Source organism: Elaeis guineensis, chromosome 4, assembly GCF_000442705.2.
Source record: "Elaeis guineensis isolate ETL-2024a chromosome 4, EG11, whole genome shotgun sequence".
NCBI classification, from domain to species: domain Eukaryota; kingdom Viridiplantae; phylum Streptophyta; class Magnoliopsida; order Arecales; family Arecaceae; genus Elaeis; species Elaeis guineensis.
This window is the reverse complement of record NC_025996.2, coordinates 5,582,135-5,654,223: the sequence shown is the minus strand read 5'-3', so window position 1 is coordinate 5,654,223 and position 72,089 is coordinate 5,582,135. Positions and strand designations below refer to the sequence as shown.

Genomic DNA, 72,089 nt, shown 5'->3' with positions numbered 1-72,089 from the left:
TTGACTTCGCGGCACTTCCACACCACACGCCTCCACCTTAGACGCAACTCCTTCTTTGGTCTCTGCTCTCACCTCCCTTGACCTATCTCAGAATTGTTTCTCTGCCCATCTGCCACTTTTTTTGGCCAGCCGCTCCTACACCACCGAGGTCCACTTTTTCCACAAGGAATTAACAGGAGAGAGAGCACCATCTTTCTTTGCCAATTCCACCGAACTCGTCTACCTTTGTCACTATCAAAACAATATACTGGAAGAACTCCTTCAGAAATCCTATTTGTGACAAATCTCCACATCCTATTTCTGTTCAGGAATCAAATCACTGGTGAAACTGGAAATCTAGTGACTCTAGACGTTCTTGACATCTCTAAGAATCAGAAACCAGGTTCCATCCTCCCAGCATTGGATATCTTACCAAGCTTGACACCTTGTATGTCCATAATACCACTCTCTCCAGCTCCATGACGCATGAAATAGGGATCCTAGTCAGCCTAGCTAGTTTGGCAAACTAATATGATCACCGAATAGGTCCCATCCCTAGTTTAGCAAACTTAACCAAACTTGACACTCTACAACCTAATAACAATTACCTCTCTGGTTCCATCCTCAAATGTTAGGTCATTTACTAAACCTAAGCAAGCTACATAAATCACAATTTATTAGGAGGAACCTGCCTTCCAACTCGGAAACTTGACCAAGCCCGACACCTTGCATCTCAATGATAATCAATTTCATGGCATTATCCCCCAAGAAATAGGAAACCTAGTAGACCTAGTCTGTTCAGCAAATTTTCTTATAGGTTCCATCCCCTCTAGGAAATTTGACGAAGCATGATAACTTGCACCTCATGAATAATCAAATATGTAGCAACATCCCACGTTAAACAGGAAACTTAGTGAACTCAACCAACTTAGAGGTCCCAAATAATCTCTTAACATGTTCTATTCCATCTAGTTTAGGAAACTTGACCAAGCTTGAAACCTAGTACCTTGGCAAACAGTCTAAAGGATCTAGTAAGCCTTACTAACTTGGGAAAACATAGCAAGCTCTAAGTGGTTCTCGCCCTTCTAGTTTAGGAAACTTGGCTTTTGTTAAAATTTTCTAAATTTACTGGAGAAGTATCTCTGGAATCATCCCCTAAAAAGTTGGAAGTCTAGTGAGTTTAATTAGATTGGAAATCTCCTATAATTTTTTTTCTGGTCTTATCACTTATGAAATAGGAAACCTAGGAAGATTATTTGAACTCGCAATATACAACAATCAAATCTCTGGCTGAATAACTCCATCTTTTGGTAACTAAAGGAGCCTAATTTTGGCTCAATGATCGAGTTACGAACAGCTTGGGAAGGCTTAGTTTCAGCAATGTAGATTTCTGATTCTCGAAGGTGATTCTATGATTGTGGTTTCTTGGAATTTGAAAGCTTATTCTATCGGTATTGGTATTCTGCTGCTGCAGGATATTAAATGCATGTTGTCTACCCTGTCCCTCTTCAAAGCTGTGCATGCATACAGGGAGGCTAATTCAGTTGCTGATTGTTTGGCTGGTATGGGTTCTGCAAGGGATTTTGATGCTACATCCGACATTCCTTCAGATCTTACTCAGTTGATTAGTTTGGATGCCGCAGGTTTTTGTTATTTTTGTTGCAATTAGTTGTTCTGATCTAATTTCAGTATCATCTTCAACCAAAAAAAAAGAAGTCTAATCAATCTTCGAGATTTTAACAACCAATTGCCTTGTTCCCATCTAAGAAATTAATAAATCTTCCAACTTGGTAGCACAAGAATTAGTTCACAACTTCTTTGACAATTTACCACCAGATTATGCATAGGTGGAGTACTTTGAGAGCTTGCTGGGCAAACACTCATTTTAAGGTCCCATTCCGAGGAGTTTGAAAAATTATACAAGTTTCCTAAGGGTCCATGTCGAGAGAAATCAGCTCAAAGGGATATATCAGCTGACTTTAGCATATACCCACATTTAAACTACATTAATATTAAGCTACAACCTCTCTTCAAATGTGCTAGTAGGTAAGATAACAATGGAGTTGGGTGATTTTACTTATTTATTTGGCATGAATTCAAGTCATAAACAACTCTCTTGAATGATTTCCTTAGAACTTGGGAAACTATACAACCTAGAATCCCCTGATCTTTCCAAAAACTACTTGAATGACCATCCCCACAGCATATTGCTCTAGACTGTCGCTCTTGAAGCTAAGCAAGAATGAGTTCAACAAAAGCCTCCCACTTGAGATTGTTACTCTAGCAGACCTACGGATTTTGCTAGATCTTAGCCACAACTTCCTGACTGAAGAGATACAGCAACAATTTATAAAATTGGTGACGTTAGAACACCTTAATCTCTCCCATAATGACCTATCAAGTGCCACTTCGTCCACTTTTGGAAGTATGCTCAGTATGTTATCAATTGTTGTTTTATGCACTGATCTAGGAGGGCCAATTCCTAAGGGCAAATTATTTCACAATGCTTCAGCAGATTGGTTTAGCAACAATAGAGGGTTTGTACTTGGAATTGTCAGGTTTGTCTCCTTGTAGTTTGACATAAGGGCATGATTTAAGAAAAGAACACATCATACTCCTGATATTCATACTTGTTGTTGGCACCTCAAACCAGTTATATTTGTTGGTGCTGTTGTTGTTTGTTACTGGAAAGAAATATCTAATAAGAGAGAAAATGATGTCACCATAGGAACTCTAATTTTATGACTGAATTTTTTGATGGAAGAGTTGCACACGATTACATCATGAATGCAATTAAAAATTTTGTGGGAAAAATTACATTGGAAAAGGGGAGTTATGGTGTAGTCTACAGAGTCATACTTCCTAACAGAAAGATAGCAGCTCTGAAAAGACTTCATCTAGCTGAATAACTAGCCAATGAGAAAATTTTAGAAACAAAATTCCAGCAGCACACTGCAACATTGTGAAATTATATAGACTTTGCATTAATAATCAGTGCACGTTTCTTGTATCTAAGCAAACAGAGAGGTTTAGTTAAAATCCTATGTGATAAGCAAAGAGCTCCAGAATTGAATTAGTATTAAAAGGATTAACATGATCAAAGATGTCATGCATGCTTTATGTTACATGCCCCTAATTGCAAACCTTATATTGTACATCAAGACATACAAAGAAACAACATTTTGTTAGATTTGGAGATCAAAGCATACATGTCAAACTTTGGAACTGTGAGAATTGAAAAACCTAATTTATCAAATTGGAGCACAAATGCAGGCACATATAGATGTGTTGCCTGGTAAGTGTAAAATTAGTTCCTTTCTTTCTGTGAAGAAAAGCAATGTAAGAATAATAGTTGGAGGAATTTTTAACCTTTGTTTGCCACTTATATTTAGCTTATTATGCATATGAAGGCAATAACTGATATACTTTGACTAGTTTAACTATCTATTACACATGCATGAGCTAAAACAAATTAAAAAAAAAAAAAGGAGAGATTGAAAATTAAAAAATCTGAAAAAAATCCCAAAACTATGAAGAAAAACAAAACTTGAAGAAGACCACCATCCACCATTTGACTTGGCAATATCAGTATTGTCTACCCACACATTATCTGTGTGCATGTGTGTAAAATCATGTTTCTCGTTCCTTCTTTCTTGCAGAGCTTTCTTGCACAATAAAGGGAGGAAAAAAAAAAAACAAATGTGATGTATACAGTTTTGGTGTAATAACTCTAGATTGAAGGGAAGGCATCCTTGTGAGCTCATCTCCTCTTTATCACCAATAATGACAACAAACTTCATTACAGATATCTTAGAACAACAAATCTCAACTCCCACACACCAGTAAGAAAAACAAGTTTTTAGCTAAGGTAGCATTTGCATGTTTACAGATTTGCACGACTGACCACTATCACACACAAAATTGTGCCTTTCCACACAATCAAATTGTGTCAGCTTACAGATGTATAGATATGTGTTTGTTTAAGCTTACAAAGATGAAACTTGTGGAGAACATCAAAGTTTATGTTAACCATCATTCTTAATGTGGTTCTACCATGATTCACCAAGAAATTAATTATAAGTTAGAACATTCAAAAATAAATCATTTTGAATGTCAAAAAATATCCACTCCCAAAATTATAATGGAACCTAACAAACTAATCTATAACATCATTGTCTTTCAACCAGATTATAGTCAGTTCAAAGTTGTTTAAACAAAATGAGAGCGGATCATCTTCTTTTCTTTACCTCCATAGGAATGAAAACTAGATGCTTAGTAAAAAGACTAATGGAATCTTGAAAAGAAAATCATAAAGACACAAAAAAGACTCAAAATATATTAAGAAGAAATTGGAAAATGAATCTGAACAGAGACATCTTGCTGCACGAGGCGGAAGAAAGCATCGCAAGCTTCTAAAGAAGTCCATAGGAATAGCATGTCCATCAAGCCATCATAACATAATAATAGGCATCTTTCCTCATGAGGATGTGCCTCAAATAAGCTGACTCCTCACATTAGATCCTTTTCAAAAAACTCCTCCCTAAAGATGTAAAAGTCCATACACCATCAGCTTACGGTCTGCTAACTAAGCTTGTGGTAGCTAATTTGCATTGTGCGGGTGAAAAATAATCAAGCATTTACTGAATTTGCCAAATTTAGCTTCTCTTTTTGAAGAATGTTCACTCAAGCTTCCTTGTGTATAAAGTTGTCAGTTAATGGGGTTAATGCCCTATTGTGTTGTGCCATCAATAAGATTCACGACATGTCTGATCCAATGATGTTCCTAAATCAAAACCTGTATGTTCGGACATCCATAGGTCTTAATAATGTCCCTTTTATCCTCCTAATAAGATAACCTAGTGAATAAGTCCAACAGAGGTTATGCCTTGCCAATTGTTTGCCCTTCCCCTCCTCTGTATTGATGAGATTTTTCAAATATTAAGAGATGCCGATCCCTGCTCTTGGGGAGAATATTCAATAACCAGAAGATCGACTTAGAAGATTTGTTGACTGGGTACTGTGAAACTTTTTCTATTGAAAACGAAGACTTTGCTTCATAAAATCTTGAATCATAACCTTCAGTGTCAGTATCCAAAATCAGTGTCATCACTAATTCCAGGCTAAAATTCAGCAATTTTCATTATAATCACTGAACTTCTCTGTTTTCTCTTCCTTTTTCTTTTCTTTTTTTTTTTTTTTTTTTTTCTATTGTTGCTAAAACTGGATGAAGCGGTTTTCATGAGTTCTAGGGTTTCATAAAAGAACCAAGTTCTTGACTGATGCAAGATAAGCATCCCAGACATGGATTCAAGGATACAACCAAGAATCAAAAGAAAAACATCACCTCGCAAACATTCCATCTGATGTAATCACCAAAAATAAACAAAACAGAACTAATTCCACCGCTAGAGCAAACTAATCAGTTTGTAAAATTTCACAAGTCTCATATATCAGAACAGGAAACTCGATATAGAGATATGAATTCAACAACAGGCTATAGCAAATTCAAAAAGGCAAAAGCTTCATGAATCCAGAACAAATACCAAGGACCTAAACCCCATCACTTCAGCTTCTCACAAGATCACGAAGCCGAATCATGACGGAACCCTAGATGGGAAGAGCCCTGCTGACCTGAACGACGATCACTTGGGAGGGGCGGGGCGGCCATGGAGGGCGAGGAGGTGCCGAGTAGGCTGGCCTGCTGCATCTCGAGCTCGTTCATCTGCTGCTCCCGGTCCATCTCGATGATCAGGGGAACCACGAGGACGAGGAAGGTGGTGCCGGCGATCCAGGCAGCGCGGCCAGTGCTCCAGAGGAGCTTCTTGGAGACGGTGGCAGCCTCGGAGGCGGCGACCTTCCCGCGGTACACGATCGGGGACTGCGAGATGGAGCTCGAGACCCTGGAAAGCAGACCCTCGCCGTCGCGGCTCGTCCCTGGGAGAGACCCCCTTCGGCCCTGGGAAGAAGACATCGTCGGCTGGGACAAGAAAAGGGGGGGAGAGGGAGAGGGAGAGGGAGGGGGAGAGAGAGAGAGAGAGAGACCACGAGGAGGGGGAGCGGCTCGGCGAGACGGCGATCGTATGGTAGGCTCAAACGGCGGCGTCGTAATAAAAAGAGTAGAAAGCTAAGGGCCTATGGATATGGTATCCGTGGGATATCCAGGACATGGAAAGGAGATGAATAGTGGAATTAGGGTTGCATTTGGGCCGGACGTAGGATTGATAGACCTGGCCCAAAAATAGTCCTTCTGGATGAATGCTGTACACGGATGCTGGTGCATGGGCGCTGCCCCGTCCTTACGCATTGTGCATGGATTACCAGTGATATATGTGAAAATGATAATAATTTTGCTCATAATCAACCTTAAAATCTAGGTGAAGTAATTTATCTTCACTTATTGCGAGCAAGAAAAAGAATAATAACATGAGAATATTGATGTAGCCATGGATTCATGATTTGGGATTGCACCAGCTAAACCAGTTACATTGTGGACCAAGTTTACAACGTAGTCATATCAGACGCAATATAAATCACCGGTTAGAATGGATTTTGTTTGATTATTGAGTTCAAGGTAAGCGTCTCCAATCACAATCCCATTCAAGATGCCGGAATCCAATCTTTCCTTTTCTTTTATATTCTTTTCTTTTTTAAAGAACGATTTGCAATATCACAAAAATCTGACAGGTCTAAATCCCTCTAATTCCTGTTCTCCTCCACGATGCTAGATCGCGTGCCATTATTCTTAGAATATCCTAGACATGCACAATGCAATTGAGAGGAGTGATGGATAACTTCCTTCTGTAGCACGGAAGGATGACAGGCATCAGTTCGAGCCAATTCTTTTGCAAGATTTCAGTTTCAAGAACAGAACCCTTTAATCTACGCTGACATTTGCCATGCAGTAAAAAACCACATCACCTTCTCCAGCAAATATTCCTTCCATTTCCCATTTGCAAGAATACTAGTTCATACGGAGATTAGATCACAAAAATGATTCATCAAATAAGCAAAAGAACTCAAAGGTAGATCAATAGGAACTGGCCAACTAAGGCATTGTTTTTGGATGGAAAGTTGCTAGCTAACAATATTTAATGAGTATATTCCTTGCAACATGATGCACCAACTCAAGAAGATTGTGTGATAAATAATCCAACATTTCTGACCATCCTGCAGCTCCAACAGACAAACTTTCAAGGAGCTACAAGATCCCTACGGTGAATAGTTGCAGAATATAATATCACCAAGTAAAGAAATTCATTAACCACAGTATTTGAGTGTGGAGCATTATAATTGGAGTAACGCACATCTGCATACAAGAAGAATGAATTCTGTGTTCAAACATGACAAGAATCTGTTCAAACAAGCTTAGTACAAAATACTAATGATATCTCTATTTTCCAACTACGATCGTTGAATGTGGCTCGAAACAGCAGCAATAAACAGATGTGTTGAATGATATCTCAGCAACTTGAAAACTTATCCGCAGATGAGCACAGATTGTAGATGATCAAAATTTAAGGGATGAGATATAAGTAAAACAGTAATGCTGCTGTTGTAGAATAATACTATTAATGGTTAGTGAGTATTGAAAGACAAACAATGGACAGAATGCTCTTACAACATAAAATTCTTATCAAATTTCTGCTGCTTGTCCGCACAGAGTATCATAACTGTGCTAGTTCAGAAAATATCCATTGTAGCTGATATAATGACTCACAGTCGTATGTGCCTCAAAGCATAGGAATAGAATCGTAGATTTGAGACAAAAGCTAATAATTTCTAGAGCTCAGTATAAGTGCGTACACAAATGAGCCCAATTGACATGTAAAGTAATATGAAATGGAAGAACTTTCTGAAAGAGAATGATACGCAGAGCTTGTAGAAGTTCTTCTTCTTTCTTTTAATTTTAGTCTCCTTTCTTAAAGACAAACAAAGGACAGAATGCTCTTGCAACATAAAATTCTTATCAAATTTCTGCTGCTTGTCCGCACAGAGTATCATAACTGTGCTAGTTCAGAAAATATCCATTGTAGCTGATATAATGACTCACAGTCGTATATGCCTCAAAGCATAGGAATAGAATTGTAGATTTGAGACAAAAGCTAATAATTTCTAGAGCTAAGTATAAGTGCGTACACAAATGAGCCCAATTGACATGGAAAGTAATATGAAATGGAAGAACTTTCTAAAAGAGAATGATACGCAGAGCTTGTAGAAGTTCTTCTTCTTTCTTTTAATTCCACAAAGTATTCTATTCACGTCAGCAAAATTGGAAACGTAGGTAAAAACTGATGAACTCTTATCAGGCGTTGCAATTAATGCACTGAGATTCAACAATGTCATTTGTATCTTAAAAACAAAGAATGAAAGAATACCTAGCATGTTTCCACAACTATAATTAATAAAACCATACACAAATATAATTTGACAAATTAAAAAACAGCCAATGGAAACAATACTCCCACTGGGCTCTATTGGTCCTCAAATAGTTAAAAATGATTACATTTTTTTTTTCTTTTCTATATCCCACTAAAATACAAGCACTTCCCAACATGGTCGTAACAGGTTCCCAAAACCAAAAACAAATAAAGGATTTCCCAACATAATCCAGAACATTATGAGTCATAATTTTGCTAAAGAAGAGAGGTATTCATAACAACTAAAACAGTATGGTACTATATTGCTGACTATTCTGCAGAAGAGGAGATCACCTTATATTGGAAAAGAATGGCTAGGCACCAATTGCTGTCCTTCTGGAAGCTGGAGTGCACTAGCTTGAATAGGGACATCAAACCTGACAATGGTGGACAGAACAACTTGATCTATATAAGACAACTAAGGCTCCTTATTCAACAAGCTCGCAAGTGATTAAGAGGGAATTCAAGCTCAACCCAAGATCTGAAGTGACAGAGTTTTAATACCATCATTCGAACCTTCTCATTATCCTAGGTGACGATGACCTTTTACTGTTACAGATTTCCATCAAGGAAAATGCCTATCGAAACTGATCATCTACCATTGAACCCATGGTAAAAAAGCTCCTTGCAGTCTTCCAAAGTCGCACCCAGAAATACAGCTGAAGGCAAACCAGGGAGTGATTGACATTTCTATGAAGCTAAGAAGAGACAAAAACGAATGGCACGTACAATCCATCCCTCTGTATGATCCATCTTGTATTGAACAAAACTCAAGTTTATTGATAGTGAGAAAAAAAAAAAAAATCCAACTTACCAAGGCTCCAGACTACAATAAAATTACAACAGCTTCAAGTCATCACATCATGATTGCTGTTGACGAGTTACTGATGGTTTCCGATACTGCAATCAAACCATAAGACCATGGTGGCCAAATTCACCAATAGTCCTTGCATGTACAGCAACCATGTTGAAGCCTATGGTACCTATTCACGTCCCTCACCACAATCTCCCTCTGAATCACCCTAGTAACGTATTTAAAGAATTCATGACAATCCCCGCAAATCCTCAAATTTTTCACCACCCTCAATGCCTTCCCTTCTGGCGCTGCTCCGCTCAGCACCCCAAACGCCACCGCCAACCTCTCGCTATGGTGCCAAAGTCCCTCATCCGCCTCTTCATATCCCAGCTTCTTTGCTTCTTCCATCAGTTCCACCACCTTGGCGTAGATATCTGTCGCATTTTTATGCATCCTATCCCCTGCAATGAATGCATGCACCTCCCCTCTCACCTCAATCCAACTTCGTCCACCCTCCTTCTTTACTCCCTGGTCCCTCATCTCTCTCCACACCTTGGCCATGTCGTCCTTTCTCCCTGCCGCCAGATATATGTTGGCGAGCATGACATAGGCAGAGTCATCCTGAGGGTCCAGTTCTAAAAGACGCCGTCCCACGGTTGTTGCCAAGTCAGCTGCACCATGAACCACACAACCCGATAGCAGAGTCCGCCACACAGCAGCATCCGGCTCGAATGGCATCGTGAGCACGAGGCGTTCGGCATCCTCTAAACGCCCCACTCTGGCCATCGCCCCAACCAGGCAATTGTAGTGCTCCAGGCTCGGCGCCATTCCAAAACTCGAGCCCATCAAATCAATCCATCGCTCTGCCTCACCAACTAAACCAGCATTGCTCCATGCCGTGAGGACGGCAAGAAAGGAAAAATCATCAGGTGCGATCTTCCTTTCGAGCATTTCGTCAAACAGCTTGACTGTCGACTCCGAGTCCCCTTGCTGCGCATAGGCCGAAAGCATTGCATTCCAGGTGACGAGGTTGGCGTCCGGTAGCAAAGCGTCGAACACCATCCGTGCGTCAGAGACGAGGCCGGATTTCCCGTAGGCATCGACAAGGGCGGTCGAGACCACGAGATCGGGCTCGAGCCCGGCGATGATAGCGTGGGCATGGACCACCCGGGCTTGCTCGAGGGCGGCGAGGTGGGCCGCAGCCCGTAGGGCGCCGGAGACGCTATAGACGGTGGAGGCGACGCCGGCGACCCTCATGGCGGCGAAGAGTGAGAAGGCGCAGGTGGGTCGGTGGTTCTGGGCCATGCCAACTATGGCGGCGGCGTAGCAAACCTCGTCCTTGTGAGGGAGGTCGTCGAACGCCTTGAGGGCGTCAGAGGGGCGGCGGGCCTTGGAGTAGAAAGCGACGAGGGCGGTACCGGAGAAGGGTAGGCGGGAAAGGGCGAGCTTAAGCGAGAGGGAGTGGAGCTGGAGGGCGGCGGAGAGGAGCGGGGGAGATGAGAGGGAGAGGGACTTCAGGAGAGAGGAGAGGGTGGCCTGGGTGGGGCGGGAGGGGCCGCGGAGCATGGAGAGGAAGAGACGGAGGGCGGCAACGGGGTCAGAGGAGAGGGCGGAGACGGCGGCGGTCCATGAGATGGGGGTGGGGGCGAAGGGGAGACGGCGAAAGAGGCGGAGGGCGTCGGGTATGGTGGCCGAGGAGCGGGAGTAGAGGGTGATGAGCTGGTTGTAGAGGGCGCGGTCGTCGGAGGACGACTTGATGAGGTGGGCGTGGACGCGGGCGGGGTCCACCACCGCGGGGGCCGTCGCCGCCAGCATAGGCGGACGCCACCAGGGTGGCCTCGCCGGAGTCGTGGACGGTTTGTTAGTAGGGCTCCCTATGTGTTCGTGGCCACGCAACGTCTCCTTCGTCACTTTTTACAACGAAGGGCCCACTTAGATCCTTGTGGGTTGGTGTACTATTAGCGTATTAGTTACCTCAAGTGACTCACTTACACCTAATTTGTCACTGGTCCTCGGATAAATGACGTGGGAATTGGCGTTGCAATGTTGCCCCTAGTTGTCTCTGTTTTCATTTATTTATTTTATGCATTGATGGTCCTTGAGTTACATAACATTGAGATTTTAATTGGCCGTATGTAAATAATGTTGACTGAGTTGCATGGTCAAATTAGTATGCAACAAGACAATTGCAAACGGCTATGCTTGCCAGTGCAATATAGAAAATTTTTTTGTATACCATATGCAGTATAGAAAAAAACATATCATCCTACTTAATTAAGTTATATAGTTATTATTTTTTAATATATATTTAGTACTCGCAATTCTATTTTTTCATTTAAAATTTTGAATGACAAAAATATTCTTTTTTTTCTTAAAAAATTATGAAAAAATTATGACATCCTATGATGATATTATGACATACTGTGTTAAAATTACGACTTTCTGTACAGAATATCATAAAAAAATAATATTTTATCATTAAAAAATTTATAAAATTTTTAAATGATAAAAATATTCCTATCAAAATTATGATACAGAAAATCATAATTTCAACATAGAATGTTATAATATCGTCACACGATGTTATAATTTTTTTTAAAAAAATATTTTCATTATTTAAAATTTCAAACAAAAAAATACGGATATTAAATACATGTCAGAAAGTGATGGTTATGTGGCTCAATCAGATGGCATGGTGTATTTTTTTTTTTCTACACTGTTACAAAAAAATTTCTCCTACAATATATATCTCATTGCATACTGATGAAAGACAACTCCTTGTAACCGTGCAAGCCCAACATAAAGCTTTGTATCCATTTGCACATCACATAATTCTCCAATTTAATTATATATTTGTACCTTGATATATATTCTAATTGGATTCAGATCCTATATTTGGATTCAGATCGGATCATATATCTTAAGATCCAAATTAACCCAAAATCTCTACAGATCGAATCGGATCTAAATTCAAAAAATTCAAACCTGATCTGAAAAAAAAAAAATCTAATTTTTATATCCGATCCGACCTCATAGATCTTTTAAATGAATTCGAATCGAATATAACTGAATCAAATCGAGATGAATCACGGATCAACCCAACTCATTTGCAGCCTTAACTGCATACAGATAACAATGCTAAATATTACCGATATACAATCACCTTCATCTACCACTCCATGACGTAGATTTATACCTTGGAAACAAGGATACATAATTTAACATAGATGGAATAGTGTAGATATGATTTCCTCCTTAGTGATCAAAACTTCACTTATTCTTGATAGACAAATCAATCATGGCAGAGTATTCACATATCTTATATTTATTCATCAATTATTTATTGCTTATATAGCTTCCTCTTTTGGAGGAGAATACAAATTTTAACACTTTAATAATTAAGTATGCTGTTGTCAGTAAATTTTCCGACACTTTTTCCTGAATTTAAAATATTTGATAACATCTAAATGCCGAATTTGCGTCCATGCTGATTGGGCTTTGGAGCACCGGAAAATGCATTATTATTTAGTCAAAAATCTAAATGAACTTTTGGTAACGTAAGAACAAATTTAAAAAAAAAAAAAAAAGAAGCCGACGACGACGACCACCTTGTCTCCAAGCAGATCAATCAACCAACATAAACCCTCTTTTGACATATTGCAGGCAAGGAAATGGCAAGTCAAGCACAGTTTCCACCAAATGAGATTTAGAAATGAGGGTATTTAGAACCGTATCCCTATTAACAAATAATCCCTCACCACCGCACAACCCTCTACCCCTGCATGCAACAAGAGTGGTGTTGCAAAGCCACGGAACGGAGACGCAAAACGCCAGACCCAGATGCTCCTTGTAAGCCCTGCAAACTTGTGAGACATATCTGCCCATGGGCAGAATGCATTGGAAAAGAGAGTAATCATTCGTCTCAGTAGTGAAGGCTTCTGAATCTGAGTGCAGATTGACCACAACAGTCCCATGGACAGGATGAAGCCTACTTTCAAGAGATTTAAGAAAAGGGCCCTGTGGATCCCAAAACTTATGAGGGAAAATATCATCGCCATCATATGCATCGATAAAGACTAAATCATATATGTAAGGGTTGTCGACTACAAAATCCTCAGCATCCGATCGGTAGAGCAGTAGCCGGTCATGGATGCCATCCCACAGTAAACTGTCAGCATGGGCAGGCTGTGAGACCAAAATCTGATCTGATGTTTTGACAGAAGAAGCAGGGAAACCCATTGCCTGAATTGAGGCTGAGATGACAACTGGATCAATGTCCACAATGTGGACCACAGCACCTGAACAAAACAAGCAGTGATCAGAAGTAGGATTAGCAATTGGCAAAGAATAAATTTCGGTCAATATCGTGAGCCTGTGAAGTATGCATAGGATGGTAATTGTAAATTGAGAAATTATTGGCTAGAGAAGATTTTAGCTTTCATCAAGTGATGTGCATGTCAACCCAAAACCTTTAAGATATGCAAAAGGGATCCAGTACTACTAAAGCGGATAAAAGAAAATGACAAAATTCTTCCATGCACATATTATAAATTTGAGACAATTAATTATGGACCAAGAGGGAAGGTAGTCTTCACCTTTAATTTTACTGGCCAAGAATAAAGGTAGACTACCACCACCATGACCGATACACAGAATATTCATGGTTCTCTTTGCCTCCAGGAGGTCATAAGAGGAAGAAGTCAATGTCATCAAGCCGGCTGATACCATACTTTTTAAATCTGCCACAGCAATTTTCAGATTAAAATGAATATCAAAAACATATAAAGCAGTAGGAAATAATATAAAACATTAACAAGTCATCCAGAGAAGCATTGATGACTGCATGCGATGGGGCATGTTCAATTCAAGGTTGGAAAACTCATGACTAAGACATGACTAAGCCCCTACTAATTTTTCTCTCAGATGAGTTAACTATGCAACTCCGGCAAGTCATACTTTCATGCACACACACACACACACACACACACACACATAACACTCTTGTACAAATAACTAAAAATATTTGGCTGATCTAAGAATCTACAATTAATTTGAATTTAGTATGTTCTAATATACTAAAAACAAGGAGGGACATACAAATATTATAGATCAATAGTGTCTATATGCAAAACCAAATGGGAGAGTAGAATTACAAAAAATGGTCATCCAACATTCCAAGTTATCAGAATTAATCATGTCCAAGCTATTTATTCTAGAAAAATATAAATTTCAAATCAACACAAAAACGTCGTCTTGCTTATCATTTGTGTTTAAATGAGTCTTTCAGAGACACAAAAAAGAAAAATCACAATCATTTCTAGACATTGTTCGCAAAGCAATGATCTCATGTTCACATCATTTCTTGACCGTCAACTCCCACAACCATGTCTTCTTGCTCTTATTCATCATTAACATTGTTGTTATCCTCTAACTCAGCAAAAACTTGGTCTAACTTAGCCAAGTTAAGGTCTTGCAATCAACAAAAAATTAAGAACGTGATTTTTTGACTCGCCGATCCAACTGAGTCATGAAACACTTGACATTTCCATCATCTACACTTTTGACTTGGTAGGCTGAGTTTTTTACCCGACTTCGTGATTTTTCCATCATGACATTTTTGACTCGACTTCGTTCAATTACTATAACAGTTATTGTCAATCAAAATTCTGCAATCCAAAATTATGGCCAAATTAGCTATGTTTCCAATCATATTGTACTTGAATGATTACATCTTACTGGACTCCTGTTCCTGAGGGGCGAGTACCTTCATTTACTACTGACAGAATAAGGTCCTTGTTACGGGATAAAATAAGATTCTATAATTTTCAAAACAATAACAACACTGCCAAATTCTGAAAACATATGTTGACAATCACTTTCAAAATCCATCATAAGATTACCACAATAGAATATATGACAAAGCAGAAAGGTGCAAGAGAACCATGCACTACTCTCCCAGATTGCTAGAAGTGCAGAAAGGATAAGATACAGCCAGGATGAAGCTCTACCATAGAAGGATACCCAAAAATGGACTCTAAATTACACTCATGAGGAAAGAAGATTAATGATCACTATAATCATGCAACAGGCATGTGATGTGATAATCCTACTGTATAATGTAAAATCTCATCATGACGAAAGCACATGGTGGCACATACATGTAGCATGATTATTTTTGCTGCAACGCAAACCAAATCTGCATGGGCAAGGAAATGCATGTTGTTTTGATAAATTATAATAAAGATTACATTAGAACTCAAGGGAAGGAACTTACATGGAACAGCCAGACAATGAGGCTGCTGCATTAAATATAATGATGAAGGGTCTGATTTTCTGTAAGCGACCATAGTTTTAGCAGTGCTTTGGCGAGTGTTGCCATTAAAGCGAAGCACACGCCATTCATAACCAAGTATCCTAAACTCTTCATCATGCTCAAATTCTGGATGAATCTTTGCATACCTTTGACCAAGCCATCTCTCCGTTGTTGGCCATTGCGCTGGAGCCTGTAAAGGAATGCATATAAGCAAAGAGAAGAACTATAAATAGATGGCCTTAATATAAATAGAAGCATCAATTGATTGCAAACTTATCACTTTAGCTATCTTGACCATGTAAACACTTCCAACACAAAAATGAGAAACTTAAAAACCTTCTACTTAAAACTGCTATTTCTGTATTCCTTTGCCTTATTTTATATTCCTAATGCAAAAAAGAGTGCTAACACAATTGAGTAAGTGTGAAATCTTAAAATCAATAACCTTCCTGCAATTTTTTTAGTCCAGCTGTATCAGTCCTTTTGTCCATTACAATTGTTATTAATTGTTTTAAACAGCATTTGCAATGTTTGTCAGATAAACATACCATTAATGAATGAAAAAATAATGCCTGTAGGGCGTGGCAACAGAAGAATGAATTTGGGAACAAATGCCAGGTAATAGAGATATAAGACGGTTGCAATCCAAAGACCAATCCCAAAGGCCTAAATGATAAAACTGGAATAGACTATAAAGTATTTATATCTACCTCTGATGTCTACTTTTCTTCATAATTAGGCCTGACCAAAGATTTCCGGTTCATCAAATGATAAGAAGCACCGAAAAGCTTTTCTTCATAAGAAAACAAAAAAAAGAAAATATTACTACATTCATCCTTTTTATTGCTTGTCACACTATCAACCGATCATTTTAGATCCTCCTTAAAGCCCCTGGTGAAATAATGAAAAATTTTTTGTTGACCTGCAGTGCATTTGACAGTTGCTTGTAATGAAGCTTGCTACTTGAAAAGATAAGGTTATGTCAGCTCCACCATGTCGTTCAAATACAAACTTTGTCTGAACACACAAAGAACCTCAACAAACTCCGTCAGCATCACTGTTCAATGACTTCTCCACAGCAATCAGTACCACTAAAGTGTTTCTCTATTTATAATGAATGAAGCCAAGGAAGCCTTTTCATTTTAGAAGGAAGTAATTGGCACCTAAAAGCTCACCTTTTAGGATCCTCTTCAACAAAAAAAGGAAGCTCAAACTGAGCAATTCAAAAGAGCAATATTATTGTCACTTTCATTCATGATAGAAGTGATCAGTACCTTAAGAAACTAGGTTGCATCACCAAGGTAGCATCGGAGTGTATCACATACATTTATTCTTGTGGCATACTTGCTTAAGAAATATCATGTATGATATCTAAAGCCGTGATCTGGTTCTCCACTATTCAGACTACGTGTGAGAGTTTCTTCTCTGTAATGATGACTAAGGACTTCATCTAAAACAATTGCAACTCGGTGGTTTTATATATCTGCTAGTCATCAACTTTGACTTAACCTGTAAAACTCCTACTGCGGAGTTCTACCATGCCAGGGTCATGACCTGAGAGGTCTAGTATCAGCTGCTACAACATTAATTTATAGATTCATGCTTATAATTTTCAAACCTATGGGGCATTTTATTCAACTGCTGCTAAATAAGGACAGACCAAGATGTTATTTTCCTAGTATTGAAAGATGGGCATCAAAATATCCGATATCAACATAAATTTCAAACATGAAAGCCGAGAAACCATACATAAATCCTAAAAACAGCAGCTAGAAAACATAATTCCGGGCAAAAAATAACCTCAGTACCACACACGATTCCCTTTCAAAGTTCTCATCTTTTACAAACGATCCAAATATGGGCACCAACCCAACAACCTAGGTGCTCTTTTAACTGCTGGGATTTTCATAAACTTGTGGGGTTTCTTACCCCACTGGATGGTTCATTAAAAACAAAGGAGAACAAGAAATAAATAAAGGAAGAGGAGGAATAGAGGGGTCACCGGTCTTGAACAAGGGTAGGCGACGACGGAGACGACGCCATTTCCGTGGTCAGACGTCGATTGGAACACGGTCCGGCCATCGGAGGCCGTCCCCCACCACTCAGAGTAGTAGGACCAGTCGCCCTCGTCCTCTGGGAGCCGGCGGACGTTGGAAGACAGCCGGCGGACAGGGGAGCTCCTCCACGCGAATCTCGCTCCACGCCACATAGAGGACGCTCAAAGCCCTAAACCCAAGCATCTGGAAGAAACGGGGCTCTCTTTCGGGTCTAAAATTGTAAATACACTACAACGCTGGCTTCAGGAACGTTATACAATTGGACACGTGGCGCATTCTTCCGAGCTGCATTACTCTGGCCCGTGTCCAATTTGGCCCTCGCAAGGCAGCCCGGTAGCATCAGCCCTTCACGAAATCGTGAAACCGTCGATCACTTATCAAGCTATGGGCCTTAATCCGTCGGCTTTTTCGCCGCTCCTCCATCAAAATTAAAGGTCCCTGCCGGGGATATAAAAGATCTCTAAGATTGCATTTGATAGCAATCTATTCAAATTATTAATAATTTAATATAATAATTAAGATTATTATATTTAGTATATTTTTTGAGTGGTAGTCTCAATTATTTTATATATATTTTTTGAATGATAATCCAAATTGCCTCATAAAAGGTAATCTAGATTATCTTGCGGAGGAGTGGCTATTCAGATTATCATTTTTTTAATAATATTGTAATAAAAATTTTGAATAAAATTATCTCTCAAAAAAATCATACGAAACCTATTGTCCAACCCTCTCTCCTCCCCCTCACCCCCTCCACGTGTGCCTCTAGCTCGCAGCTTCTCCATCTCCTTTTGTCTGCCCGCGGCTCCTCCATCTCTCTGTCTATTCGCGGCTCCTCCTTCCTTATCTCCCACCACCCTCTTGTAGCTCCTTCACACCCGGCCCCACCACCCCATGGCTCTATATGTACCTACCCCCCACACCCCTCCAGTGCCCATGGTTTTCCACACTCTCTGGCCCGTCACTTTCCCGTGCTACCATCAGTTCCACATCACTCCCGTTACTTCTTATCAGAGAAAAAAAAAGCACCCAGATAAAATTATTAGAAGATATTTTAGAAATTTAATTTTATATTACCAGTAATCTGATTATCATAGCAAATATATCAATCAAGATTTTTAGTAATGTTACTGTAATATTATCTGTAATGTACCAAACACAGTAATCAATATTATTGATAATTTAGTAGTGGTGATCTATTTTGAAGACAATCCACATTATCTTTCAAGATTGTCTAGCGATGCACCAAATGCAACCTAATTACTCGTGGATAGATGAAAAGGGAAGCATCTCGTTACATTGGTGCTTAACTTTATTCCGATCTATCTCTTGACTAACACTTGTTTGCTAAAATCCTCACTTATTCTACTTAAAGCGAGTCCAAAAGGGTGCATTTGGTGAGGCGGGATGCGGTGTGCCAGCCATTTCGTGAGGGAGGATACATTTAGGATACTTTGGTTAATCATTAAAAAAATATTTTTTTACTTTTTAATTCTTAAAAACAAAAATCAAAAAGTAATAATTAATAACATCGTGAAAAACAAAAAGTAAAAATAAAAAATCAAAATAATTGCTTTATATACAAAGCAAAATTTTTTTACTTTTTAAAATTTATTTTTTTACTTTTTTTTTGCTTCCGTACATCTAAAATGCCAAATCAAAAAGTAAAGAGCCCGAACTTTTTTTCCTCGTCGAGCTCTTCACCTCTCCACCCCCTTCTCTCTTCTTTTCTGAACCCTTCTCTCTCGTCGAACTCTTCATCTGCCATCCCCAAATATTGCTTTTTACTTTATAGCAATGTAGTTACCAAATATATTTTTTATTTTTTTATTTTTACTCAATAATAAAAAAAATAAAAAATATTTTTTAAAAATTAAAAATTAAAAATCAAAAAGTGTAATCAAACGCACCTTTAGCTATTAAGAGAGAAACATTGCTTAAGAGATATGCTATGAGAAATCATCTTGAACTTTCTGGCTTGCGATCATCTGTAATTTAGTCCCAATATGGCCTAAGAACCTCTGACGTTGATTTTGAGCCCAGCTAAAACTGTTCCTTCTTATCGAGAGATTTATGGTGTATAAGAGATGGTCAGCGAATTAGAGTGCTGGAGGATGCATGGGTTGCAGAGTTATCTCTGATGTAGTGGCCGACCATACTTAGCTGGGAGATCACTACGGACATGAGGGTTCGAGACTTATGGATCTCAAGTGAGAGTAGGTGGAATACTATTCTTTGTAGGAAGTTTAATCTTGATGCAAAAATAACATACCTCCAGTTATTGTTGTTCAAGTCCAAAAATAAATTAGAGATGAAGAACGTTGCGAAAATATCGAAAGATAGATCTGCAAGATGAATTTGCTTTGCTCTAATCTTGCAAAAGAGTTCTTCTAATCTATGCTTAGAGGATCTTGATGCCTATTATTGATGGAGAGTCACAAGTTGCATTTATAGAGTAGACCAGGGACTCTTTTAGATTAATACAAATTTCTTTCTATCAACGAATCATAACTGTAGTGGAGTTCTTATTTTGACCAGAGTCTATCTTTATCTTAAAAAAATTTTAATCATTTTAATTATCTGAAATTATTTTTAAGAGTTAGATCACATGTGGGCCACATCAAGTCCCTAATATTAGGATGAGCATAACATTCTCCCACTTAGCCCACATGTTACAATCAAGATACTGAATAGGTGATAAATAAAATTGTAGTATAGCTATAAATCAACTCAAGTCAATAACTCCCACTTAATAAGAAATTTCAATATATGACCCTTTCGTATATCATGATGCATGAAACTCTTTATTTAAGCACTTTAGACTTTTCTTTATGAATAACTACCTATAAGCTATTCAGAGTCCAACTTTATGATATGAACTTTATGTGCACAAAACAAAAATTATGTCTTTCATTTCTAAGAATGTTATAAACATTTATACAAGAAGCAAATCAAATAAGAATTGAACTAATGATTCCTATATGATCCATATGATCTTTAAACTATTTGACCGATAATCCTTTATGTTAGAAAGTGGGATGATTTTGTACATGTAGTTTAAAATTTTTTTTTATAAAATAATTTTATGTGCAGCAAAAGTAAATTAAATTAATTTTTTTTTAATTTAAATTATGTACCAGATTGAATCTGAAAATTACACTTAGGATCTTGACACGAATATATCACCATGAATCTGAAATCTGAAATCAAAACAAAGGTTAATAAAATAAATCCAGAGATCTGATCTCCATATCTTCGAATCCTGCGGATGTCCAGGGATCAAGTCGTAGTCAGATAAGTGTCCGACCTCTGCTAGTCTCTACACGAAGATGTCTGAATAGAGCACCGAGACCATCAGTATACTAGCACCTTGCAGATCTTCCTTCTCAGTTTTGGATCTTGCTCTATTGCTATTAGAAACAATTGAACAGGGCCTTGCACAAACCCTTTGTGCTGAATCGTAGGGATTCTTCTAGATTATCAAGAAAAATCAAGAATCCTTCTTGATTTTCTTTCTCTTTCTAAAGCCTCTCTCTCAGATCTGTATCTAAAGATAGAAGTAGGCAATGGGAACAAGGAGGAGGAAGAAGGCATTAAGGAGGAGGAAACAATGGGTGGCAGGAAGTTACACTAACTTCCCTAGCGTGCAAAACTACCTCATGCAAAAACTCTCCTCTTTTATAATTTTGTCGCACAAAATACCTTCTTTCCCATGCCAAAATCAGATAGAAATCAGGTTAGATTAGTTAGGTTTTATCTTTTATCCAAATAAGAGTCCTAAATAATCAAGAAACCAAATAACTACCTCTCCATACCCCTTCACGCATGCACACGAGAAAACCAACATGAAAATCACCGCCCATCCTTCTTTGCTTCATGAAAAGTGGAGAGAGAAGCCCAAAAAATCTAGGCTCAAAGGGTCAGGATCAAATTGGTTCAAACTGAGTCCAAATCGAGTCTAAATTGAGTCCGAATCGAATCAAATTTGAAAGGCTGTCAAATTTGATCCAATCAGGATTGAAATCTAAATCTGATTTGGATAATTGAATCCAATTAGCATTAAATTAAATTAAGTCTAATTAAATTAAATCTGATTTAAATTAATTAAAATTTGATCTATATTTAATCAATCATAATTAAATTATAATATTTACAATAAGTCCCTGTGCTAACAATTAGCAATTGCTACATCTGTAACACTTACAAATTAGCAGTTTCTAAAATTTAAACCATCAATCCAATTGATAATTTAAATATAATCTAAACCGTTGATTATGTCATGCTCCTTTTCTATGCAATCCCTCAGGTTCTATTCTGTCTGGTGGTGAGATATATTATGATCTCCATCACAGTATCATCGAAACTCCTTTCGATGGACTGGAATGATTCTAACTCACCTCAATAAGAATTATTGATCCAAAAATGATCCTAATGAGTTCTCACGATCTATCAGTGATATCTAACAGTATATAGTAATAACTCAACAGAGCAAAAAATAAACTCCTAGGTGTAGTTATCGTGTGATATAATTTTTTTATCATAAGTCTCGACTAAACGGAGATCATGGAGAACTCGTCAAATTCCATCATCAGTCATATGCTAGATTGACTCGACTCGAGTTCATTATAAATCTCGTAAAAACTCTTTTTTAATATTTACATTTGCTTTGATCAGAGATTTTTTGAACTCAGTCTCACAAATCGTATAGGACTACTCTTTTTTCTATCAGAATTGATAGATTCTATCTAGGTGCATTCTACTTCAAACAGCGAATCTGAACCTACAATAGTCATTATACACGGCAAGGATCCAAATGGCTAAGGATCAAGAAAATGTGCAGTCAAACTAAATAGCCTTACTGCGAATAGCCAACACATCGTAGGTCAAAGGATTAGTCACACCACTACAGCATCGAAAAAATCATTGACGAGTGAGTAGACACTCAAATGGTTTCTCATATTGATCACGCTCAGTGTAAGTTATTTTCTAACAACTATCTGCACTCTCATCTCAGTATCCCCATACTGCAGACTCGAGACTCATTTATTTAGAAAGGAGGTGATTCATGCACCGATCTTAAATAGATTGATCACTGTCCTCTATGACGATCTTACTATTGAGAGTATTTAGAAATTAATCACAATGATGTATGTCTCAAATTCTCAATACCTTAAGAATATACAAAATCATCTTTATTAATTTTTAGGATAAATTATGGATACATACTATATGATTGGTAATAAAAAATTATCTGACAAGTACGAAAATATGTACTAGAGAAAGATATGCATAAGCAAAGATTGACTTTTAAGACATACATCTAATATTTTAGTCATAGGGTCTGCAATCATTAATTCAATACCGATAAGCTAGATATCCACTTCATACTTCTTGACGTGATCTTTAACAGTAAGATACTTTATATCGATGTGCTTGTTGCGACTTTCAATTTTATCATTCTTAAAAAAAAAAAAACTATAGCGAAGTTGTCATAATAAATCTTTATTGACCTTGCAACAGAATCAATAATTCTTAAATCAGAAATGAGATTCCTCATCTATATTGCCTATGACGTAGCCTCATAGCATGCAACGAACTCTGCCTTTATAGTAGATGAAGCAACTATAGATTGCTTATTACTTCTTCAAGATATAGCACCTTCGAAAGAAGAAAAATATATCCTGAAGTAGATTTTTTTATATCCACACATCCATCAAAATCTGAGTCTGAATAACCAACCACCTTCAAGTGATCAATGTGCCTGTAGGTAAGCATATAATGCTTGGTTCCTTGTAGATACCACATAACTTTTTTTGCAGCCTTCTAATAATCAAGGCTAGGATTGCTTTGGTATTTATCCAAAATTTCTATTACATATGCAATATCAGGTCTTATCCAGACCTGTGCATATATCAAACTTTTCATTGTAGATGCATATGGGATATTCTTCATCTATTCTTTTTTAATTTATTTTGTGGGTATTGGTTCTGACTGAATTTGTTATCTTTTATCATGAGTGCAACTGTAGGACTACAATCTAACATTTTAAACTTTTTCAAAATTTTTTTTTTGATGTAGACCCTTTGAGATAAATCTAAAATCCTTCATGATCTGTCTCTGTGAATCTTTATGCTAATGACATAACAGGCTTCATTCATATCCTTCATCTTAAAGTTTTGAGAAAGAAATAGTTTTGTCTCCTTTAGCAAACATAAATCATTGTTTGCAAGTAATATATCATCTACATATAGAATCAGATATATATATTTATTTTCACTAATATTAAGGTATATACATTGATCTATGATGTTCTCTATAAAGCCAAAAGAGCTAATAACATCATGAAATTTTATATACCATTAGTGGAAGGCTTATTTAAATCCGTATATGGATTTTTTTAACTTGTAAATAAGGTGACTATCTTTATCTTTATAGAAATCTTCAGGCTAAGTTCATACACTATTTCATCTAGATTTTTATTCAGAAATATCATTTTCACATCCATTTATTGTAACTCTAAATCAAAATGGGCTACTAAAGCCATGATTACCCTCAATGAATTCTTCTTTGAAACTGGAGAGAAGGTTTTATAAGAATCAATACTTTCTTTTTAAGTGAAATCCTTAGCTACAAATTTGGTCTTATATCATTCGATATTATCTGAGTACTCTCTTTTGATCTTATAGACCCATTTACAGCCAATGGCTAAAGCACCTTTATGTAATTCAATGAGATCTCGGATTTGATTTTTAGCCATAGATTTTATCTCATCTTTAATGGCATCATCCCAATTTGTGGATTTGTTTTTACTCATGGCATGTGAAAATGACTTAGGATCATTATCAGGCCTAATATTAAAATCAAATTTCTATGGGTAGATAATATAATCACTCGAAATTACAGATATTCTTTCTATTATGGATCTTTTTAATCCTACTACATCTGTATTTTGAGTATCCTCAATAGTAGGCTCAATATCAACTTGTTTTTTATGGAGTGGTTGTTGAAAAATATGTTTCAAAGTCAGTTGTTAGCCTGTTGATGATTATGCTCACTTTTTATAAATATATATGAATTTTGTTAATAAAAATTATTTGATTTTTTCATCATAATTTTATTCATCTTATTTGAACTCCTATGTTGTGATGAAGTCCTTAGATTATATTTAACCGACAAAAAAAGATTTATCATTTAGTCCTTAAAAATGTTCGTGACTAAATGATATGCTGTTAATAGGACGATAGCAATATCGAGTATTAGTCATTGTGTGCCATATAAGTTGGTTGTCCTCTTAACTAAAGAGTATGGAGATACTGGTATGGCATACAGGTAGAATGTAGGAGTACATTTGCACCGAACGTGATCATTTATCGAGAACTCTACTGTCAAGAGTAGCTCATAAAAGATATGGATATAAGTATCCCTCAGATCTGGGATCACCATGGTGATTTATAAGCAACTCACTGTACTTTAGTATCAGATCATCTAAATTTTTAATTCAATGATGGAAGGTTACTGGTGCAGTCAAGTACTTATCAAATCAGTACTTGAGTCAAGATGGAATTGATCTCTCTGAATTAGTAAGAGATATGCATCAGTGTATTTTAATTTAGTAAAATCTGGACAGAGTAATCCATGTGATGGATTTGAAAGGCTAAAATATAATATGATCGACTATATTAGGATTGACAGTGAAATTCTAGGTCACTTTGAGCATTAGGATCAAAGAGATGAATTATATGATAACCATACGTCAGTAGGTTCTGAATGTTGCTTTGTAATCTTTCAACCTATCCGATTGTCGGACCCGATTACTAGATGGTTACATCGATTAGTATAGAACATTATTCCTATGCTACTGGTTTAGGTTCAAATCTATGAGGTCACACACATTAGAAGATACGATCTGATTTGATGGCTGAAGAGTCCAATTGGATTGTGACTCTGGTGAGGAGTCCCACTGGGACTGAAACTCTGGAGGAGAGTCCCACTAGATTGAAACTCTATTATTAATAAAAAATTAATTAGTAATTAGATTATTAATTGACTCAATTTGATTGAGTAAAGAGTTTTGGATCAAGTCTAATTAAATTAGATTCAGTTTGATTTAGATTGGGTTTGATTTGATCAAACCTGATTGCAAAAAAAATTTGATCCTGATTTGATTAGGACTTGGGCTCAGTTAATTCCTAATTGGGTTAGAAATTTATTGAGATAATTAGACTTCTAATTAGATTAGGTTTATTTCTATCATTGGGTTCAAATAAGATTGATTTGGTTTAAAATTAATTTGAAAATGAAGAGTTCAAGCCAACACAGACTCTATCTCTTTATCCTTGCGCCATCCTGGACCCATTCACTAGATCTCAACACCAAATTAGATTTGGCTTGAGATTTTTGGTATGATGAGAGAGGGCCCAGTAAGGGTGGGCGGCAAAGTCTGATTAGTCATGATCTTATCTCCTACCTAATTCGAATGCGATCCGAATTAGAGATAAGGAGATAAGAAGGAAAGATTTTTCAAATATGAAAAGAAGATAGGCGCCAATTATTTTTTTCTTATTTTTTTTGATGAGTTTTTGGGCATGTGAGACTCTTGATCTCCTTCCTCCTGCCAACTCTCATTTTTGGAAATTTTTGGAATGCCAAATTGGTGTTTTGCATGAACTTTATTGACGCCCTCCCTTTGACCAAAACTTTAATCCCTTTTTTATATAAAGGGGGCTCCAATAGTGGATGCCCCATATATTCTCCTTGCTGATTTTTATTTTTCTCTAGAGCTCCTTCTCCTCTCTTTTTCCTTCTCTAAATATTCTTTTTCTTTGGAGCATCCAAGGTCTTTGAAGAAGAAGAGAGAAATCAGTCTTGAAGATCCTTGTAAGCTAGCACTTCCAAGGAGCTTGATCTGCACCAGTCTTTGTGTGGATGTTATATAGAGGTCGGATGACTTTGTGTGGCTGCGAGCAATCTGAAGAAGTCCTATCCAAGTATTGGATCAGTAGAGATCATCAACTTATAGTTTGATAATTGTTTCTGAACTCACTTGATCATTTTTGATAGATCTAAGGATTAGATCTAGATTACAGCATCAATTAGATCGATGTAAGTTTTATTTTTAGATCTTATATGTATATTAAATCATATTATAGATCTTAATATGATAGTCTAAATTAGATCTTATGCATGTAAATTAGATTAAATCATTTAATCTAATAGTTTCACTATATAAATTTTTAAAATTATATGCATAGTACTGCCGTATCTTTTCTTCAATTAGTATTAGAGCCAGGTTCCTTATGATATAATTTAATATAATTTTAGATCTAATTATATGCTATTAGATCTGATTATTTATTATTTAGATTAGATCTAAATATATTTTATTTTTAGATCTGATTTTTATTCAGTCTTTGCATGATAGATTAGATGATCTGAGTAGCAAAGTACTCGAATTAGGTAATCACCAAGTCATCCGGTCATAAGAGCAAGTAGGATTACATGATCCTCTCCTCCCATTCAATGAGATGCTCTTCATGGTATGTAGGGGTGCCACTATGAGGTCCCATGAAGAAGAAAGCGAAAAGAAAAACTTACTTTCTTGCAAAATCCTAAATCTTGAAATCTTAGGATTTGTTGTATGTGATGCAAGTTGCAAAAAAAAGTTGTTACATCTAATATTAATAATCAAAATTATTTTAATTTAAAATTATAAAAATTTAAATATGATCTAAAAAGATTTTATGATTTAATGTAAAAAGTTTATATGAGAAATTGTTTCAAAATCTAAACCATGTTGATGCTAAACTTAATTAAGAATTAAGTGTTGAATCGATTAGATATAGAATTATGATTTAAGATTTAATGACATTGCATAAAATATGGGACATGAGTTAGCTCAAATCAGGTCCTCTTAATTGGGTTAGACCTAAGGTTAGAATCAAAGAGTTAATAGATCATGTAGAAAAATTGATTAAATCTAACCAAATATTGAATTAGATTAAATCAGAGTTTCTCTAATACAATAGTTGTAGGTGGTCAAATCTATGTCTTTGATTAGACCAAATGGATCTTGATTGTGACTCAGTGGTTGAACCCAAATCATTAGGTTGGTCAAATCAAAACTAATTAACTAATTGATATTTAAGATAAGTTTGACATTTTGACTGGTGATTTTTAATTGGGAGCGGCTTATCTGATTATTTCGATGGTGTCAAAGCAAGCTTAGTATATCCTCCCACTGTCTCACTTATCTGACCAATTTGATGAATTATATTTTGATTAGATCGCTAAGTGATTCGAGTTAATCCATGCCATTAAGGTTGATCAGTGTGACTGATTTAGGTGCTAGTTCGACCAGCATGACCTTAATTCGATTCAATGACTTGGTGAAGTCAGTGGGAGGATTGTAATTTATTGGTTGATCTCTTCTCTTCTCTTCTTTTAATTCATAAATTAAATTTTTTAAATTGTTAGGTCCTCTAAAATGAGATAGTTATAGTCATAACTAAATAATAGCCTCTCATTAAGTTGGATGATAATGAGTCCAATAGTATGATGATCATTGGAGGCCTAAAGGTCTGGTGCTCATTTGCTATTAAAATTATCATTCATAATATGATGACTTAGTCAAGTTTCTCTAGCAGATAGTCTGATTAGCCAGCCAAAATCGGACCTGATCATTCATTAATTAGAATCACTAAATAGGTTTATGTTAATGGTTTAACCTAACTGAGACCTTCAGTAGAGGCCCATTACCTACTAAAATAAAATCTAGAGTAAAATTAATTACTAAAAATTATTTAAAAAAATAATTGATTGAGAATCTATCCATAGATGCATATGGATTGGCCGAGCCATACTCGAGCCTGTATGCAGTCTTGTGGATTCTATTATCTGCTAAAAAATTAAGATAATTTTTTGAATTAGAAGTAGAAGCTATCAATTCGCATAAAATAGTGGGAGAACCTTTAGACTAAAGTCCATATCTTTAGGCTTGATTAATTCATATACTAATTAGGTTTGTATTTTTTTTTCTTTTCAAAAATGGTTAGCAATTTATCGTTTTCCTCACTGTTTGACAGTGATGAGCTTATTGGATCCAACTTCGATAGCCAGTATTAGAAGTTGAATATTGGTCTTGAGCCCAATCTAGCTAAAAAATTTAAGATTGAATCGAGTCAAGTAGACTATGATCCAAATAAGCTAAAGAAAAATGAGCAATTAGTTGCTGGTCAAGATGTTTATATAATAACACTTTATAATTTCTCTATATATGACATTACTACCTGAGTATTGGATATCGAAAGTCCAGTTCACATATACAATTCATTACAAGAACTTTAAATTAATAAAAAAATTAAAAATGATGAGAGATTCCTAAATATAGAAGATGGAAGTCAAGTTTCAATCCTGACTTTAGGAGTCGTCGAGCTTGTTTTCAAGTCTAATAGTATCATTTTTAAGTGATTGTCACTATTGTCCATCTTTTTTGATGAATATAAACTCTGTTGGCTTTTTGATCAAAGATGGTTATAGTTTATCAATAAAGAATGATTATTGTAATATCATTATGAATGATGTTACAATAATATGAGGATAATTAAGAAATGACATCTATGTTTTATCACAGCCTGTGAGTATAATGTACACTCTAAATAAATATTCAAAGTTAGATAATATCACAGATGCTTATCTTTGGCATTGCATGCTCAATCACATTAACAAGAGCAGAATAAATAGATTAGCACAAGAGAGTATCCTCAATATCAATAATTGTGAATCATTGTCAATCTGTGAGTCTTGTCTTCTTGAAAAGATGACTAAGTTATCTTTTACTAGAAAAGGTGAACAAGTTAGTGAAGTTCTAGATCCAATACATACTGATGTATGTGGACCTATGAATATTAGTGCCAGAGGAGGGTATAGCTATTTCATTACATTCACAGACGATCTATCTAGGTATGGGTATATCTACTTGATGAAATACAAGTCTGAATCGTTTAAAATGTTCAAATGATTCTGTAATGAAGTAGAGAAATAAACTAAAAAAAGTATTAAAATTCTTTGATCTGATCAAAGAAGTGAATACCTTTCCAGTGAATTTCTGACATATCTAAGAGAGAATGGGATTCTCTTACAATGGATCCCTCCAGAGACACCACAGCATAATAGCATCTCAAAAAGAAGAAATTGAATCTTGTTGGACATGGTTCGGTCTATGATGGGATTTGTAAGTCTGTCGATCTTCTTTTGGAGATATATACTTGAGACAGTCTTTACTCAATAATGTTTTGAGCAAGTCAGTTAGTAAAATATCATATAAAATATGCTCAGGACGTAGGCCGAACCTCACTTACTTTAAAGTCTGGGAGTGTCTGGCTTATGTTAAACGATTACAAACTGACAAGCTCGAACTTAGATCTGATAAGTATAATTTCATAGGGTACCCCAAGAAAATGAGAAGATATTATTTTTACTATTCTACTGAATAAAAGATATTTGTCAGTAGTAAGGCATACTTTTTGAAAAAAGAGTTTCTTATTGAAGGAATAAGTATCTCTAAAATCGATCTTGATGAAATTTGATAGGTAAAAGAATCGACACCAGTAACTGAATCTGAATCAAATTTGATAAGATCAAGCCTGGAGCCTAATATACAAACATCCTTAAGACGATCCAGTAGAGTACCGCATCAGTTGGACAGATACTTAGGTTTCTTAGTCCGGGATAGAGATCTTGTTGAGCTCGATGAAAATAATGAGGATCCAATTACCTACATGGATGTGATGCAGAGATCCGACTCTGAGAAATGGCTTGAAGTCATGAAATCCAAAATAGAGTCCATGAAGGTCAATGATGTATGGACATTAGTTGACCCACCTGAAGGGGTTAAACCCATAAGATGTAAGTGGGTCTTCAAAAAGAAGAGAGGCGCAGATGGAAAGGTGGGGACCTATAAAGTTTATTTGGTTGTCAAAGATTATCATCAACATTATGGTATTGATTATGATGAGATATTTTTTTCTGTAGCAATGCTCAAGTCCATTCAGATTATGCTTGCGATAGCGGTACATATGGATTATAAAATCTGATAAATGAATATGAAAATAATTTTTCTAAATAGAAAGTTGGAAGAAAAAATGTATATGATATAGCCTGAGAGTTTCACATCCACAGATGAGTCCAAAGTGTGCAAGCTTCAGAGATCCATCTATAGATTGAAGTAGGCATCTAGGAGTTGGAACATGCATTTTGATAAGGTTATCAAAACATATGGCTTCGTTAGGAATAGAGAAGAATTCTGTATTTATAAATAGATAAATAACTCTGTGATTGTATTTCTCATACTGTATGTAATAATATTTTCTTAATTGGAAATAACATTCCTGCATTACAAGGAATAAAAATCTGGTTATCATCTCAATTCTCTATGAAGGACTTGAGAGAAGTATCCTACATCCTTGAGATGAAGATCTATAGAGATAGATCGAAAAGATTATTTAGATTGTCTCAGTCTACGTACATAGATATCATGCTGAAGTGGTTCAGCATAGAAAATTTTAAAAAAGACTATCTTTCGATAGGCCATAAAATTTTTCTCTCGAAGAAGGATTGTTCGACAACCCTCGAGAGAGAGAGCGTATAAGTAGAGTACTATATATTTTGATAGTGGGTTCTATAATATATGCCATGATATGTACAATACCAAACATGGCATACTCACTAGAGGTAGTAAGTATATACCAGTCTGATCTAGGAGAGAACCACTGGAAGGTCGTAAAAATTATTCTTAGGTATTTAAAAAATACTAAGGACCAGCGGCTAGTTTATGATGAAACTGACTTGAAACTAGTAGGGTTCACCGACTCTAGCTTTCAGTCAGATCATGATGATAGCAACAGTGTGTCAGATTGTATTTTTATCCTGAACGGTGGATCAATCTGCTGAAAAAAATTTTAAGTAGCACACTGTGGCTGACTCTATTTGTGAGACGGAGTATATCGCGACATCCGATGCTACAAAAAAAACTGTATGATTATGAAAGTTTATCGACGAGCTCGAAGTGGCACCCTCCATCGATGGTCCTGTCTTGTTATACTACGACAGCACTGGAGCCATTGCTCAAGCCAAGAAGTCAAAGTTCCATCAGCATACCAAGCATATTCTGCGCTGCTACCACCTTATCCGAGAGATCGTGGATCGAGATGATGTCAACCTTCAGAAGATCGATCGAAGTTCGATAATCACAAGTTGAAGATGGATATACGATACTGTATCGATTGGCTTTGGTCCAAGTGAAAGTTGTTGGAAAATATATCTCAAAGCTAATCGTCAGTCTGTTGATGATTGTGCTTATTTTTTATAAATATATATAAATTTTTATTAATAAAAATTATTTAATTTTTTTATCATAATTTTATCCATCTCATTTGAATTCTTGTGTTGTGATGAAGTCCTTAGGACTATATTTAATAGATAAAAGATGATTTGTTGTTTAATACTTAAAAATATTCACGACCAAATGATATACTGTTAATAGAATGATAGCAATATCGAGTATAGGTCGTTGTGTGCCATATAAGTTGGTTGTCCTCTTAACCAAAGAGTGTGGACACACTGGTATGGCATGCAGGTGGAATGTAGGAGTACATTCACACCAAACATGATCATTTGCTGAGCACTCTACTGTCAAAAGTAGCTCATGAAGGATATGGGTATAAGTGTCCCTCAGACCTGAAATCACCACGATGACTTGTAAGCAACTCACTATACTTTAATATTGAATCATCTGAATTTTCAATTCAGTGACGGAAGGTTACTGGATGCAATCAAGTACTTATAAAGTCAGTGCGTAAATCAAGATGGAATTAACCCCTCTGAATTAGTAGGAGATATGCATTCGTGTATTTCAATTTAGTAAAATCTTGGTCAGGATAATCTATGTAATAGATTTGCAAGGTTGAAATACAATATGGTCGACTATATTAAGGTTGACAGTCAAATCCTATGTCACCTTGAGCATTAGGGTCAAAGAGATAAATTATACGATAACCATACACCAGTAGATTCTGAATATTTTTTTGCAATCTTTCGACCTATCCGGACGTCAGGTCCTATTGCTAGATGGTTACATCAATTAGTATAAAAAATTATTTTTATACTACTGACTTAGATTCGAATCTATGGGGTCACACATATTAGAAGATATGGTCTGATCTGATGGTTGAAGAGTTCAATTAGATTGTGACTCTGGTGAAGAACCCTACTGGGACTGAGATTCTGAAGAAGAATCCCACTGGATTGGGATTCTACTATTAATAAAAAATTAATTAGTAATTAGATTACTAATTGACTCAATTTGATTGAGTAAAGAGTTTTGGATTAAGTTTAATTGAATTAGAATCATTTTGACTTAGATTGGATTTGATTTGATCAAACCTGATTGCAAGAAAAATTTGATCTTGATTCGATCAGGATTTAGACTCAGCTAATTTCTAACTAGATTAAAAATTTATTGATATAATTAGATTTTTAAGTAGATTAGATTCATTTCTATCATTGGGTTGAAATCAATTTTGATTTAGTTTAAAATTAATTTAAAAATGAAGAGTCCAAGCCAATAGAGACTCTATTTTTTTATCCTTGCACCATCCTAGACCCATCCACTGGATCTGAACGTCAAATTGGATTTGTCTTGAGATTTTTGATGCGATGAGAGAGGGCCTAGTAAGGGTGGGCAGCAAAGCATGATTAGTCATGATCTTATCTCCTGCCTAATTCGAATGCGATCCGAATTAGAGATAAGGAGATAATAAAGAAAGAGATTTTTCAAACATGAAAAGAAGGGAGGTGCCAATTATTTTTTTCTTATTTTTTTTGATGAGTTTTTGGGTGTGTGAGACTCTTGATCTCCTTCCTCATGCCAACTTTCATTTTTGAAAATTTTTGGGATGCCAAATTGGTGTTTGGTGTGGGCTCTATTGGCGCCCTCCCTTTGACCAAAACCCTAATCTCTTTTCTATATAAAGGGGACTCCAATAGTGGATGCCCCATATGTTCTCCTTGCTAATTTTTATTTTTCTCCAAAGCTCCTCCTCTCCTCTTTCTCCTCTAGATATTCTCTTCCTTTAGAGTGTCCGAGGTCTTTGAAGAAGAAGGGAGAAATTAGCCTTGAAGATCCTTGCGAGCTAGCACTTTCAAAGAGCCTAATCTGCATCGATCTTCATGTGGACATTCTATAGAGATCGAACGACTTCGTGTGGCTGTGAGCAATCTGAAGGAGCACCTATCTAAGTGTTAGACCAGCAGAGATCATTAATTTATAGTTCGATAATTGTTTCTGAACTTACTTGATCATTTTTGATAGATCTAGATTGCAGCACCAATTAGATTGATGCAAGTTTTATTTTTAGATCTTATGTGTATGTTAAATTATATTATAGATCTTGACAAGATAGTCTAGATTAGATCTTATACATATAAATTAGATTAAATCATTTAATCTAATAGTTCTACTGCATAAATTTTTAAAATTGCATGCATAGTACTGTCGTATCTTTCCTTCAGTGGTTGTTCTTGAATTGATTGTTCATGATCTTTTGGATCTCCTTAAATAACAATCAATTCTATATCTTTTAAGGGTTAATCAATTTAATCCCTTATTTTCTCAAATTCATCCTTACGAGAAAAATCACTCCTACTAAGTTCATAATCCTCAGAAAACTTAGCATTCTTAGATTCAACTATTTTGGGTATATGGTTAGGATAATAAAATATATATCCTTTAGAGTTTACCGTATAGCCAATAAAATAGCCACTAACTATTTTGAAATCCAATTTCTTTAAGTATGGATTATCAATCTGCATCTCAACTGGACATCCCCATATGTGAAGTGACTTAAATTCAATTTCTATCCTTTCTATAACTTAAAAGTAGTTTTAGGTACAGTCTTCGATGAAATCCTGTTTAAGATATGCACTTACAGTCTTTAATACTTCACTTCAAAGAGATAAAAGAAGATTAGAGTTATTAATCCTACTTCTTACTATATCCATCGATTTACAGTTTTTTCTTTCTATCATACCATTTTGTTGTGCTGTTCTAAACATTGTATATTGGGCAAAAATATCCTCTTCTTCAAGAAACTTACCAAATGGGCCTATAGATTGACCTCTTTTAGTGTACCTTTCATTGTACTCTCTATCTCTATCAGATCTCACAATCTTTAGTTTTTTACCAAATTATTTCTCTATTTTTGCTTTATAAACCTTTAAGGCATCTAGTGCTTCATCTTTTTTAAAGAGAAGATAGAGATACATGTATCTAGTATGGTCATCAATGAATGAGATAAAATATCTCAGATCAATAAAATAGAGAGTAGAAAATAGTCTACAGATATCAGTGTATACAATTTTTAAAATATTAAAATTTTTCTTGGCATCTTTAGAGGACTTGTTAGTTTGCTTTTCCTTTATGCAACCCAAACAAGTACCAAAGTCAGTAAAATCAATATCTTTTAAAATGCCATCATTTACTAATCTCTTTATTCTCTTTAAAGAGATATGGGCTAATTTTTTATGCCATAAATTTGAAGAGTTCTCTTTAATAATATTCCTCTTTATGCCAATATTACCATCATGCAAAGATGAATGATTACTTTCAAATTCAGATTCAAATCTAATTTATACAAACTATCCATAAGAAAATCAGTATCAATGACACTTTTATTCCAAAAAAGTTCAACTATAGAATTTTCAAAATGAAAACCAAAACCAATATCTATTAACTTAGAAATAGAAACTAAATTCTTAGATAAACTAGGAACATAAAAAGTGTTTTCAAGATCTAAAATAAAATCAAAATTCAAAACTAATCTAAAGGTTCCTAAAGCTTTCACATATGGACATATCCGATTGCTGAATAGATACTTTATTCACTTTCCTTCAGATCTCTTAGATTGAGAATATCCTGTATGGTATTGATAATGTAAATTATAGTATCAGAATCAATCTATCAAATATTATTAGGAATATCAATAAAAAAAGATTCATGATACACTACAGATATAAAAGTATCTTTCTTTTCAAGTCATTTCTTATATTTTATATAGTCCTTCTTCATATGTCTTTTTTTTTTGCAAAAGAAGAATACATCTTTATTGCCATGGTGCTTTATTAGTACTGTAGCATTCTTCTTTTTGGGAATATTTTTTTTCTTTCTTTCTTTACTATGAGAAGCTAGATTAGCATTTTTATATTTTATTTCTTGCTTCTTTTGTTTCAATCTTTTTTTCTCTTGAACACACATGGTCAAAAGTTAATTAACAGGCCATTTTTCTTTTTGTGTGATATAAAAAATTTTGAAAGAATCATATTCTGCAGGTAAAAAATTTAAAATGAAATGGACTAGAAAAGTATCAAAAATCTCAACTTTCAAAGACTTAAGTTGAGTAGCAATATTTGTCATCTCCATAATATAGTTGTTAGATGTATGCTCTAAAAGCCAAATTGACCGACATATGCAATTTTTTTAGTGGCATAATTTTGTAATTAAATAAAATGAATAGGGTTAATTTTTATTTATGTCAAGTCATGTATCTATGAATCATCTAAAGAATTAATAGGATGATAATATATATTCTCAAGAATTAAAAATTTGAGACATATGTCATTGGTGATTAATTTATAAATACTTCCGATCGATGGATCATTGTGAGGACAATGATAGATCCAATAAGATTGGCATACAGATTGCTTTTCTCTGTATAGATGAGTTTCGAATCTACAGTATGAAGATATTGAAGCGAGAGTACAGATGATTGTTAGAGAACAATGGCATCGAGCGTGACCAACACGAATAGTCATATGAATGTCTATCCACTCGTCAGTAACATACTCGATGTTGCAGTAGTGTGAGTAGTCCTTAGACCTGTAGTGCCTCGACTATTCATAATGAAATTACTATAGTTTGACGCATAATCACATAGTTATCTAGTCATTCGGAGTATTACGATGTATGTTGACTGCAGTAGATTCATTGTAGGAGTAGGGTATGCACCTAGATAGGATCTATCGATCTTGATAGATAAGGAGTAGTTTTATGTTATTCATGAGATTGAGTTCAGAAATCTATGACCATAATGGTGCAAATGATGAAAATTTTTTTTTATAAGATTTCACATATGAATTCGAGACGATTGAATATTACATATGATAAGCGATGAAGTTTGATGAGTTATCCATAACCTCTGTCTTGTCAGAACTCATGATAGAAGGATCAAATCATATGGTAACTGTATCTAGAGATTCAATATTTTATTTTATCAAATTATCACTACATACTGTTAAGTGTGACTGATGGATTGTGAGATTCATCGTGCGTTGTCTTGATGATCGATGATCTTTGATGTACAGAATTGAAATCGTTCCAATCCATCGAAAAAAATTTCAATGATATTGTGATAGGGATCACAATATATCTCACTACTAAACAGAATAGAACCTATGAGGTCACGCACAAAAGAAATCTTTGTCCAAGTAGATCAATCGAATCACGGAGGGATCTAATTATCAATATGACCCAATGCAATTATTGTAATTGTCTAACTTTCTAAGAGTTAGTAAGTTGTAAGAGAATTAATTAGCAATCAGATTGCTAATTGGCTCAATTTGATTAAACAATTGGTTAGGATCAAATTTAATTGAATTAGATTCAATTTGATTTTGTTTGGATTTAATTAGATCAAGTCTAATTGGATTATGAGATAATCCAATTACAAGAGAGATCAATTCCTTGATTGATTAGGATTTGGATTTGACCTAATTTCTAATTGGATTGGGATCTAATCAAGAGAGATTGAGTTTCCAGTTAGACTAGGATTCCTCCTCTCTTTGGGTGCACTAATTTTTAATTAGATTAAGAATTGAATTGGATTTGACCTAAGCACCAAGGGAAGTCCCAATTGGCTGGGACTCGTTTTCTCCCTTGGTCCCAAACTTCTCCATGCCAAATCATGCCATCTCACTCGCGTCCCCTCTTATTTTGTGTGAAATCCCCATGCCCTGAAGCCTCTCCACACCCTCTTTGTTGCACCACCTGATTTTTGGATAGGGATGAGGATAATTCAAAAAGCGATTTTGAATTTAAAGTCTTATGAGATAAGACTTTATCCTCATTCCTTTGCACGCCTAATTCTATCCCTTAAGGATGCCACATTTATTAGAAACATGGGCGTGGGAATTGAGTTTTTATCGAGAAATCTGATGGAAGAGAGGAGGGGCGTGGATTCCGAGGAGGAGTTCTTTTGGGTGTGAAAAACCTCTTCTTTGCATGGTTTTGGGAAGGCTCCATGCACAAGAGAAGGTCTCTTGGGCGTGGGGTTTTTCTATAAGGGGCGTGGATCAGAGATGGGCGTGGCCATCCTCCTTGGCGTGAGAAATGGAGGGTGAGGGGTCTTCTGAATAGTGTATAGATTAGATCTATGGCGTGGGATTTCAGGACGAGGGACAAATAGAGAGAACATCTCCTTATTATTCCTCTTCCTCCTCTACTCCATCTTCCTTAAAGAGTCTGAGAGATCATGAATATCAGCAACATCAACCATCAAGAGGAATTTTCTGCAAAGGCACTAGCACTCCGATGAAGTCGTAGGCCTCTGATCGGATTTGAGGGCCTCGTATGAATATCCATAGAGATTGAATATGTGTGTGGCTGATTGAAGACCTCGGAGTATACCACGATCATAAACTGCACTGTTCATCAATCCGTACAAAGATATAGAGATTAGATCTCTAATTAGATTTATTTTTTTTAGATTAGATTTTAGATCGAATGGTTTCATATTCATATGATAGATTCTAGATGGTTAGCAGATTAGATCTGATGCATATTAAATTAAAATAGTTTTAGTTTGAATTTAATTTCTATTACAACTAGATTAGAAAACTAAAAAGTTTTAAAAATACATGCATGTAACCACCTGAAAATCCAACAATGGTAATGTACACCTTTAGTACTATTAAATCTCATATCTGAAAGCCTCTTTATTAGGGTACTGACTAATGCCTTATCAGAATTTCTAGATTATTCTTCAATGGCCTTCATAAAATCTTTGACCTTATCATATTAAGGTGTTGATCCTCTAATACTTTTAGGCACTCGAGACTTGTTGAGCATCAAGCTCAAATAATTAGATCACTTCCATTTCTCATATACCAAAATCTATTGTGGCCTACTTGAATCTATGAAAATAGGTGGTTCATCCACACGGAGTATCAGGTTAAGGTCCTTATACCCAAGAGTGTAAAGAATACTATCTTTCTAGTTAGAAAAATTATCACCACTTAACATTAGAATAAGAGCAGCAATATTAATATATGCAGTAGGATTAGCTACAATAATCAACAAGCATAGAAAACTTTAGTACTATGAAGTATAATCTATAATTTGGAATAATTAATATTAATTTCAGTAGTAAATTTTAATCTTTCTGTGGACAGAGGTGCATCATGCATAAAATTCATTAATACTTTGTTAATATGACTAGCAATATAGATACTAAAGATAGTAAATTTTTATACCTGTGGGCTTAGAAAAAATCTATCCTTAATATCTAGATTACCATCTTATTCCAATTAAATTATAGAAATAATCACTTCCTGTGGATAAAATTAATTATTTTTTTGACTTATTATAATTTTATTCGCATATCATTAGCCTTTAATTTATAGTATTTATGTGGTTTTTACCATATTCAGGATGCTATGGCAACTCCCGAACACAATAAATCTACTACTTTATGTGGTTTTTACTACATCCAAGATGCTGTGGCTACTTTTGAATATAATAAATTTACTAACTTTAATATGACATTGAATAATCCAAATAACCATAAAAAACTTCATTATAGTTTTCATCTTTATCATGATTACAAAATTTTCAGTAGGTAAACAATAATCTAAAGACTTTTATGTGACCAATATAAATTGCCAAATATAATTTAATAGAATCTTTGTGTAATAAAGTTTATTATAGGGACTAAATAATAATCTAAGGAGTCTTTATGTAATAAACTCTATGACGGGGATTTATATGCAATTTTAGGACCTTTATGGAATTAGCTACTTTATTAGAGATTAAATTACAAAAATTCCTAAACTAAATCAGATCGGTCTGATTCAGTCAATTAGGAGGACCTTTTACTGTTTACTGAATATATGTTTTGTCAGGGGCTTAAGTGAAAACCTACCCTTTTTAGTAAATGGGTCTGGACTGGATTTCGGATTTCGGGTTGAGACCCGAAATCCGAACCCGTTAGGCCACCTTCCTCTTACCTCCCAAATCCCATGGCCATTGCTTGAAACCCTAAATCCACCATCGATGAGCCATGGGCCATCCTCCACCACCGGCGGTTGGCCTGAGAGTGCCGTCCCGATCGCTGGTGAGCCAGCAAAGGACTGTTGTTCATGATGGGAAATTGGTGGAGAAGAGGCCAAAAATCGATGCTCCTCCTCTCCTTAACCCGACGGCTGTCGGAAGATCCTAATCGATAGACCGCCACCCTCAACAAGATCTATCACCGCTTTAAGCCGGCGATTTTGAAAGGATAACCACCGGTGAACTGAATCCGATGGCTCTTTCTTCCTTTACCTTATTATTATTGTTATTAATAATTCTGAAAGAAGGGGTGGTGGCCAGATGGGAAGCTTGTCGGTGATGTACTAGATGCAAGCCAGAGGACCGACTGCCTTGATGGGAGGAGGAGGGCCGCGGCCTTCTTCCTTCATCTTCTTTTTCCCTTATCAAAATCCTTAAATTTTTTTTTTTAATTTTAAACAAAAATCAAGCCCTAAAAAAATAAATCATAGAATAAAATATTACAAATCTTTATGGGATATATCTAGATCTTAATGGCTCCATCATGGCTTCAGGATTCACCATCAGCACCCATCCCACGGATGTCGGAAGAATAATCTTCTTCATCTTATTCAAAAATAATAATCAAACAATCTTTAATATATCAAAAAAATAAACATAAATATGTCATATACAAATTTTTCATGCAGCAATAAAATCAATAGGGCTAAACAAAATAGCATAAAGGATAACTTTGATACCATCGATGTGGAAATAACATATTTTTAGTTATTGTTGTTCAAGTCCAAAAACAGATTAGAGATGAAGAATGTTACAAGAATATCAAAAGATGGATTTGCAAGATGAATTTGCTTTGCTCCAATCCTACAAAAGAACACTGCAAAAGAATTCTTTTAGTCTATATTTAGAGGATCTCGATGCCTATTACCGATAGAGAGTTATAGACATATTTATAGGCTAGATCGAGGATTCTTTTAGATTAACACAAATTTTTTTCTATCAAGAAATCATAACTGTAGTAAAATCTTTATTTTGATCAGAGTCCATCTTTATCTCCAAACAATTTTAATCATCTTAATTATCTTAAATTATTTTTAACCATTAGGTCACATATGGCTTAGGACGAGCACAACACCCTTATCTTTCAATTATTCGGTGAGGAGCTAGCTGGTAGACTATTTTGTCAATAGCCATACCTAGGTACGAGATCCCTAATAGAAGATTGTGGAGATTCACCTAGAGCCCAGGAGTCTAAGCTTAGGTATAGAAGCTTGGTGTTCACTCTAGAGTTGTACCATTTTTGTGGAAGGTGTCATGGGTCTCATTCCTTCTAAGGGGGTATTGAGTAGGAGAGGGCTGAGTGTTCCCCCTTTTGTGACCCTTGTCCCACTAAGGAGTCTATTACACAAGTTCCAATCCAATGTCCGATAGTCTTCTAGTTTGGAGGATCAGCGATACATCGAGGATGATTATTCAGTCGATGACATCGATGGACACCTTTCTTTAGTATTTGAAGCAATGCACAATCAGATGTTCATCTCATCTCCAAGCATTCATGTCACTTATATACATATCATATTTGGTTGGCAAAAAATGCGAGCATCAACTAGCTGCCGACATTTAATCGGGAGTATGCTTCTTTCTCAGGTTGCTAAGATTACTCACTTGTCTACTTTTGAGGATCCTTTGACAGCGAGGGATACCTGAGACTCCTCTTCAGTAGTTGCTATGACATAAGTGATCTTCATCACTAAAAAGTCGAAAGCCCCCACCCCTTGCTTCCTCAAAGTGAATTTCAATAGCAGTGTGCAAGACAAAGGTCGAAGAGGTGGGGCAGGCTTTATGATTAGAGTTCTTGACTCTAGATTCATTGCTACTAAAAGTAGATAGATTGTTGATATCTCCATACTAGGGGTAGAGATGCGAGCGGTTTGGGAGGGGATTCACTATGCAGAGCTTGTTCTCAGAATTGAGTCTATCATTCTCAAGGGTGACTCTATAATAGTGATCCAATGGGTTGCGAAGGCAATGGCTTTTGGAGGATTATCACCTCTTATTACAAGACATTTGGAGGCTGGCAGAAAGCTGCCACATCTTTGATATGGTGTATGCCTATTAGGAGATGAATAATGCTGTGGATTAGATTGCCTTTGTTATTGCAGAGCATTCAACTGATTTAGATAATTTTGATTTGATTCCTTCCTCTCTTCATAATATTTTATTTTTCAATTTTCTTAGATGTATTTATAGTAAAATTGTATGATTGTTCCGCTTCACCAAAAAAAAAAAACATGGTGCATAATGGCTAGTGAGGATGTGCACAGATTAGGTCAAGAAGATTTCAAGATATATCTGAAATCGATCTAATTTAAATCGATTCTCTAAAATCGAATCGACTATCTATAAAAATCTCTTGAAATAGATCTGAGACATTCGGTTTGATTTTATTTATTGGTTTGATGCTCGATAGGCTAGATGAAACATAAAAATTCTATTTTATATAAGATTGATGTTCAATGGGCTAAACTAAATGAGTTAGATTAAGTCAAAAAATAATTCCATGTTATATGTAAGAAAAATATATTAAAAAAATCCATATATCTCTTTGGATTTAAGCTTTTCTCAAACCACTACAAAACTGAATTTTCAAAAAAAAAGAGATGTAAATCGTACAGAAAACATCGATTCAGATTCGTGATTCAGCTCCTTTTATTGCACATCCCCGTTGGCCGGGTCTCATGCCTAAGAACTAGGGTGTGCAGAACAAGATGGTAGAGACCTTTAGGACCGCGATGGAAGTTCATTCATGGAGGTGGTGAATATGGGTCACAAGTGCCGGGTGTATCCCAAGGAATGGCCAGTTCACGGGGATCATTGGCCTTCTAACATTGTTGTTGAAATAGTTAGCCATGGATAGGAGGATTTTAGGACATGTTTGCAGGAGGCCTGGTGAGTCCTAAAGCAAACTCCCGGCTCTGTAATTGCTTTCGAGTCTACGTTATTGGCCCCATGAGCCCAAACGGGATACCAATGATTGGAACGGACAAAGGTGTGCCCACCACCACATGAGACAATTGTACTTGGACCTGGCACGGCAGGGGTAAAAAACTGATGCAACACACGACCTAACTCAATGAATCAAGCAGTGCTAGGATAGGTGCAGAGAACGAACTCACACAAAATGCTAAACAGTTGACGTGCTACCCTCCAATCTTACCTATTATTGGCAGCTAATATTTGACATGATGTACGGTTGCCGGCGAGAGTAATGAGAAGGCCACATCATTAGTATAACGTGTGTTCGTATATACTAGTTAGAAGGAACAAAAAAACAAAACAAATCTAGTAATTAAAATAAAGTTCAAGATTTCTTTCTTATTTCAAGCAAAGGGTGAGAGGCCTAAAATATCCATGTAGTTGGCTAAATTTCGTCATAAAATATGCAAGTCGCCGTTACCTCTTGTATTTTGGCTAATTTATAGCACAATTATGAGAAAATTGCTAGGTTGGTTGACATTCATTTTTATTAGTCTAGGCTATGCCGACATGGGAGACTAAGTCCACCGAATAATTTCTCCAATATCTTTACCCAACAGTGCTCACATGAAATCCTTCTTTATTGAACCAAGGCACAAATTTACATGCGGAGCTTCGCAGGAAATTAACCACGTCAATTTCAACACAATCAGGCACTAGCTCTCTTTCTAATCCTCACCATCAAACCATTCTTCATGTGAAGGATGATGGAAATCTTTGGCTCAACCACATGGCCTTCAACCACATCAACATGGAAGTTATACACCATGGCAGCCACAACCGCCTTCATCTGAGTGAAGGCTATGTCCTTCCCCAGACAAGTCCTCGGCCCGGAGGTGAATGCAGAAAACTTATAAGATGGCTCATGCCTCAACTTTCCCTTCTCTGAAATCCATCTCTCAGGCTTAAATTCCAAGCAATCTTTTCCCCATACTCCTTCCATGCGTCCCATAGCATACAAAACGAACAGTATCTTCGTTCCTGGCTGGGCTTTGTGGCCGCTCGGAAGGACTTCAGGTTGCAACACACCTTTGTGCTCGAACGGGACCGGCGGGTACAGCCTGAGGGATTCACACAGGGCTGCATGCAAGTAGACCAACTTTTTGAGCTCCTCGGCATCGAATACGGTCATGGGGTCCGAGCATGACCTCTGCTTTCGTAGCGACTTCAATTCCTCCAGGATCTTCAGCTCCACAAGTGGATTCTTTGAAAGCAACCAAAAGAACCACGTGAGGGCGGTACCAGTGGTGTCCCTTCCTGCAGTCATAAAAGTCATTGCTGTATCTCGAAGAAACTTATCCAATTCCATCGGATTTTCCATATCCACGACATGAAGAACGTCACAATCATTAATATAAGATGATAATAGATCTCTTGGTGCCTCCTCATGGCTTCTTGATTTGTTTCTCTCCTCCTTTTTCTCAGCAATTCGTTGTGTTATGAATTGGTCCATCACTTCCCACGCCAGTGCCAATTTCTTCTCCTTCCCTATCCTTAGCCATCTCTGCAACTTCCACCACGCCGGTCGCAGTATGTGCCGGAAGAGCAAGGCCTCCGTGGCATCATCCATAGCCTCGGCAAATGGAACCGTGGGAAATCCGATAGAGAGGCACCCTGGGTCAGCGCCAAAAACCAAGTAAGAGGTGATATCAAAGGTTAGCCTTAGGAACACATCCTGCAAGTCTACCGCAATATCTTGTTTGGCAAGTTGATCCAGAAGAGGGATGAGTCCCTTCTCCACCTTGTTTCGGCTCGACTGCGCCACGAAGGACCGAAACCTTTGATCACTAATCAGGTTATGGGCTCTCATCCTTTGCGTTCTCCATGACTCTGCGTCGGAATTGAAGATTCCGTCGCCGAGGATGTCGAAGATCTCCTTGAAGTCGTCGCCCTTCGGATAGTTCAGGAAATTGGCACCGAAGACATGGTGCACGTTGGCTGGGTCGCAGGTAAACAACACGTCTATTCCTGAGAACCACGAGCCATGGAACAAGAAGGTGCACCCGGTCTCCTTCAGGACCATGGTGCTCCAGTCATGGAGGTGGTGGAAGTGGGCAAGTAAGGCCGGGAGCATCCCCACGAATGGCCAATTCACTGGGATCCCAGGTCCCTTATCGGTTTTTTGGTAGCAGTAGAAAAAGAAGAAGCAAGCAACGGATATGAGGATCTCAGGGTATGTTTGCAAGAGGCATAGTGAAGCCGCTAACAAACGGGCAGCCATTATTGTTTGGATAAGCTGCTACGAAGAAAAAAAGGCTATGTTTATAAAGCGCGGATCACCAGCGGTGCGCGCGTGGTGTCGTAGGAGACGGTATATCCATGCACTACAAAAAAAAAAAAATTGGGACAATACGGACGGCAAAATCCACCTATAAAAAAAAAAAAATCCGAATCTAAAAAATATTTGAGATAGAAAAAAGTCATCTCTACTAATCATCTGCATAAATAAATCGCATCGCTAAAAAAATTAGAGACGGACCTCCTCGGAGGGTTTTTTCAGAGATGGCTATCCCGTCGCCACACTATCTCTAAAGAAAGCCGTCTTTAATATTATTATTTTTTTTAATTTTTTAATAATAATCTCTAAGCCGTTTCTAATGATTGTCGTCACCACGTCGTCCCTGTTAAGACAACTTCTATTCAATCTCTAATTTTAAAATTATTTAATTAATTTAAATAATATTTTTATATTATATTTATACTAATTATCACTAAATCAATTTTTTATAGATCAACTAATTCTTAACTATAATTAAATAAAAATTATAATTTTTAAATTACTAATTAATTATATCAATTTTTTAACTGTAAAATGATCCTTAGTTATCTAAAGATCAGGCGAGATTTTTGTTTTCTTTTTTTTGCTTCAAATCCTCCCAAGCCCTCACCTAATTTCTCCCTATTCTCCTTGCCGCCACCTCCTGTCGGTCTCTACCATCATCTATCATTGCATTCTTCTTCATTATCATCGGCGTCGTCCTTCCTCCTCCAATCTCCCTTAGGTATTTTTGTTTTTTTGCTTCGAACTTTGCCCATCCCTCTCCGTTCTCCTCACCGCCACCTCCCGTCCAGCTCCACGATCGTCGGAGAGTCACACTCGTCGGTTGCAATCGACGCCACCTCCAACGACGTGCTCCTCCTCCCTCCACCCGCCATCGTGTCCATCTTCACGCTCTGCACTCTTCTCGGAGCAGTGCCTTGGGCTCGATTGGGACCAAGCCCTCGAGCCCCGTGACAAAGGCCGACGAATGCCCAGCATCGTGATCGTCAGGACATCACGCTCGCCAGTTGCCACCGATGCCACCTCCGGCTATGTGTTCCTCCCCCGCCATTGACTGCCACACCCATCTTGATGCTCTGATCTTCCACTCGGAGCAGCTACTGAACACCGCATCCATCTCTACGCTTTGCCGTCCCTCTCGGAGTAGTGCCTTGGGCTCAATTGGGACACTGGCTACCGTCATCGAGCTAGGGTTAATGGGGGCATTTTTCACTGGGTGGGGCACGGGGTGGTTTTATATAGGGCTAGCAAAATATGATCCGATCCGCCAATCCGATCCGTATTCGACCCGCTATAAACAGATTTGGATTTAGGTTAAACGGGTTTGGGTCATAAATGGGTCAACCTGTTTAACCCGTTTAATAAGTGGATCGGATTTAGATTTTAGATATCTGATCTATATAATCCATTTAATATTCAGGTCGGATTGAGTCAGATAACCCATTTAACACGTTTAACCTATTTCTGACCCATTTAACCAAATCTGTTTAATCCGTTTAAAATCCGTTTAACCTGTTTAACTTTTTTCTGATTCATTTAACCCGATCGTTTAATCTGTTTAACCTAATTTGACCTATTTAATAAACAGATCGGATCGAGTTACCTGTTTATTGAATAGATCGGATTCAGATTTGAATTTTTGACCCTTTTAATAAATAGGCCAGATTTGGATTGATGATTTTTTGATCTGATCTGTTTATGATTTGATCCATTTATGATCCGAACTGACCCGTTTGCCACCCCTAGTTTTATATATGGTGGGGTTGGCTATTTGAGACGAAAAAAGCGGGGCCGTCAATGCAGAGGACAAATAGCGATGGGAAAAATCATTGCAGATGAGTATGAATTAATTTTTTAATAAGCAGTCACCCCATCTCTGCAAATTTATTTATTTTTTAAATTCCTATCATCACGCCGTCTCTAAAAGTCTAGCCATCTTTAATTCGTCTCTATCCCATCTCTAGTACTCAATTAAAATAAAAAATTTAATCACCATCTCTAGACCGTCTCAATTGACCGCTACAGGAGATTGCCGTCTCTATGTCATCTCAATGCCGTCGAAAAAAATGATATCTGAGACTATTTTTTAGCCATCTTAGATGAACTGTCTTTAAAATTATATTTTTTTTATAGTGATGGATGCCATCTATCACAAGATGGATAGCCGTGCTTAACCATATTTATAAGCGAAGTTCGTGTTTTTAGCTGGATGTGACCGTCTATGTCGACACGATATTTTACCCAAGGTTGGTGTTGCAATAACTCATGTAGGTCTTCCATATTATTATCCAAATCTATAGATTCAGATCCGATCAATTCAAAACTTTATAATAATAATTTTACATCAATGATCCAACTGTTGAATATAATTTACTATCTCAAAATTACGTACATACAAAAAATCATATGATTTAGAGATCTCTAACATATATATCAAATAGTTAAAAATTGGATAGCCGAAATAAAATTAAATTAGATATATTTTTTGATCATTTGATGCAAAAGTTAGAGATTTTCAAATCATATAATTTTTTGTGTGTAAGCAGTTTTGAAATAGTAAATCACACTCAACAGTTTAGATCATCGATGTAGGACACTCATTATCTAATTTTGATTTGATCGAAACAGAATATATATATATATATATATATATATATATATATATATATATATATATATACATGTGTACATGCACGCGGATGCACGCACGCATTATCTACGAGTTTCAACGTTTGTTTCCTTTAGGATTTCATGAAGATGAGATTTTGATGGGTCATGTATGGTAGAAAAACTGATCTAGATCGCCATAGCCTACAGGACGACAACAAGACTTTTTGGGGCAACGGCCACACACACACACATGGATGCACGCACGCATTATCTACGAGTTTCAACGTTTGTTTCCTTTAGGATTTTATGAAGATGAGATTTTGATGGGTCATGCACGGTAGAAAAACTGACCTAGATCGCCACAGCCTACAGAACGACAACAAGACTTTTTGGGGCAACGGCCAATAATTTGGGTCTTATCTTATATATATATATATATATATATATATATATATATATATATATATATACATATATAGTAAATTATTTAAAATTTACTATATTACATGAAAATTTAATTAAAATTACTATTCTCCAAATTTTTTTATTCATATATTTGCATCGATCTGGAAGTGGCTATGGAGTGATCCAACGATGAATTCATGGGAAAAATATAATTCTTCTTTATGTGAAAGATAAAACCCTTGTACACTACAAACCTCCATACTAACGAGAGGAGGAAGGATGGGAGGGCATATCATAATTTCAGGCAGCTTGCGTTATATAATTTGACATGCTATTTAGCTAACACACGTGCATGAATGAAGGGTGAACAAAACTCGATCTTTCTGAATCTCTGCATGGTTCCACTTCCACACATACGGAGGAGAGTTGGAGTGGCTCATGTGCAAAAATTAGCACTCTGTCTGAAGACCTACAATGGCATGGTAAATAAAGATGCTTTATATGTCACTTTGTCCTTATAAATATATTATATAGCAACAACTAAAAACTTCTGGGAGATTTCAACGTCCAAAATAGTGCAGCCATCACAACAAATCTTTATAAATTAATGAAAGGAGGGACACGATCCAATTTCTTGATTCAACAAGCCCTCTTGCATCATGATCAACAGTTTATTACTTGATTTCAAAGATGAATTGTCAATATCACCAAGAAGTAGCTTTAATAAAATTTGAAAGAGCAATGCTGAGACCAGGACCATGCTACATTGCACTTAGCTAAATGATATATTTTGTTGCCAACTTCTCAGGTCCACCAAGTGACGTTACCTTTCGTTGTTATGAAATGGTCAAATCCATAATCCCACATATATTATCAAGAGAAAATTTTTAAAGTACGTGTTAGGTAACCATTATTTTGTTACCACAATTATTATATAACAAGAACAACGGCAGTTATTTAGCATTTGCATGTTTTTCAACGTATAACATTATGATATTCAGCTTTTATAATTACCAAGCAACAAGTATTTATTTGATAAGCAAAGATTTAAATAGGCGATATCATTGTATCTTATTATTTTAGTTCTAGATAATTTCAACCTAGACATATTTGAACAAATACCATATAGCTAAATACCTGAATAAATAGCAATTGCTATAGTCATCGTAATGATCCACCACAATTATAGGAGATTTTTTATAATGGGGTTATGGTATTATATAGAAGGGATTTGGTACAGGATGATCATCTCAAGATCAAAGATAATATGGGTTGAGATGATGAGATCACTGCATTTGACCATATAACAGTGATCTTAAATCAACCACACTCCTTAAATCATAATCCAACTCAATAATAGGATATCCATCTTTAAGATCGGAAATTTAACAGTGGCGTAGCTAGGATTTTCATCCTGAAGATTCAATATATAAATTAAAATAAATAAATAAATAAAATAAATTTAATAACATTATATTCAGTGGCGTAGCTAGGATTTTCATCCTGAAAGTTTAATATATAAATTAAAATAAATAAATAAATAAAAATTTAATAACATTACATTACTTAAAAGTGAGAGAGAAAGAAAAGAGAAAAAAGATGAAAAAAGGTGAGAGAAAAGATTCAAACCTAGGACACGAGGGATAGAAGGTGGGGGTTCAAACTACTAAGATAATTAAGACTCTTTATTCTATAGAAGTTCAAAAATATATATACACAAAATTTTTGGATAATATTTACATACTTCTAAGGGTATTGCACCAAAACTTGGGGGTTCAATTGAACCCTTAAGCCAAAACATAGCTTCACCTCTAAAATTCAAGATCATCCAAGATAGTAATCTTGAGCTGAAATTTGGAGACAAAATTATTCTTTAGTCTAATAAAAATGTTAGTATATCAATATATCATTAATATATTATATTTATATATATATTATATTATAATTTATTTTTCTCTAAGTAGTAGGACCAGTCGTCCTTATTCTTCGTGAGCCGACGGATGTTAGAGGAGAGCTGGAGATAATGGAGCTCCACCATGTGAGTCTCACCTCTTGCCACATGCAGGACACCTAAAGCCCTAAACCTAAACCTCTGGAAGAATTGGAGCTAGCTTTCAAGTGTAAATACCATATAACCTAGTTGTACGAAATTTATACAATTGACATATGCGGTGAACTCTTATTAGCAGCATTACTTTGGCCTACGTCTAATTTCATGCTTGCTAGACAGTCGGGGTGGTATAAGAGCCCTTCATAAAATCGGCAAACTTGCCGACATCTAAAGTCGGCATAGCTTCTCGACTTTATCATGTTATTCTACGTGATTGTTAAAGAGTGCATCTATCAAGCAAGATTGGAGCCTTTGATACCATTATTTTTATTTTTTTTGGGTGTTGTGGATAGGTCAAACCCTCCTCATATATAAATATAGCCACTGGCATTTGTGTGTAAAATCTTTCAGAGTTTCTTAGGAGTGGATGTAGTAGAGTCCCAACAGAAATTTTTGAATATTCTTCAATATAGAAAGCGATGCAATCAGCTACATTGTTAGTTTTTCTATCAATATGCACTGCTTTAAAGGCCACTACCACTAATGTAGCCTTTACCAATCTACAAGAAGAGGATTGGCTTTATCTGGTGGCCACCAAGTTGGCTATATAATTAACAACATTTTTTTTTTTTTTTGATATGGTGGATAACTCGTGCAAGTCTAAAATGAACATATCCAAAAAGATTAGAATATAAAATATTACAAAAAAAGATCGGAATAGCCCTCATATCTATCCACAATATCTTTCCAAAATGCTCGACAACAAAAGAGACAATCCAATCTATTGTGTTGTTTGCCTTTTGATAGACCTGCCTAATAATCAAAGAAATGCAACTCTGAAGAAATCTCCAAATATCATGAAATAGTGGATGAACAGCTGTAAATCTAGTCTGTCCTAAAATCTAAACCACCATTGTGGCTGAATTTCCTCAATGATAAGGTGACAACAGTTTGAGAATTACCTCTAGGTAGAATTTGTAGGACCCCAGAAGAGTGATAGCATAAGTCAGTCCTCTCCGAGCACTCCTTAATTCAATTAAAGGAACTGTAGTATCACAAAGCCCAACTACCCCAGCTGCCACGAAACTGGAGTTGAAGCTGCGGATAATGAATGAGCCTTTGATACCCATTCACGTTTTCCCTTCCATGCATTGCATGTATCTGCACACTAATGATATTTATATACAACTATATACCAAGGCTTAAATTAAATTTATAATCTTTTTTAATACACAAACATATGTCTGAAAAGAAACATCTTACATATAGAATTAACTTATAGAATTAACTTCCAGTTTACATGCACTTGAACTGCTCAACGGGTGCGTCTGAAGGTTGACTTGCATGTAAAATAGGAGATGTAGGCTAGAGCTGATCATGGGCCAACCATTGGGGTTAAACTATATTTATTTTTAGTCAGGCTTTGGGTCGCGTACATTTAAAATTGGATATTTTCTGTGCGGAAGTCTTGCCCTCGATCAGCCCTAATATACGCACAAGAATGTTTTGATTGCATGAAGTGACTTAGCAGTATTATTTGTGTCAGCACTTCAAAAATCCAATCACCACCCAACACTGGACAGATTGGACCTGGCCCAACGTGTTCTTGGGCTCAATCTCAACCCGGCCTGCACTTGATAACAGGCCATTCCTCATCCTGTTTTGCCAACCTTGGTTACGAGAGGCCTCAACGCGCTTCGCGTAAATAAGTTGTAACCCGTATATACTCTTCTAATTGATCTCACTTTTACCAGGTAACGAGGCAGACCATGCCAAGAACAAACGTGAACCAACTGTCCCTTTTCCTTTTGGTTGTATTGCAAGAGGTGCGGACTTTAGTTCCACATCGGTTGTTCAGTCAGACAATCTTACTTTATAAGGCTTGGAGCTCCCTTTCTCACGTGAGGCGTCTTTTCCAAAGACAAAGCCGTGCGGTCGCAGGCCACAGGCCTACCTCATGCGTGATGCGGGTCGGAGGCCACGGGCCTACCTCACGCCGACCAAAGCGGTTGTTCAGTCAGACAATCTTGCCTTATAAAACTTGAAGCTCCCCTTCTCACGTGAGGCACCTTTTTCAAGGACAAAACCATACGGTTGCATGCTGGTTGTGGGCCACGGGCCTACCCCATATGGGTCGGAGGTCACGGACCTACCTCATGCCGATCAAAACGAACAATACCTTGCATTGGGTTAGACCCAGGATCCTATCTCATGATTTTGGCTTGACCGACTGCAATAGGTTAGAAAAGGTCCAATTTTAAGCATGATATGTTTAACCATTGAAGTTATTTTCCCCATCCCTTCCTTAATTGAATCTATAGGAAAGCTAAGATATCATAATTGTGCCCATAATCTCATGATTCATGTACACCTTGGCAACTTAGCCGCGACAATATTATTTTTCTATCAAGCTAAGGGTTGATTGTTCTGGTCCAAACCGTTGACAAATTGACACTGTCCATATACAACCGGGGGCCGGGGCTAGATCAAGTTGGTCATGGGCTGGGCCATAGAATGCCCAGATGAGTCACACGTAACCTAGAGGCCCATGACTCATCAGTATTAATACTGCTGTCCATGCATGTATGATGTAGGCTACCCAATCACTGGTGAGCGATTAATATGCCGAAAGAACGCATACCATCCTCTTTCCCTCGAATGGAAAACCCTGGAGAGGCTAGAGAAGCTTCCAATTTTTAAAAGAGTACATAACCATAGCTAAAGAGAGATTTACACTCTGCGTACATACACATACTAGCACATAATTATAACGAAACATGCTCTTTTTTTTTTTTTAATTTTTTTGGCAGGACATCCAGTTTCTTATTAACCTTGCTAGTAAATCAAGGATACCATGGCGGCCACAAACATCAACATATAAGTTGTCCAAATACCATGGCAGCCACCAACGCTTTCATTTGAGTAAAGGCTATCTCCTTCCCTAAACAAGTTCAAGTCCCGGAATTGAATGATAGGAACTTGTAAGATCGATGGCTTATGCCTCAATCTGCCTGTCTCTGAAACCCGTCTCCTAGGCTTAAATCGTATGCAATCATTCCTCCAGTCCCCTTCCATCTTTCCCACGAAGAGAATAATATCTTCATGCTTGAATGGATCTTTTTTTCGGTAAACATGCTTGGATGGGCGTTGTCCCCGCTCGGGATGAGCTCAGATTGCAGCACACCTTTGTTCTTGAATTTATCAAACTCCACGTACTGGAAATATTCCATCCACTACTTGATGATCTTGCTGCTCATCAAGACAAGACGATATTAATCCATTGGTCCTTTGCGGTCCTTGTGATCCTCCTGGTTTCTTAATTTGTTCTCCTCCTCCTTCCTCTCGTTGGTTGCATGCATGGGCTATAAAATGGACCATGACGTCTGTCACACCCCCGACCCAAAATTATGAATTGAGGGTCATGGCAACCGCCGCATACTTATAGAAAACTTTTTCCATAAGCATACAAGGCATCTTATCAAACTATTCTAAAACAACAACGGAATAATTAGACAATAATTCAAAATCCAAAACATAACGATCTAAATTTCTTCTTTAAATATCTCAATAAATTCAATAATGATTCATAGTCCTTACATCAAATTTAATAAGACTTTCAACTGAAAATAAAAATATAAAGATTCTGTTTCTGATCATTTTTCCATTCATATCTTATATCATCTTAATTCCTCAACATCTGTAAAAATAGTAAAATAGGAGGTAATGAACTAGACAGCCCAGTAAGCAATGATCACTTTTCAACAGATTTCATCAGACATATAAGTAAATAATTATTTATAAAAAATAAACATATATAGTTCATTAATTTGAAATCAATTTTCAATTATGCAATATAATTCATGCCAAATTAATTTTTTTTTCGAAAATTCAAGTTTCTTTCGAGATTTCAATTTCTTTCGTTGTTAAATTCTTTTCGTCAACCATGAGCTATGACCATATTTTTCCTGTGGCAGGATCATAATACCGCGTATCTTCTTGCGGTGAGCTGCGAATCATCTGGCAGCAAAGTCCTTCGGAACCGCTGATCTCTCTGACGGTTTGTCGCGGGTCTCTCTGGTGACATGTCGCTGGTCTCACTGGCGACATAAACCCTCAGGACAATCAATTGCCAACGTATATGCCCCCATTGGCGGGGTCCTTTACATAGTCAGGTTGTCAATTCATATTGTTCTTATATCAGAATTCTTCATAAATCATATTTCATATTCTAATTTCGATAATAAAACATATAATCATGTAATATCAAAATCAATCAATATAATGCATCATGGAGTCAATATGTTCAATCATGCTTCATCATAATATTTCAAATAAGATATTTTCATAACAAAATATCATTCATTCAATTCATGCATCGTTTCACAAATCATGTCAGAAAAATACATTATAATTTACCGATAAATCTAGAAAAAATGGAACATTACTTACCTCGAACGCATTCCAATAAATCCACATAATTCTATAAATTTTCTTCCAAAAATTTTGTTCGTAGATCATATCGTGATATCCCATAATCAAACATCCACAATCCTATACAGAATCAATTTCAATAATTAGAAAGAATACGAATACCGTATTTCAACGGTTTAGATTGGGTCTGATCATCTAATTTCATCTAATCAAAATCTAATTAGGACCTAAATGATCTAAAGTTTGACTATCAGATCAAATCGGATTCGAAGTGATAGGACCGAGATTTTTTTCATCGATTTCATAAAATCAAGTAGAGAGAGACAATTAGAGGAGAGAGAAATCAATGAGGTACAATTCGAATTGGTCAGATGACACAATCCAACATTATGATTGGTCCAATATCTCGGTTGGTGAAATCAACATGATCAAATCAAGTCATGGCTAGATCGAAATCATGGATGATCAAATCTAAAGATTCATGATCTGATTAAGGTGGGTGCCAGTACACTGTCTGACAATCATGGATCAGAATTCTTCATTAGAATCAGATCAGAACTATTAAAAAAAATTTCTTCATTCACTAACCTTTTTAGAGAGAGAATCAATCAAGAGAGAGAATATTTTAGAGAGAGAAAATTTTAGAGAGAGAAAACTCATCTTGAATTCTTCAGACAATATGATTCAACAAATTTGATCGATCAGATCAAATCATGCTAAGATTATCATGTGAACAATTCAATAAAATCATGAGAAATAAAATCTAAAAATATCTGATCTGATCAAAGTGGATGTCGGTGTACCATCCGACGATCACAGATCAAAAATCCATCACTAGGATCATTTAAATTCATCATCATTCTTTTCAAAATTCTAGAAATCTTAAGAGAGAGAAATAATCTAGAGGAAGGATTCTAGAGAGAGAAAGTCCAATTCTAGAGAGAGAAAATACTAGTTTAGGCTGAAGAGAGAGGGGAGAGAAAGAAACTCTCTTTCTCATATTTTATTATTTATATCATTATTTATTAATTTATTTTTATTTTTATTTCTTCTTCTTTTCTTTTTCTTTTTTTTTTCTTTTCTTTTTCTTCACGAAAGAGAGAGGAGAGAAAATCCTATTTATTATATTATTATTATTTTATTTTTCTTCTTTCTTTTTTTTTTTTCTTTTCTTTTTCTTTTTCTTTTCCTTCTTTTTCTTTTCTTTTCTTTTTCTTTTTCTTTTCCTTCTTTTTCTTCTTCTTTCTTCTTTTCTTTTCCCGTGGGTTCATTTGGGCCGAAATAGGGGACCGTGAGGTCCCCTCGTTGGCTGGCCGGCCGGCGGCGCAGCCGGCATGGGGCGGCTTTCGGCAGGAGGGGAGACGATCCGACGGCAAGAGGAGGCCAAACCGGTGGTCGGCGGTGACCACCGGCGATGGAAAAATGGCAAAAAGGAAGATTTTTCCGCAACAAAATCCGGCGACTCAGATCGCCGGCGAGCATGCACATCGGCACGGGAAGGAAGGAGGAGAAGAGAGGAAGGGGAGGAGGCTTACCTCCGTCGCCGGCGAAACTTTTTCAGCGAGAAATTGGACGGCACAGTGACGGATCTCCGTGAGAAATTTCCGACGATTGCCGCCGTTTTGCCCCGGAATTTCTCGATAAGAGGAGAGAGGAGGGTTCTCCTCCTTAAATAGAGTTGGAGGGAGCTCGTCTCCGACTCCGATTGGGAGCCGACGAGAGGAGGAAGAAGACTCCCTTCTCCTCTGTTTTCTTTTTTTTTTTTTTTTTGTTTGGGCTTTGGCTGGGATTCTGGCATGGGTTGGGCCGTCAACGTCCAATTCCACGGCCAGTTTCTTCTCCTCTCCTATCCTTGATAACTTCCACCAGGCTGATGGTACTGCCTGCCGGAAGAACAAGGAGTCCATATCATCATCATCCATGGCCGTCGCAAATGGAACCGGGAAACCTGATAGACAGGCAACCAAGGCCAATGCAGAAAACCAAGTGACGTGTGGTATCAAAGGTTGGCCTTAGGAACACATCTTGCTAGTCTACTACGTCGTCTTCTTGGGCAACTTCATCTAGAAGAGGAATGAGCCCCTTCTCCACCTTGCTTGGACTAGACCGGGATCCCAAATCCGGAAACCGTCGATCGCTCATCAAGCTGTGGGTCATTGAAGATCCCATTGCAAGGATGTCGTCGTGTCGAAAATTCTGAACATTTGTGGATGATTGGAAAATTTGGCATCGGTGACATGCGCATGGCAGAGGATGTGCATAAGTCAGGTTGGGAAGAGTTGAAGATACGCCTCAAATTGAAGCAATTTTTTTTTTTTTTTTGATAAGTCGGGTTAACCATGCAAATCTAATATAAATACAATCATAAAAATTAAAAAATAAAATATCATAAAATAAAAAAAAAAATAAATGAGCATCCATCCATAGCACATTGTCTGAGTGATCAGCAATAAAAGAGGCGATTCAATCTGCTGTACTATTTACCTTCCAATAGATATACTGGATATCTAGAGAAGCACATCCTCTCAAAACTCTCCAAACATCGCATAATAGGGGATGAGTGAGAGCTGTTCCAGCTCCATAATCAACTCACAATAATAATAGAGTCCTCTTCGATGATGATGTGATCCACTCTCAGAATCTACTTTACGTACATAATACCTATTATAACTATCCGAAACTCTATCCCAAAAATAATGGCATCCACCAAATGGCTCCATCCTATTATAATAAGTCTAGAGTCTAGGCTGTGGATCATAAAGATTGATTTTTTATTAAAAAATAAATAATCAATATAGATTCGGCTCAATTTTTATTGGATTGATGTCCGATTGGACTAAGCTAAATCTAAATATAAAAATTATATTTTATATAAGATCAACATTCAATGAGTTGGACTAAATAAATTAGGCTAGATTAAAAGCTAAAAATTTTATTTTTATATATATAAATTATTAAAAAATTTGATATTTTTTTAGATTTTTTTTTTTTCCGAACCGACACCAAAACAGATTTCAGAAAACATAATATATATAAACCGGACCAAAGAAATCGGTTCTGATCAGATTTGCGATTTGACTTTCTGTCACATCTTTGGTCGGATCACAATTATCCCACAAGTCCATGTCTCAGAACCAGGCAAGCAGAACGAGATCTCGCACTCGGACTCCTCGAGGACCTCGGTGGTTCAATCATGGAGGTGGTAAGATGGGTGACAAGTGTCGAGAGGATCCAAAGGAATGGCCAGATCACAAGGAATGGCCGGCTGAAGGGGATTGCTGGCCTTCTAATATTTGTAAGGGAGTAGACGTGGTGGAAGCAAGATATGGATAAGACGATTTCAGGACTTTTTTTTTTGGTCAGAGATTTCAGGACATGTTTGCAGGAGGCCTGGCAAGGCACAAAGCGAACTCCCGGCTCTGCAGTGACTTCTGGGTCTACCATAACGGATTGGCCTGAGGAGGCCAAAAGGGATGACCAAATATTGGAAGAGGGAAAGGTACGCCCACTACATCGAGACAATTTTATGTAGACCTGGGTAAAAATCTGATACGACACTGCCTAACTCAATGAATCAAGCAATGCTAGGATAAACGTAAAGAAGTCGCACAAAATGCTAGACAATTGACGTGCTAGCCTCCCACTCGACCTATTGTTGGCAGCTAATATTTGACATGATGCACGGCTGCCTGTGAGAGGAATGAAAAGGTCACATCATTAGTGTAACGTGCGTTTGTATGTACTTGTTGAAACGAACAAAAAAAATATCTAGTAAACTAAAGTTCAAGATTTTCTTTTTAAAAAAAAAAAAATCGAACAAAAGGTGATAAGCCTAAAGTATATATCTACTTGTTGGTTAAAATTTCGTTATTAAAAATACAAGTAGCCATTATTTCTCGTATCCCAATAATCTCTTAGTAATCATATAGATTTCTCCTCGGATGGATCACTCCTCTTCCACCATTTAACCCTCCAACCTGCTGCCGCTCCTACCGTGGTGGCGCTTGCTGCAGTTGAGGCAAAAGGAGAGGCTGCTAAGGTAAAGAGGATAGCTGCTGAACTCTCGGAGTTCGATATTGAGAGGCCACTCCTCGAATAAAATAATTCAGTCGTCCCTACCTGATAAGCCTCTCGATCTCATCGCAGAGCTGATGGCAGTCTTCAGTATCGTGACCATGATCATGATGGTAAGAACAGTATTTATTTGGGTCTCGACGGTATTCCGATCTTATTCTCATCAACTGAGGCACAAATAACTTAGGCCCCATTTGCAGCAACACCTCCCTTCGAGAAACAGTCAAAGACGTGTAGGTATTGTACTACCTAGGAGATGATGGTTTTCGAGCCCTTCTCGGAAGACTCCGGGATCGATGATTTCGACTCCCGTTATTCCACCTCTGGGGCAGGGATCGGGAGCGCTGGCGACTTTTCTCTTCGCACCTTGGATGGTGCTCCTTATTGGATCCCGCCACGGTTGAATCAGCAGTAGTATCATCGGCAAAGGCCTCTTTCATGCGGACATACTTCTCTACACGGACAAGCATATCTGGGAGATCTCGAGGATAAATTTTAACTAACGACTTTTTCAAGTTGTTTTTTAGCAGATCGCTCATCATTGCAGCCATCGACTCATCCTCCTTTTGCTTGATAGTATGGAGGTAGTCTGACCGCTTCTGCTGTCGTCGGTTGTTGATGAAATGACCGACGAAAGACCGACATAAGTCCTCAAAGGAATGGATAGGCGTCGGCCTCAAACTCAAGTACCACTGCCGAGCAACCTCCTTAAGAGTCGGAGGGAATGCTCGACAGAGGATTGCATCTGACGCTCTCTAAAGGAGCGTGGCTGCCTTGAAGGTCTCTACATGGTCGACGGAGTCGGAGGTCCCGTCGTAGGTCTCTAATTGAGGTAGTTTGAAGTGTAGGGGAGTGGTTCCTGCATATTCCTTAGGATGAAGGGCGGCTGGTTGTTATACCCTTCGTAGGACAGCACCGAAGAGCCATTATTGTTGAGGGTCTTTTCTATTTTCTGGTCCAACTGCTCGTCGAGCTCCTGGAATCACCTTTTGAAATCAAGTTCATGAACAGTATCGGCCTCGGAGCATAGAGGAGATTGACGTCCGAGGATTGAGTCATGGCCCGACAGCGGGCTTGGAGATCGCCGCGTGACCAGCTGCTGGGCCCAAGGGTGACTTTGATGAGTCAACCTCCTCTCTGGATTTCGAGGAGGCACCTACGGTTCTGGTTGAGGTGGTGGCTGCGGAGCCACTGTCAGGACAGGATTCTGCGGAGGCGTCGCTGTGGAGAGCACAGGCGACACCGTCGAGGGCACTGTATGATGCACCATTGTAGTGGGTGCAGAGACAGCCTGAGGAGGCTGGGGCACCACCTGAAAGGGGGCGAAAAAGATCTGAACCATTTGGATTGCGGTCGTCAAATGTTGTACCTGTTCGAAGAGCTGGCCGAATTGATCAGCCGTGACTGACGCTGGCTGGATCGGTTGAACCGATAGAGGGATGATCGATTGAGCAGGCAGAGAGATTTTCAATGCTAGCAGTTAAACTTGATTGTCAGCCTGGCTGGCTGCGTATCGGGAAGCGGCGGTATTGAAAAATCGGGAAGATATCCGTCTTTGAGCCATGAATGCGAATGTAGACTCTTTTTCTATCTGTTGCCACTGAAATAGATCAAGGTCGGAAGACGAATATCTGATCCTCATGTAGGGATGATGGCACTAGAGTGACCTACAAAATAAGTTCCAAACCGAAAATTATGGTTCCAATGAAAATCCCCCGATGCTCAAGTCAGAAAGGCAAAGAACAAGCAAGCTCAGAGAGGGATTGAACTTACCTGGATTCTCAGAGCTCTGGTTGTTTATACAAAAGGATGTTGGACAGCTAGATAGTAAATTGTGTGATCGTATGATCTCAAGATTATCGGACTGTTGGACATGCCAATCTGGACGAGATGATTTAGCCCTTAATCGCTCTTGCGAGATCAGGAGAGACGATTGCACCAGATCCTTATCTATTCGGGATAGACAGCTGTTGCACGTGTTGAAGAGATAAGTCGGCTGAGGTGACGAAGGTGGCTCATACACAAGTTAGTCCTTACGAGCGCCTCAGCTCACTATGGAGACAGACTCCACAGATCATACGTCGGTCAGCAGTCGTACTGGCGACTCGAGAACTTGAAATACCTTACGATGCAACGATGATCCGAGATGCTCACGGTAACCACCGTAACAATGTGGAAGACTGGAAGTGGACATGGTAAAAGCAAGCAAGATAGAAAAACTTTAGGATATACTCGGAGGCCAACTGAAGAGATTATTAATTAGAACCGCTCCATCTTTAAGAAGCCATCACATCATCTATCGTTAAAAAAAGATGCATCATTTTTTAATTTTGATTAGAAATTTAAAATGAAAAAAATTATTATTAATTATAATTGATCAACTAATAATTTTTACTATTTTGAATGAAAAAATTTTAATATTTCAAATAATATGATGTTTTTTTTATTAGATGATCTAAGATGCACATATGTGATAGGATGATTATAATCAATAATTTCTCCCTAACAAGGCCGAAAGCAAACTATCAAATCTATTATAGCTTTTGAGTCTAACACGATGGATTAACCTGACGGGCCAGAAGGATGATCAAAGATTATGTAAAATTCTTTGTGCACCGCAGGTGGGCAGAATCGGATGCATCATCTGCAGTGATTGATTTTCACATGAATTTAATAAAAAAAAATATATTTTTTATATATCACATCTCAATTTTATACGTAAGCTGAATACTGTAGATGATGTGTGCGATCCTGCACCGTCTGTGGTGCACAAAGAATTCCTCAAGATTTTAAGAGACATAAGCGTGCCCACCGCATCAGACAATTTTATGTGGACGGAGCCTGGCAGGGGTAAGAACCTGATACAGCACCACCCAACTCAGTGAACCGACCCGTCCTAGGACAAGCGCAAAGAAGTCACACAAAATGCTTAACAATCGACGTGCTACGTACCCTCCCATTGTACCAACTGCACCTATTGTCGACGGCTAATATTTGACATGATGCACGGTTGCCGGCTAGAGGAATGAAAAGGCCACATCATTAGTGTAATGTGTGCTTGCATACATATACTAGTTAAAAGCAACACAAAAAAAAAAAAATCTAGTAAATTAGAGTTCAAGATTTTTTTTTTTTTAATTTCGAGCAAAAGGTGATAAGTCTAAAATATCAATGTAGTTGGCTAAAATTTTGTTTTAAAAATACAAGTTGCTGTTACTTCTCATATTTTGGATAAATTTATAGCAAAATCATAAGAGAATTGCAAGGTTGGTTGACATGTTTGTTTTTAATGGGTTAGACTATGCAGACATGGTAAATAATACCTAATAATTTCTCCAGTATCTTTACCCAACAATGCTAAACTGAAAACCTTCTTTATTGAACCATAGCAAACATCCACATGTTGAGCTTCACAGCGAACCACGTCAATTTCAACACAATCACGCACTAGCTCTCTTCCTAATCCTCACCATCAAGCCATTCTTCATTTGAAGGATGATAGAAATCTTTGGCTCAACCACATGGCCTTCAACCACATCAACATGGAAGTTGTACACCATTGCAGACACAACCGCTTTCATCTGAGTGAAGGCCATGTCCTTCCCCAGACACGTCCTCGGCCCGGAATTGAATGAAGGAAACTTATAAGATGGCTCATGCCTCAACTTCCCCTTCTCTGAAATCCATCTCTCAGGCTTAAATTCCAAGCAATCTTTTCCCCATACCCCTTCCATCCTCCCCATAGCATACAAAAAGAAGAGTATCTTCGTTCCTGGCTGGGCTTTGTGGCCGCTCGGAAGGACTTCGGATTGCAACACACCTTTGTGCTCGAACGGGACCGGCGGGTACAGCCTCAGGGATTCACACAAGGCTGCATGCAGGTAGACCAACCCTTTCAGCTCCTCGGCATCGAATAGGGTCATGCTCTCTGAGCATGACCTCTCCTTTCGTAGCGACTTCAATTCCTCCAGGATCTTCAACTCCGCAACCGGATTCTTTGACAGCAACCAAAAGAACCATGTGAGGGCGGCACCAGTGGTGTCCCTCCCTGCAATCATAAAATTCATTGCTGTGTCTCGTAGAAACTTATTGAATTCCATCGGATTTTCCACATCCACCATATGAAGATCATCACAAGCATCAATATAAGATGATAATAGATCTCTTATTGGCGCCTCTGCATGGCTTCTTGATTTGTTCCTCTCCTCCTTTTTCTCAGCAATTCTTTGTGCTATGAATTGGTCCATCACTTTCCATGCCAGTGCCAATTTCTTCTCCTCCCCTATCCTTAGCCATCTCAGCAACTTCCACCACGCCGGTGGCACTATGTGCCGGAAGAGCAAGGCCCCCGTGGCATCGTCCATAGCCTTGGCAAATGGAACCGTGGGAAATCCGATAGAAAGGCACCCGGGGTCAGTGCCAAAAACCAAGTAACAGGTGGTATCAAAGGTTAGCCTCAGGAATACATCTTGCAAGTCTACTGCAACTTCTTGTTTGGCAAGTTGATCGAGGAGAGGGATGAGTCCCTTCTCCACCTTGTTTCGGGTCGACTGCGACACGAAGGGCCGGAACCTTCGGTCACTGATCAGGGTGTGGGCTTTCATCCTTTGGCTTCTCCATGACTCAGCGTCGGAATTGAAGATCCCATCGCCGAGGATGTCGAAGATCTCCGAGAAGTCGTCGCCCTTCGGGTAGTTGAGGAAGTTGGCGCTGAAGACATGGTGCATGTTGGCTGGGTCGCAGGTCACCAACATGTCCATGCCTGTGAACCACGGGCCATGGAACAAGAAGGTGCACCCGGTCTCCTTCAGGATCCAGGTACCCCAGTCATGGAGGTGGTGGAGGTGGGCTAGAAGGGCCGGGAGCATCCCCACGAATGGCCAATCCACTGAGTTCCCAGGCCCCTTGTTTTTTTGGTAGTAGTAGAAGAAGAAGAAGCAAACAACGGATATGAGGATCTCAGGGTATGTTTGCAAGAGGCACAGTGAAGCCCCAACAAACTGGCAGCCATGGTTGTTTGGGATAAGCTGTTATGGTGGGAATCAGAAGAAACAAGTCTCTCTGTATAGGCGAAGCTCTGTGGTTTACCTCGGTTTATGTAGTCCAAGCGTTGGCTGGATGTGTCCATCCATGCCTCACGATATTTTACACGTGGTTGGTATTGCAGCCGCTCATGCAGTCTTGACAAATGTTCCCATTTCACCATCCTAATGAAATCAAAACAGAATGGATAGGACGTAATAAATGATGGCTACCAGATGTGTCATTTTCTAATTAACAATCTTATCTAGTCACGTAATATCATGATATCAAAAAAAAAAAGTGTCATGATAATTCTATAGATTAAATATAAGATAAGTCTGTCTATTATTAAGCAACTAATGACTACAATTTATAAATTTTTTAATGATGATTTTTCTCCAAACTAAGTAAGAGACAAAGATGAATTCTAGGGTATTATAGAATGATTGTAATGCATCATTTTTTTGGTAAAAAATTGTAACAACTTTTCTCTTTATTAAGTGAGAGAGAGGAAGGTGGGGATTCTGAGGTATTATAAAATGATTGTAGTGTATTATTTCTTTTTGTGTTGGCAAAGCTCTGTAACATATTTATATATTATTTTATTATTTATATAATATTATAGATATTATTTAATACATCATCAATGATATTTAATTCAATGACGAAATGGAAGATATTTCGATAGTATAGAAGAAATAGAAAGTATTTCATGGGGGTATTCATTAGACTATTTTTGTTCATACTTCATGGGCACCATAATTTGAATATTATTTTGCCATATATTATTTAATACTTCACCAATAATATCCAACTCAACTGTCAAAATGAGAGTATTTTTATAATATATAAAAAAAGAGAAGATATTTCACGGGAGCACATAAGCATCATATATTTGTATATTATTTTATCACTTGTATAATAATATAAATATTATTTGATGCCTGAACAAACATATTTAATTCGTTGATGTAATGGAAGATATTTCCAAAAAGAGAAAGCATTTCATTGGAGTATCCAATGGACTTTTCACAACCAACCCTTTCTCCCTCTTAATAATGAATTGCACAATTAGGTCCATCATCGGACGTCCTCATGGACCGAATTAAGCTAAATCCAAATCGTTATCAAAGCCCCACTTGTCAAGCACCTTGTATCAAACAATAGTCCTTTCATCCATCACATAATTCCAAGTATTGTTTTACTTGTTTTAGGTAGTGGGGATGTGTGTTTTTTCTCTGGACTCCTGCCACATGGATTTTTTAAAAATTTTTGGACTCCTTTTTCACCTGATATTTTTCTACGAATCTCTTCCAATTTTTCTTGAATTTTGGAGAGGGCTCAAACGTTCTCTCCATTTCTATCTAATTAATAGATATAGAGATACATATACAAATAGAGATACTTTTAGTTTATTTGTACCTAAAAGTTCGCTTTGATATACATGCAAGGGGATCCCCCTTGTATGCATGCAAGAGTAATATCATGGCCGGTAGAACATTGTTTTTTTTTCCCCCCTTTTTAGTAAAATACATCCCTTTCCATCCTTCTCACCAACTCCTCCAATCAATATATTGTCTCTAACTAAATAAGGTGCAATTTACCTGATCAAGAGTAAATATAGAGCAAACATATATCATAATCTTTTAGAGTGCTCATCGTTTACTGGCCACCGGAGCTAATCGTCAATTACGTCCTTTCCTTTAATACTAACATCCTCGCTCTTTATATACCACAACGTCTGAACTTACATCTATAGCGAAAAAGAACATGAGAGTGGAAATAGGCATTAATAAATACAATAAATCATTTCTTTTCGTGCTCAGTACGTCCCCGCTCTTTATACGCGAATAGCATGAATCCAAGTCCACGAAGAAAGAGAGCAAGAAGACTGGTCAATTTTTTCTGAATTTTGGAGAGGGCTCTAACATCCTCTCCCCTTCCAGTTAACAGTAAGACATACAGATAGAGATATTTTTACCATATCCATACCCAAAGGTTGCTTTAATATACATGAAGAAGGATCTCGTTTGGATGTGTGCGTGAGGATACTGCATATGGAAAAAATATTCGTTGCAACGGTATAATAAATCAATAAAATTTTTTATATTTCATCGATTTCATGAATAATATCTCATACTATTCTCTTATATTAATTTCATCTATTTTTAACTGTTGATTGATTTGTTACAATGATGACGTGGTATCATCGTTGTAACGAATATTTACTCTGCATGTGGCCTATAGAATGTTATTTTTTTTATTTTTTAAATAAAATTAAATGCATTCCTTTCCATTATTATCACCAACTACTCCAATCAATACTTGTTTCTTTCCAAAATAAGGTGCAATTAACACAATCAAGAGGGAAAAAATAGGGCAAACATATAACATAATCTCTCTTTTCTCTTTTTTCTTTTGTTGGTTGGTGGTGGTGGGGGTGGGGGTGTGGTGTTGGGGCGGGGGGGCCCTAAGTATCAGGATGCACAAAGGAACCGTAAAAACAACAAAATAGCAGCCCGTTAGAGGTACGTGGGATACAAAATTACACCAACAGAAAGCGATAAGAATAGCACATACAAGGTACCAAAATATGTATAACAAGCAAACCAGGTAGTTGAACAGCAGCACAATAAGATGGAAGTATACACAGGATGTTGAACATCACAGTGACGACTTGAAGGGAGAGAACTCGCTGATCATTGAATGGCTGAGGATAATGGAAGGTAGAGAAGACATCAGCAGATTACCAATGCAAACAGGAAACTTGAAGAAGCATGAACCATTGAGATAACAGCAGAAAGCTCCGCAAAGTAATAACAGCATGAACAAAAAATAATTGTTGTTAGAATCTGAGGCCACAGAACAACAAGAACATCTGAAAACCGAGGTTAATCAGATCCAACTTGACCATAGAGATACAGTAAAAACTGCTGAGACCACTGAAGCTTTATAAGTATACCACCAACCATATGCATAAGGTGTAAAGCATGGTAGTAGTAATAGATACCGAGGATCCCATGAAAAAGGTTAGCCCCAGAAACCATGCTGAAACTCTGAATGTTGTCAATACCGAATAAAAACATGAAGAAAGAGACAATTGCAATAATCCAGTACTGAAGCATAAGAAGTAGAGTGGTAGGCCCATATTGAATCTTATAGCCAGCAGTAAGAATAAGACAGTGTGTTTGGTAATCACCACCCTGCTTGGTAATATAAGAAGAAGAACAAAAAGCAGCAACCGAAAGAGATGAACACCCAAACAAAGCACTGAGCCAGCTGATTGAGAAACAGTGGTTATAATTAGTACCCGAAGTCCATGGAATAAAATAAACGCTAGAGATAAGCATACAGAAATGTCTGAAATAATTGATATAACCAAGCTAACTGACAACCACAAATTGGAGAAGCCTTTCTTTATTGCCTTCATTGATCATGACATGGGCGAACCATGAGAACCAGCAAATAATAACTCATAACCCTATTCAAACAAGTAGTAAATGCTGCCCAAATAGAAACAAACAAGAAGAAACCAATCTCGACACGCATAGCCCAACTTTAACACGAGCATACTGCAAAGTATTAGATATGTCGTTGATAAACAACCCCATATATATGCATCAGCTTGTAGAAGATAAAAGAAATGTTTATCCAGCATAGGCAATTTCCACTCAAAATCACCCTGCAAAGCTCTGCTTGCCAAGTAATCTGCTACCTATTAGCTTCACGAAAGAGATGAGAAACTGTGAACACGATTAGAGATGACTGCCATACCCACAAATCCTTAAGCAGCGGAATAGATACTCTATTATATCTAGTAGGATTCAAAATCCAGGAAATCACTGTATTGGAATCACCTTCTAACGAGATAGCAGTCGCCTTAAAAGTCAGGATAGCAGTTTGAACACCCAAGCAAGCTGCTGTAAGCTCAATAACAGCAACAAAAGCAGTACTCAATTTCTTACCTGCAGCTATGAGCAAAGTAGCACTATGATCTCTAATAACATATCCAGTAGCCGCAAAAGTTGAGGTAACCGAAGCATCAAAGTTGATTTTAAGAACTCCAGAGGGAGGAGGTAGCCATGACTCCAAATTGCCCAAAAGCAATGAAAAATCAGGATGATGGCAACTGTCCCAATACCTGGACGAAGTCCTAGATCTATAGTTTGATAGAGCTAAATAATCCAAATAAGCTGAAAGACGACGTATTAACCGAACAGGAGATTGTGAGACCTCATTAAAAATTCTGCCATTGCAAGCTTGCCACAACGACCATGCTACAAAAGCTAGAAGGTGTTTTAATCTTTTCTCTACCAAGGCTGATGACAAGAAGTCAATCAAAGCCGCTAAAGATATCATAATCTTTTTGAATGGTTATCTTTTGCTGGCCACTGAAGTTAAGCCATGCACCATTTCCAAATGAAAACAGAATTGAATAGTAGTCATCAATGATTCTATTAATAAATCTAGTAAATCCTTTTCTTTTTTTTTTAGGTGGATTACGTCCTTTACTTTTATCCTCCCATCCCCGCCCTTTATGTCCTATAGCATCTAAGCCACATGCCTTCTCTAAAAGAGAATAGAATTAACATATATCCTGCATACAGAATGCAATTATTTATATAGAATTAATTATTCTTGAAGCCAATAGTTGCCGTATTATGCCAATAAAATATTTGCTCTTGCATATATCGTTCGTCTAGCTACAATATTGTTTAGTTTTAAAATAAAAAAAATGTTATAAGATGCCTTTATGTTGTTTCATTAGTTCTATAGCATTAATGTGGTATTTGGCAATTATACTACTTTCTCAAAATTGCATTAATCTTTATTTAGGGTGATGTAGACATAATATTTCTAAACATAAGCAAATTAAAAAAAAAAGAAATAATTAATGCCATAGAGCCTTACCATGATATTTGAAGGGAAAAAAAATTATATAGCAGAATGAATTGATGAATTTATTGAGTAGTCTAAGATACGGTGGAGCAATGGTACGTCTTTGCTTGATATAAAACAGTTTTTAAAAAAGATTATGTACTTGAAGAAGAAAGCTTCCAGGCAAAAAAATATAACCTGGCCAATCACTAGTACTCTTAAAAAAATAATGGTTAATTATTTTTTTAGTCGCTAAAGTTATCGATCTTTTTTTAAAAATTTTGAAGTTCAAAAACCTAAATTTAATTTTTTAATTTATAAAATATTTTAATATAATCATTCATCCAAATTCCAGTCATTTTCTCTTATTGAGAATCCCAATTGATGATAACTGATACGTATACGGCAAAAACAAATATTTATATCACAAAACTCATCTAAATAGAGATGATGTGCACGCCATTAATTAAGATAGTATAATAAAAATGATATGCATATAGGTGATGATGTATATAATAAATAAGAATTTTTATTTTGATAACATGGCACTGAGTGATGATGTTATATATGCTGTGAAATTTTCTGCTGAAAATGTCAATTTTCAAGCAACCTGTTGTAACAGCCCAGGTACTTGGCCTGTAGCTCAGACGGCCCAAAAAAAAAAAAAAAAAATTACAGAGGAGGAAGACTCCTAACCGGAGTCTTCTTCCTTCCCGTTTCCGACGAAATGGACTCAAAGAGTCCGGCTAGGGTAGGAAACCTTCACTATAAAGATCCCCCATCCTCCCTTAGGATTTTACAACAAAAAATTTCGAAGAAAATTGAGGGATTGAGAGATTTTCTCAAGAAAATACGTGGGTGGTGGATCGGAAGAGAGGGGGGTCGTCGGAGCTATCTTTGGACGTCGGAGCAAGGTATTCTTCTTCCCCTTTTGATCCTCCGATCATCAGTGAACTTGGAAGCCGGCGAGATGCCGGTTCGGGCTCAAACAGGGACACCCTGTTTGTGTTTTTTTTCTTTTCTGCCGCCAGCAACAGGATGGTGGCACTGCCACCGAGATGGTAGCATCGCCGTCGTCGAGACGTTGCCGGGAAGGTGGCGGAGGTGGCTCATCTGGCGGATTAAGGGGAGGCGCTCGGAAAGGGGCTCGGGTTCCCTGTTTTCGAGCGTGAGGAAGAGGAGAAGAAATTTCTTCTCTCTTCTCTAAATAAAAAAAATAAAAAATATATATATACATAAAATATAATTATATATATATACATACATATATATATATAATAAATAAAAATAATAAATAAAAATTAAAATATATATATATAATATAATTATATATATATATATACATACATATATATATAATAAATAAATAAAAAAAGGGGACATGGGTAAGAGTCAGATAAATCTCAATATATATATATATATATATATATATTTAAAAAATTTATTTGGTTAAATTGATTTGTTTGATAGGAGAACAGTCCAACGACAAAGGGACAACGAGTAGGATTTTGATTTTCAGACTATAAGACTGTGAAATTGATTTCTCATTGATCGAGGTAAAAATCATTATACATGATCATCATCACATGTATATACTATTTTACTGTTAGTTTTGTATCGTTGGATTTGAGATCAATGAACTTATCATATGTGAAATGCTGATATTTACTTGTGTGATTGCGAGCATGAATATATTTTCATCAATGCATATAATGACATGATTATATGGTTATGACATGTTTATTTTTGAGTACACTACAAAATTTGAATTGATTAATGGTATACGTCCATAAAATAAAATTAAAAAAAAAAGAGAAGAGAATATGGTTGGACTGACCTTGTCATGTGAAATAGCCAGCCAGGAGTTTATGCCTGGGACAGCCTCCACGGCTTATGTGTGGAAGAACTTGATCCGAGAAAGATCATAAATGATTTGATCCGAGAAAGATCACGGCCACTTTGATCTGAGAAAGATCATAAATAGTTCGATCCGAGGAAGATCACAGAAATCGATCCGAATAAAAGATCGTCGCATGATCCTGGTTAGTCCAAACCAAAAAGGAATAAAAGGTTTCAAACCGAAGATGTGAAAGATAAACATATAATATGAAATTCAACAATGAATGAAGATTTCACCTGATGATATATGATGTTACATATGCATATTTGTGACAATATTCCAGTTATTATATACATATGAGTTTTCTCAATTGTATTGGTTTTAGAAATATTAATTTTATCTACTGGCTTGATGTACATGGCAGTGATTCTTACTGAGCTGGAGAAGCTCATATTTCCTTTTATTTTTTTTCTGACTCACAGGATGCTTAGTTTGGGCGGTTTGGGCGAGACAAATAAGAACAGAAGCTTTAGTAGTTTAGTTAGTTTTCTGATACCAATGAACATGTGAATAAATTGTATTGAACAAAGTTTAATTTGATTTAAAGTTTTAACTCGGTGGATTGATTTGGTAATTACTTGGTTATTTAAAATTTTTAAAAGTGTTAAATTAATAGGCCTTACATGATCCTTAGGGCGCTGCTCTAGGGTTTGTGTGGCCATGTCACATGCCAACTCAGATGCTGGTTTGGGGCGTGACACCCGCATTGTGTGATTCGATATGCTACTTAGCTGACACACGTGAACAATGGTCTTCCAAAACTCTCGCATGGGTTACACATATATAAAGGAGAATTGGAGTTGCTGGTGCGCAAAAATTAGCATTCTCACTAAAGACCTACAATGGCATAGTAAATAAAGATGCTGTATGCCACTTTTTCTTATAACAATGTTATGCAGCAACAACTATAAATTTCTAGGAGATTTCAACATCCAAAAATAGTGCAATCAGCACGACAAATCTTTATAAATTACTGAAGAAGGGGACACAAGCTAAACTCATGATTTGATAAGCCTTCTTTTGCATGGTGATCAACAGTTTATCTCTTCATTTCAAAGATGAATTGTCCATATCATCAAGAAGTAGCTTTAATAATTGAGCAACGCTGGGACCACGACCATGCTACAATACACTTACCTAAATTATGTATGTTGTTGCCGACTTCTCAAGTCCACAAAGCCACCTTTCCTTTCATTGTTACATGCTATATGTAACCGTTATTTTGTTACCACAATTATTATATAACAAGAATAATAACCTTTATTTAGGATTTGCATGTTTTTCAATATACAACATTATGAAATTCAACTCTTATAATCACTAAACAACAACTATTTTATTTTAAATCATAAACAATGACTTAAATAGGTAATATCATTATTTTTTTTTTATTTCAGTTCTAAATAATTTCAACTTATATATATTTGACCAAGTACCATGTAGCTAAATATTTGAACAAACAGCA

The 72,089-nt window shown here is 37.0% G+C and overlaps 5 protein-coding genes across 5 annotated transcripts; all 5 read right to left on the bottom strand.

Moving 5' to 3' along the window:
• Positions 1–5,385: 5,385 nt before the first annotated feature.
• LOC140857086 (mitochondrial import receptor subunit TOM9-2-like) lies at positions 5,386–6,114 on the bottom strand. The gene has a single exon (XM_073255382.1). It carries the CDS (start codon positions 5,948–5,950, stop codon positions 5,561–5,563), a length of 390 nt encoding a protein of 129 aa, XP_073111483.1. The 5' UTR covers positions 5,951–6,114; the 3' UTR covers positions 5,386–5,560.
• Positions 6,115–8,411: 2,297 nt separating this feature from the next.
• LOC105044177 (pentatricopeptide repeat-containing protein At4g33170) lies at positions 8,412–11,111 on the bottom strand. The gene has a single exon (XM_010921989.3). It carries the CDS (start codon positions 11,005–11,007, stop codon positions 9,331–9,333), a length of 1,677 nt encoding a protein of 558 aa, XP_010920291.1. The 5' UTR covers positions 11,008–11,111; the 3' UTR covers positions 8,412–9,330.
• Positions 11,112–12,660: 1,549 nt separating this feature from the next.
• On the bottom strand, positions 12,661–17,763 carry LOC105044178 (uncharacterized). The gene is made up of 4 exons (XM_019849834.3): positions 17,508–17,763; positions 15,467–15,695; positions 13,788–13,931; positions 12,661–13,490 (listed from the first exon to the last, which is right to left on the bottom strand). The coding sequence occupies exons 1-4, from the start codon at positions 17,712–17,714 to the stop codon at positions 12,817–12,819; spliced, it is 1,254 nt and encodes a 417-aa protein (XP_019705393.2). The 5' UTR covers positions 17,715–17,763; the 3' UTR covers positions 12,661–12,816.
• A 25,770-nt stretch (positions 17,764–43,533) lies between these two features.
• LOC140856850 (noroxomaritidine synthase 2-like) lies at positions 43,534–45,194 on the bottom strand. The gene has a single exon (XM_073255056.1). The coding sequence runs from the start codon at positions 45,192–45,194 to the stop codon at positions 43,623–43,625; it is 1,572 nt and encodes a 523-aa protein (XP_073111157.1). The 3' UTR covers positions 43,534–43,622.
• A 16,988-nt stretch (positions 45,195–62,182) lies between these two features.
• On the bottom strand, positions 62,183–63,896 carry LOC105044180 (noroxomaritidine synthase 2-like). The gene has a single exon (XM_073255381.1). The coding sequence runs from the start codon at positions 63,690–63,692 to the stop codon at positions 62,265–62,267; it is 1,428 nt and encodes a 475-aa protein (XP_073111482.1). The 5' UTR covers positions 63,693–63,896; the 3' UTR covers positions 62,183–62,264.
• Between the last annotated feature and the right edge of the window lie 8,193 nt (positions 63,897–72,089).

Bases quoted from the DNA above. Each gene is read 5' to 3' on its own strand.
- LOC140856850 (XM_073255056.1), bottom strand. From the start codon at position 45,194: ATGGCTGCCCGTTTGTTAGCGGCTTCACTATGCCTCTTGCAAACATAC.
- LOC105044178 (XM_019849834.3), bottom strand. From the start codon at position 17,714: ATGTGGCGTGGAGCGAGATTCGCGTGGAGGAGCTCCCCTGTCCGCCGG. The intron at 15,696-17,507 runs GTGACCCCTCTA...ATTCCTTTACAG, and splicing joins CCTACCCTTGTTCAAGACCG to GCTCCAGCGCAATGGCCAAC. The intron at 13,932-15,466 runs GTAAGTTCCTTC...TTGCTGTGGCAG, and splicing joins TCATTGTCTGGCTGTTCCAT to ATTTAAAAAGTATGGTATCA.
- LOC105044177 (XM_010921989.3), bottom strand. From the start codon at position 11,007: ATGCTGGCGGCGACGGCCCCCGCGGTGGTGGACCCCGCCCGCGTCCAC.
- LOC140857086 (XM_073255382.1), bottom strand. From the start codon at position 5,950: ATGTCTTCTTCCCAGGGCCGAAGGGGGTCTCTCCCAGGGACGAGCCGC.
- LOC105044180 (XM_073255381.1), bottom strand. From the start codon at position 63,692: ATGCTCCCGGCCCTTCTAGCCCACCTCCACCACCTCCATGACTGGGGT.